At 38.0% G+C, this 72089-nt stretch overlaps 2 protein-coding genes, 1 long non-coding RNA gene and 1 other non-coding gene across 4 annotated transcripts; 3 read left to right on the top strand and 1 right to left on the bottom strand.

Annotated features, from left to right (window-relative positions):
* Nucleotides 1–17092: 17092 nt before the first annotated feature.
* LOC146169809 (small G protein signaling modulator 2-like) lies at nt 17093–55161 on the bottom strand. The gene is given in 25 exon segments (XM_083389953.1): nt 17093–17227; nt 17941–18111; nt 19050–19146; nt 19656–19811; nt 21010–21260; nt 22662–22818; nt 23175–23273; nt 24089–24181; nt 24681–24755; nt 25500–25706; nt 26645–26852; nt 27726–27846; nt 29147–29482; nt 30514–30631; nt 31398–31564; nt 32365–32432; nt 37020–37189; nt 39366–39552; nt 40430–40532; nt 41407–41474; nt 45142–45285; nt 47058–47217; nt 54508–54583; nt 54795–54838; nt 55030–55161. Coding segments are annotated over 25 exon segments (3393 nt in total). The 5' UTR covers nt 55061–55161; the 3' UTR covers nt 17093–17141.
* On the top strand, nt 25144–25218 carry Trnaa-ggc (transfer RNA alanine (anticodon GGC)). The gene has a single exon. It is a non-coding gene; the product is annotated as a tRNA-Ala (tRNA).
* An 890-nt stretch (nt 55162–56051) lies between the features above and the next one.
* Nucleotides 56052–67874, top strand: LOC146169808 (BRCA1-associated protein-like). Its single transcript, XM_083388838.1, has 13 exons — nt 56052–56261; nt 56375–56470; nt 56536–56679; nt 57181–57410; nt 57662–57837; nt 58294–58536; nt 59024–59260; nt 61501–61715; nt 62253–62365; nt 63938–64090; nt 64805–64933; nt 66512–66802; nt 67678–67874. The coding sequence occupies exons 1-12, from the start codon at nt 56189–56191 to the stop codon at nt 66746–66748; spliced, it is 2046 nt and encodes a 681-aa protein (XP_083244964.1). The 5' UTR covers nt 56052–56188; the 3' UTR covers nt 66749–66802; nt 67678–67874.
* Nucleotides 67875–69118: 1244 nt separating this feature from the next.
* On the top strand, nt 69119–70794 carry LOC146169807 (uncharacterized). The gene is made up of 2 exons (XR_014500072.1): nt 69119–69213; nt 69990–70794. It is a non-coding gene; the product is annotated as an uncharacterized LOC146169807 (long non-coding RNA).
* Nucleotides 70795–72089: the final 1295 nt, after the last annotated feature.

The raw sequence follows: 72089 nt of genomic DNA, 5'->3' as shown, positions 1-72089 counted from the left end.
CTGCATCGAAGGATAACCTCTGTTCGAAAGGTTACTTTTTTAAACTTCCTGTTATGATGTTATGACTTATGACGTCACCTCTAAAAAAATCGTGCGTATCGTCAAGAAACTTTTTATTGTTCCGCTAAGAAAAGATTAAATTATCGCCCTGCTTACCACACTTAATTCACTTCTTATAACCTATAGTTCCCTTACGTCATTTGTAACGACTTATGTGTACTAAGGTTGGTTATAATGACTTAGTGTACTTGAGTCAGTGTTTTTAAATTACTAAACTTGACTTGACCAAAGTCTTTGGGGCAGTCAACTTAACTTTGCGATTAAGTCGTAAGGGCAAATGACCTGACTTTGACTCAAGCGTTTGTACAAAAGATTCAAAAATTTGTATTTTCCTATGTTTTTGTCAACTTCGAAGTAATACAATTTGCTTGTTAATTGTTGCATGTTGTATTAATCGGGCGAGTTTAGCAAATTGAACAGTATAACGGTTTATTTTTTGTCATTGACTTGGATACAACTTGTTATGAAAGTGATTGAGGCAGCAGATCACTTGGACGGACTTTAATTATTATGCAATTTAAACGACAAGGACTTCAGTTTTAGTAACATCACTTGTTTACAGAACTAAAACAAGAAAATGGGTAACCGTTTCATACGGTTATGTCACAGACTGTAAATGACTTGGTTAAATATTTTCGATAGCGTTCGCTACAGTTCCTGCAAAGACACACATCTACAACAACAAATGGACAGGGAAATAAATATTTCGGACACCAATTATATTTCACTTATTTTAAGTGGCGCAATAAAAAATCAGCAAACTCTATTCAAACCGAAATTAGAAAATGTTCAATTTGCATTTTCAAAGTTTGGGCCGCCAAAGATTGATGCCAGGGGTTTTACCTAAAATATCGCACATTCTGCCGTTTCTATGATATCACTATATTCTGCCGCCTCAATAATATCAGTATATCATTGCGGAGCGACAAACTTTTGGACAAACATTGCGAGCCAAATAATTGTGGCTGAAATAGACTGAAACTCAATTGGGCGGTGGGTGGCAAGCAAGATGCAGAAACTGTTCGCGACTTGTCAGAAATTCCTTTGCACTTGGCCACCGTCATCCTAAAACGGCACAACATTTGTTTCAGCATGTCGAACGTGGAAGCGGCTCTCGACGGGACGCTGTGAAAAGAGCCAGCACGCTGTGGCCAACCTAGGTTTTCACCATGAAATGCGTCCGCCGGTGAACATCCCACCCGTCACCGGTCGTGCCGAATATGATCAATTACTCGAGTGTAATAATAATTTGCAGATTCGAGTTTCTTCTGGCTTCGCCCATTCATCAAACCCGCGAGACAAAACAAAATGGCGCGTGTATGTCGACTGGCAGTCACGTTCGTCTCTCGCTGTGCGGTCTTCTTGCTGGGCGAAATGAGCTGCGGGTAGGTCACGTTTTGTCAGACGGCTGTTTAATTACGCGAACGCGTTTTATTTAATCCATTTATTTTATAAAACTATAGATCTTGTTCTTACACGCAACACGTACATAATGAAGATGGAACGGTGCTAAAATTCCATCCTAAAACCAATAGGTCTATTTTCAGTCTATGTCTAACTTTTTTAACTGGTTGGCCCTTTTTTATTTCTTGGAATCATAGAGAACACCATGATATTTAGCACGAGGAAAATTAAAAATTGCTGTACAACAATCACTCTTAAATAAATGATTGTACCCAAGTTGCCAAATGAATTATATCAATATTAAAGCGCAATGAAAGAATGTAAACTTTGGTAACATAATTTATAGGCAAAAGATGTTGCGAAAATACCCTGAAACTTCCTTACGGACCCTCTGGATTCGTGTAAACCAGTTTCGAACAACTCCTCTCAACATCAAAAGAGTGTATTAATTACTCCAATGAGTTTTACCAGCCTTTAACATACAAAAAAATAATTGCCACCCTAACAAAAGATTTACTAACATAAAACATATTTGTGATGTAGCCATTAAAAGGTCGTAATGACCAACAGTAACGCCGTTAGAATAAACCAAACTGGATTCCTTTAAGAAGGCCTACCAAAATTATCCTACCTAAGATTTCCATACAAGCGGTGCAATGCTGAATAAACCAGGCCTGCGAGTTATATCTCTTCACCTAGGCCACCAGCAATTGTCACTATATCCGAACTTTTAAACTTAAAATAACGCACACGTAATAATATCCCAAAGGTTTCAGAAATCTCGTTGAATAGTGCTGTGACCTGCAGACCGGACGGTGGAGAATTCGATTGGGCACTGCTGTACAATTAGGGTAACGACCGATCATATACTTACGACAGCCAATTCGCGACAGGCGATAAATATTTGCGCAAGACCACCCACGCCAGGCCCGCCTTGGGATTGCTGAATGCCTTGGCCATGAATTTATTGAACGTTTTAATCTAAACAACTGAACCAATTGATGTAACGGCGAGACGAAAAATTTACAGTCAGAAATTTCACTATTGAAAACGCCTGTCTTGTATTTTTTTTAAATGACTAAAAAATAAAAGTACAAAAACATAATCTCCAACTGGTATACTCGACCAAATTCGTTTAATTTTATGAAAAAAAGTACAGGAGAATTATATTGTAAAGGCCAGAACTTTAAAACTAAGATGACATCAAACTTCGGGTATATAGCAGAACACAAATAAGATTAGAATATTTACCAATCCGTTAAAGATCTTAAACAAAAACTACCAATAATCCGGTTTCGGCAAATTTAGCTAAGCGACAAAATAGTTTTAGAGCGGGCAAACTTTACCTGCGAAATCGAAGTTTTCGGCAGACGGTCCGTATACGTTGCTGGCTGGCAGCTCGTGCTTAACTGCAGGTGTAGGAGCTGGCGAAAAGTGATTGGCGGATTGGCCCTCATTCTGTTGTGTTCCTGGTGCTGCGACATTTTCAGTTGTCACCGGCACTTGAGGGTTTGGAAGGTTCTCTGTCGGATACTCGGCAGTCGGGTAACGGGCCTGACCGGAACCGGCACCAGCCGGAAATAACCAGTTCGAGGACAGCATTGGAAAGGGCGGCCCGTACTGGATGTGGTAGTTTGTGATGGTCTGGATTCGCACGTTGATGGGTGGCACCGGGGATCGTGTTGTCGGATCACCTTCGGTAGTGGACGGGGACTCGTAAGCAGAGCCGCCACCAGCCATTGAAGAAGACGCTGGATTCTCACCGTCTTCATTTATCGAGCCGAAAAACTCGCACTGCTCAGCACTTTGACCGGCGTTATCGGTTTTCGACTGTTCCTCGCCTCCGCTTTTAAGCGACGACTGCTGGAAGTCGGAAACCTGCTCGGAACTGTCTCTTGACGCCATTTCAGCTGCCTCGGAGCCCGCGAAATCGTCCGTCGCTTGACCGCCCGTGATTTCCAGGTACCTGGTCGGCGGTTTGTCGCCCGCGAGCCAAGTGGAATCGCCAATCGAGGCAAATTCTTCGCCAGCAGTCGGCCACTGGCTCACGAAGCCGAACGAACTCAACCAGCGGCTGTTCTCGTCTAACGCAGGTGGGTGATAGCCGCCGGCAACGGGAGCGGGCGCGGAAATGCTGGGAGGAGGCAAAGCATTGTCGGAAGTCCAGCTCTGGAAGTTGGAAAAAAGCGGGCGTTGCTCTCGTCGCTGCTGCTGCTGCTGCTGCTGCTGCTGCTGCTGCTGCTGCTGCGAAAGATCGCCTTCAGTTGCACAGCCGTCGTAGCAAGCAGTCCCAACCGCACCTTGCCAACGATAGGAGGAGCTTCCGAAAGAGGTGACTGCCGCAGAAGTGCGACTTCCGTCTGTTTCGCCGCTTCTGTTGCTGCTGATGCCAATGTTGACTGCTGCTGGGTATAAGCTTCCGTTGTCGAAGGGGTTGGCGCCGCAACTCTGCGCGGGCGCCGGGGCGTATGCAGGCCCGTAGTCGGCCACGGACGCTGCGGCGTAATCATGCGAATTTACTACGGAGACAAGCGACTCGTACTCCTGTTGCTGTGACGACGAATTCCCGGTATTCGATTTGGCAGCGACTTGGTTCTCATACCCCCCTCTGTCCGACTGCCGCTCCGCGCCGCCCCATGGATCGCAAGTCAGGCCGGCGTCGGAGGTTTGCGCCTTTTCGGGAGTCATGCCGGCGCCTGCATCTTCTTGAAGCTGCTGCTGTTGCTGCCAATCGGAGCCATTACCGGGAGCTGGGCACATCTGCGGTCGGCCTTCGATTGGCTCCCACATTCGCTCGGCTGTTTGCTGAAGCTTGCGCTCTAACCTTGCTGCCACTTTGCCGCTGGAAACCACACGAACATAAAATCTCTCCGACGGTTCACGGAAGGAGTGTGTTCTGGCGGCTCGGGTCCGCGAAATTAAGACGACTCCTCGAGTTTTACGGCTTTAGCCGAGAGTTTTCGACGATCTCCTTTTTCTGCGCGCAGACTTCAAATGCGCCCTGACATCGTTTCGCGGCAGCGACGTTGTAAAGAGTTAATTTGTGTTGTAGCAAGGCCGGCGCAATGTTATCCTTTCGCTGCCGCAGTAACGCGCAGGAAAAAGGGGGAGTCTCGAAAGCAGCGGAGCCAGTTTCAAATACGCTCTTCACGTTTAACAGCCTACGCCTGGTGCTTCAGCTGAAACGAGCAGGCCTCCAGAAATATATCGTAAACATGCATACATCCTAGCCGCGAGTCTCATACTCCCTCGGCTGTACTCGCAAAGCGACGACGTTATCAGAGTTACGGCCAAGCTGAACAGATTTCGGCAGTGGGAGTTTATTTGTTGAAGGAGAACCTCTGAATCGTGTTGAACTCGATGCTGTTTCGACATAAGCGCCGTTTCCTGTTAATACAGTCGCCAGCCAAAACTGAGCTTTCGCCACAGCAGCGTAAACATTCACTTTAAACTAGAAATTTAGAATCAATTTTAAGTAAACACTTCACAAATTCTCATCTTTACCGAACACACCATTAGCGGAATGCTTATAAAGTCAGGAGTGTACAAGTTTTGCGTGCGTGTCCTCATTATAGTGTTAAGTTGGAATTAACTGTTAAAGTAGCAAAGTACTGTTTGGAACGTATAAATGTAACCTTGGGAGTTGCTTACGTGCGCCGACTTCTTTCCTAAATTAGCGAACCTAAATCCGCGATACATTACCTGATCACAAAATTATTGTTGGCAATGTATTTCTAAGAAAAAATACAATAATTCTCACAAAATCTGTATTTTTGCACCATACCGAGACACAACACAAATACGAAAAAAAGAACGCCAGTAAATAAAATAAGAAAGGTTTACAACTAAATTTTCCAGAAAGACGCTTTATAGACACGAAACGCATTATAACTTAAAAGCAATATATTTGTCTCCCGTGATGTCATTTTCCAGAGTTGAACTTCTTCAGTTAGCCTGGATGCACTGTTGAAATCAGTGTTGTAAACTAGCAATTTTAATATGATTTCCCAGTCATTCCCAATCAAGTCATTCGTAAAACAACTTAAGTTCAAGTCAAGTCATTTGAAAAGTAACTTAAGTCAATCAGTTTCTTGTGAAATTTTACGAAAAGACATGCTTTATACCAGTTTTTATAAGCAGTCTTAAGAAAATGAAATGCCTATATATCGACTAGGCGGTATACATATAATATATATTATATTCCATACCGAGACGAATCACAATAAATTGATAATCAATTACTTACAACCAATCTATCTTTAGAAAACGCGTAGAAAAAAGGACTTTAGTGACAAAATATAATTTGAAAGCAGTATGTATGCCTCCCATGACATTGTTTCCGCAGTTGAATTTTTTCATTATGCACTTTGAAAATGTATGATATGTAACAACGGATAAAGATTTTAATTTTAATGTTGGAACTATTCTGTCAATGCAGTCATAAAATTATTATTCAGCGTTTCGCTAACTCACAATCACCGTTGATTAACGCTACCGATGTTCTTAACAAGTATAACATCAATCAGAGCATTGGTTAAGAACCCCCCATGGAGGTTACGTATAAAATTGCCATGCTTAAAAGCATCAGGGATTACTATAAACAGGGGGTCGCGACTCTGCAGGGGCGTACCTATACAAGTAGAGATGTTTCTGTTTGTCAAACGAAATTTCAGGAATTTATAACTGTTGAAAGCTGACAAATTTAGAAAGGAATGAAACCCTTTGTAAATTGATAGGGATTAGAAACTGAGACGTTTGTGAAGCATTCCTTCAAAGGAATGAAATGGGTAAAAGTCATACTATAAACCCTACATAGTTGCCTCTTGTTTATATCAACGAAACTGTTCTTCGCAATGGGAAAACATGTTCACATTTCCATCGTAGGCGATGAAACCGACGGCAGCTCGAACTGCACCGACTTGCACATCGTAATCTCCTGCCGAGGTCCCGGGTTCGAACCCCCGCTGCGATCGTTCTGCCCGGCGTAATTTCTCTCGCGTTGTAAGCCGAAATGTACGGAGCTGAGGGACGATACCAGCTTGGCGAGAGTGGGTCGAGGTGAGGCGGCGATGGTCATTTCATCAGTGAGCTGCGGTTGAATGGGCTTGGGAAAGCCGGAAATCTCGACTTGCTCCGAACAGAACGGTTCCGGGTAGACCTGGAAAGACACGTTGTTGTTCGCATATTTGGCTAGGTAATTTATCCTGGGTGCTTTAAGGTATTTTGTTTTGGCAGGATGGCGTGCGGGAGGTTAAGCAGGTATGACCGACCTTAGCGCATTGCCCGTTACAAATGCTGTTAGCTACTATACCCAAGAGAATAAAGTAAATACATAGAGCAAAAAATATATTAACTGATTTCAATAAACAAGTACAACAGGAATTTAAGTAACTGAAAATAGCAATGATTTTTTTAATTTTATTGTTTCGTGTCTCTCTACACATCTATTAACTATCTTCTTAAACATTTAAAAATGTTTATCAAAAAATTAAAGAAAGCAACAATTTAATACTGTTTTTATTGTACTCAACAGTTTGATAAATCGATTCTTTTCGAATCGGTCACCAAGAATGACAATTCTAATTAAATTAGGCCTACCATATACGACTATACGTCCTTGCCGAGATGACATATTTTTGTTTAGAAAATCGATATTATGCAATAGTTGTGGCAATGATTATGACAAAACAGTGGAAAAAAAAGTCTACAAAACATAACACATCTTTTACTTCAACACAAATCAACGTAATAAAACACAGTTTGAAATAAGACCAAAATAGGACAATACCTAATGGTCGTAGTACCGTCTAAATCGGAATAAGTCCTGAACAAGTCGGAATAAGACGCAAATGATCCTGAACAAGTCGGAATAAGACGCAAATGGTCAAAATCAGGCCTAAACAGCACTTTTTTTTTAGCTTTTTCGTCCGTAATCCATTGAATTTAGGACGTATTCCGGCAGAGTTAGGTCTCATTTAGACGATTTCGATTTTATTCTGTACTGGATATCATTGCGCACTTGGCTTTATTATTTCGTTGATCTTAATGCTATGATTTTATAGATTAATATTTTTTAGATATTTCTGGTTTTTGAGTATTATTGTGTGTTCCCTTACCACCGTGTCCGAAAGATAATTTTAGTTTTATTCTTAATCATAAGCGGGCTTGATAGGAAAGCGCGAAGCGGTATACCTTGCGAATGCAGCGGGCAGGCCGAACGGGCTTCTTCCAATGTACCGAGGACAGGTTGTTGCCAGTGCTGGTGTTGGCCACTATGTCCAGCGAAAGGCTGCGGACCCCAACGCTCTCGAAAATGATCTGTCTGCTAATAGTAACGTCTTCGCTAAGCGACCTAGCAGTGGTTGGTTCACGCGGCATCAGCTGAACGTTGTTGCTGGGACTGACGAACGTACAGCTTTGGGCGCTGGGGAGAAAAAGGTTATATAGCAGTGTTTCTCAACCTTTTTAGCATGCGGACCGGTAAAATTTCAAAACAAATTTTGCGGACCGGTGGACCTCCAAGAATCAAAATCAACCCAAAATTTAACAACAGTATGCAACTAAAACTCTTCTTAGCTTTCACATACATGGTCATAAAGTTTAAGACTTGAAAAAAAAAATTTAATATATTTGCGGACCGGCAGAAAAGTTGCCGCGGACCGGCGGTTGAGAACCACTGTTGTATAAAGTTAAGATGGACAAAACTCGAAAAAACGCTAGTGTTTTATTTCGACAGCATGCAGTGCAAGATTGTTATTTTACATCGGTTATTTTGAACTGAAACAACCTAAAAAATTTTACCTTAAACTGCCTTTTTTAATTTAACTTAAAATAATGACTTTGTTGACGTTGTTATGATTTTCCCTTAAAGAAATCTGTATAGCTAATTTTATCTGACTTTTTTATGACAATGTTTTTTATAACATTCTGCTGTTAGCAGTGTTGTAAACAAGTAATTTTTATATGACTCAAGACCCAGTCAAAGTCTTTATAAGAGCAATTCAAGTAATTAATATTAAACTTTATATTAAAAATAAAACGTTAAATTTCTAAAATGAGTAAATTCGCCCGAATAAGAGAAATACCTTTAACTAAATAATTACAAAAAAAACAACATATAACAAGGTAATTGTTTTACAAGCAACAATTGAGACAAATTACCCGATTTTACGTAAAAAATGTTAAATAAATACATTTAATTTTAATCCAAGTAGTTTGTAACTTAAATTCAGGTCAAGTCATTTTACCGAAATGACTTAAGTTAAGTCAAGTTATTTAAAAACAGTGACTTAAGGGTACCTAGGGTAAGTTATTGACTGAAGTCATTAAAGCACTGGCTGTTTGCCCTATGGAATCGACAGATAAACCATGAAAGTGAAATGTTTTCGTTTTTTTTATTTTTTTGGTTTGTTCCTGCCTAATGGCCTAACGTGATGTCCAAGATACTTCATTGTGGCGCCCAAATATTCATGATTTCTTATCACCTTATATTTCCACTGCATTTTAAAACGCTCCTTTATAGGTACTTTAATTTATTAAAATGCTCCCCATATAGTTTCATTAAACGTGAACTCACTAGGAGTGCTGCTGACGGTGCGAACACTTTCCGGCGGCGGCGGCGCGTTTTTTCTTCTGCTTGGCTTTGCCGCGAAAGCGCTTGGCGAAGATGGCGAGGCAGCCCTGGCGAAAGTTGGCGCTGAAGGCGAACAGCAGCAGCGGGTTGAGCGCGCAGTAGACCAAGCAATTAAGTGACGTCACTGTGCTCGTGACGTCATCAGGCGCGGGGGCGGCGCGCAGGTGCCGGCATACCTGCTGGGCGTAGAAGGGCGCCCACATGACGCACAGGCTGACGTTGGAAACGGTGATGACGTGGCAGGTCTCGGTGGTCCAGGCGCGGTGACGCTGTCGAAAGGTGAGGAGCTTGGGGATCTGAGGGAAGCGGTGGGCGCGTCGCGAGCGCGAGAGGCGTGGCGTGGGCGTGCGCACGTAGCGCGTAGATGTGCGCGGAGGCGGCTCCTTTAATTTCCTGCGAGGCAGTTTTGGACGATTAGAATTTTGGTCCAAGAGAACCACAAAGGTTAGAATAGAACAAACAACAAACACATTGCCAACCCCACCAACCCTGAGGTACCTGAGCCTTCAAAAAAAAAAAAAAATAAATAAAATAAAATATACTAAAAAAGCTTTACATATAAAATACAAATATTAAAATCAAAACCACAATACTACACAGTCCAGATAAAACTCGATGTTATAGTAAATGCAGTGAACGAAAGAAAGATCTATAATAAAATAAGTTATGTCTGAAACAAGTACACCGCTCAGAAATAAAACAGTCGCACCAAAAGTAAGGCACTGCTTTCGAGAATAAATAAAAAGAAGAGTTTGGAATTTTGAACTTCACTACACTTTTTGTTGCCATTAACCACTGTTTGATAAGTTTTAGCAAACATAACTGAGTCCCTATTTTTAAAATGTGACCTAATTAAAATTTGCCGGCACGTTCTATTTTAACATGACCGTCCAGTTAGTTTATATTTAGGTCAGCCCACTAAATCGTAAACTTCTTTTCATGCGACGTCATTGGGAACATAGGCGTAGCCAGGGGGGGGCCTGAGAGTCCATGCCTCCCCCAAAAATTTATCAATATTTACTCCTAATAATTTGTTTTTTTTAGCATATATAAGCAGTACCACAACATTCGATCGCAGGCAAGCCACACTTTCAATTGTCATGCACTGTTACATCACAAACGATGTAGTTAATATTACATTTTCTATACATTAATGCAGTTTTACTACTTTTAGACAGTTTTTGCTCTGTGAATGGTTTGTGAGTATTGCGTTTAACACTCAGCCGGTTGCTGTTCGAAACGGTTTGGTAGCATTGTTATTTGTGTTCGTTACGGCAGTTAATACAATGACAAAAGCTAAACAAAAAAGTTCAAAAAATTCAAAAAGTTTTTTTTTCTTTTTTGCCCCCCCAAAATTTTTTGGCTGGCTACTCCACTGATTGGGAATCCCGTTGACGAAACCAACGAAAAAAGAACAAGAGCTTAACCGATTTTATAAGTAACGATGTCTAGTTTCCGCAAATATTGTTCGGGCTGTTTTCAAACTAGTCGCTGGCGCAATCATACACAAGAATGGCCGCTTTACCGTTGCAAGCAAAATAAACCTAAAATAAATAACTACGTTTTGTCTTGTCTGCAACGTAATTTAGTTTGCGAACATATTCTGTAGTTATTAGACGTTGACGTCGTGCACTTCTGTGCTAGCAACGAAAAAAGAACGAAATATATTAAGGATATCAAAATGTATGGCCAATTAACCAGTTTAAGTGCAAAAATATAATAATTTAATGTCGTATACAAGATAAATTTGTTCGCAGTGAAAAAGGCACGTATGTCAAAATGCAAATCATCAAGAACGTTTAAAGTCCCAGTAAGTTCAATAACAAGTTACTTAAAGTTGTACACTTTACTTTAGCAGCACTGTTTTGGTCCACGCGGTCATAAAGAAATATATTTTACAAACAGAAATGTATTTTTACACAAAGTGTCGAGCAGTATTGTAAACAAGTCATTTTGAAATGACTCAAGTTCCAGTCAAGTCATTTGAAAGAAAACTGAAGTCCAAGTGAAGTATTTCGCAAAAATAACAAGTCAAGTCCCAGTCCAAGTCATAGGTTGCCCAGGTTAAGTCCCAGTTCAGTCATTATGAGAGCAAGTCAACCTCAAACAAAGTTATTGAAAAAAAATAAAAAGGTTAACTCTTCCGATAATGAGCAACAATTTACCTAAAAAATAAGACAAAGGCAATATACAGCAATAAAATTGTTTAATTTGCAAAACTTGATACATTTTAGCAAAAAACAGCTAATTTAATCCCAGGATGTTTTACAAAATGAATTGTTCAAAGTCAAAGTCTTAAGTCAAGTCAAGTCAGGCAATTTAAAACAGTGACATAATGCACTTAAGTCAAGTCAATGACTTAGTGTCATTACAACATTGGTGTGGAGTCACAATCTCCTATAGCTTAATATTGGCGCTTAGCAGGAAAAACAAAACAACAATATCGACCGCCCGATACTCACTTTTTGCACACGTAAGCAATGGCGAGAACCAGCAGGTGAACGCCCCAGAACGCGCCGGCCATTACCAGCTGCAAGCAAGTGACCGTCCCTTCAGAAAGAAACAAAGCCGGGGCTTCGGCTGAAAAGGAAATCAAGTAAGGAAGGCCGGCGACTGGCAGGACTAGGAGCGCCGACTTTGCATTGGCCTTCACACTGGTGGTCATGACCATCTTGGGCGCCAGCATGACAACCGTCAGGATCCAGAACTGGCTGCCGCTGGCTCCCCACCAGAAGATGTCGCGTGTCGCGTGCAGCGTTCGCGCCAGTCGCGAGATGTCGTCTGCACAGGGGCATTGTTATGATGAGATAGTTTTACGTAAGATAACCACTACTTCGCCATAAGTCTAAATCAGACCTGGGCAAACTACAGCCCGTGGGCGAAATCCGGTCCGCAAAGCAATTAAATCCGGACCACGACTTATTTTTTTATAAAACTTTTTTAATAGACACATGTCTTTAGGTTTTTTTTGTGTAATTTTGGAATTCTTTATCGAATAAATTATACATGCAAGGCATTCTCACTTATTCCTATATTCTTATTCAGATACTTTTTTAGTCTGGCCCGCAAAAACTTTTTTCGTCTCTCAAGAGGGCCCTAGTCAAAATAATTGCCCACCCCTGGTCTGAATGTTGGGGTGAAACCAGGTGCGATATGAACAAATAAACGCGCGTTTTATAATTGTGGCCTACTTGGAAGACCTGTCGGATATTCTAGGAAAACACAACGAGGAACTAAATATGAGTAGGCTAACGAAATGTTACAACATATATTGAAAGTAAACCTGAATGAATAGCATGGCTTGGACATGTAAAGCTAATGGACACTAATCGTACTATGCAAACTCGTACAAAGATAAGATAGACTTTATCCTTGTATAAAATTGCGACGAATATATTGTCGTACCCGACCTGAGCATGATGGATAGAACAACATAGGGTTGTGAACAGCACAATAACCAGCTCAAGACCGCCAACAATAGGAAAAAAAGGTTCTTTGTGGTAAGAAGTATAATTGGCTGTTTGTGAGAGGTGACTTGAAACGGCTAGCCCAAAGATATATACATGTTTATAATTAGGTAAGTTTTTAGAATATTAATGTTTAAATGAAACAAGTGGCTTTTGGGACAATTGAAAGGCATTTTTGGACGATCAAAATACTTTTTTTCTAATCATTACAGGTATATTTACAAAGCACTTTAATTCTGAAGAGTTTTACAGTAATCATACTCTACCAGTCTCACAAATGCGAAAAACACATTTTGATGCAAGTTTCCCAAAAAGTTTATAAATAACAGTTCGGCGAATTTTATAACTGGGATATAATTAATTACATCTACCCGAAGCAGGTTATAGGCCCTTCAGAGACCTGGCCTGAACACTTTGGACTTTCACGACCCTAAAATACAAATCTATTGGCCCAATAATGTAGTTCACCTGCACTTATTTTGTCTAATTGCCATTTAGTCCTGCATGTATCATACAACGTATAACAAAGCGATTTAAGTTGGATATAGCATTTAACATCAAACCAACCTTGTTCATTCTTAGGTGTCAGGCTCTGTAGAGTGTAGGCAATTAACGAAAGCAGCAGAGAAGTTGCTACGACCAGGTTGTTGGCCGCCAGCATGCACAAGTAAAAGTTAATGAGTCGCCTTAATCTCTTGCAGTGCTTGATCACGGCCAGAGTTACCACGTTACCGAACACAGCCACCGATCCCAGCAGAAGAGACACATACCAGAATGAAACAAGGCCTCTCGCTTCCATCGTAAACAATTGTACTTGCTGCCGGTTTCTGTATCACTTGTTTCGAATTCGACTTTAACGATACAGAATACTTGAGTTTACGAGAGTGTCCATTTGATCAGCCAAAAATTGTTCTGCTAAAGAAATCTTTTATTAAACAAAACATAACATATTCTGTATATTGTCACTTTTGTTTAATGGTCAAACTCTTGTTTGGTGATATTCAGCCGATTTTTTATATTTATAATCCTGCAATAAGTATTTAATTCATCTGTCAAATAACTCTTCTTTATAGTTTTCTGTTAAGCTGTTTTTATTATCAGAAAACACAGCGTAAATTGAAAACAGAACAAAAAAAATGAATGCCTAGTCTAATGAAATAAATCTTTCGATGGCTTTATGAAAACTAAAACACAAAAGTGACTTATCTATCAAATACAATTGCTATATAGGCTACTTGATGTTATCCTGGCATTTTTATTGACGTTATTAGCATAAAAAAGGAAACTTTAAACAGCAGATTGCAGAATTACCACCGCATCTGGTAAATATTTATTTTATAACCACCGATAAACCTGAGTTGCTGTAGGTTTCATTATGGAATGAAAACACATAGCTGTGGAAGTCAGCATCCCTATTAGTCTTGACGGATGGTGGCAGCCCGCATGGGTGTGAGGTGCTGCTTTGTAATGGTAAAATCGATAAAGGAAATTGCATTCACTTGTACGCTACAAAATATATGTTTTGGAAAACAAGATGCTAGTTTTCGAAAAATGGGTACAGTATAGACAGGTGTTTTTTAAGTGTGTATTTCGTGACAGGTAAGAAATTAAAAAACACAACTACCCGTTTGTAATTTTTTTGCTGTAATTACTAAAGTAGATCTATTTTGGAAAGAAACATTTCAGTCCTGAAAGCTCCATTTGAGAACATTTGAGTCCGTAAAAAAACACCTTAAATACTGACCATAACTGAAAGCTTTATTGAAAAAAATATTCCACTTGCAATATTTGATCTAAAATGTTTTTTCACACTTTAAGAACCAAACCTGATTTTGTGACAACCCAAGCATCGATAACACAGCTGAAGCAAAATACAGTTTCGTCTGTATTTCCTTTACGACAAAATAAACGCGACAGAAAAACACAGGACGGTTTGGAAACATGTCGCGTCGCTTAGGTGAACAAAACAGCAACGCAAATTAAGTTCGAGAAACAAAAATTGCACAAAACGTCAAGTAGCAATTGAAGAAAGGGAAGGTTAAATCAAAATACAACAAAAGCGCAACGAAAAGGATATATATGTTTATAATTTTCCAATGTACAAGGAACCGGGCTGTCTTAGGTGAAACTGCGATATGTAAAAACATGGCACTTTTTAAATGACCTATATGCAATCGGTTTAAAGCCGAATATTTCGTTCGACGTAAATTAAACAGTTAATTTTTCTGTGGAACCCATAAGGCCCGCGAAACATGTGATCAATAACCACTCGAAGCGGTTCAATAGCAATAGAGAGAGCTTAACAAAGGGTTGCGGGTGGGCAGTGGTTAGCAATTTGCTAGGCAGACATGTGGAAAAACAGGTGCGCAGATTTAAGAAGCGCCTATTAAAAAAAAAATCAAGGTTTGTTAACAGCGCCTATCGACCGACCCCCAACGCTTTCTTTGTAACCAATGGTTAATTGCTGAACTGAGCGTTGCATCGCACGAGCAATAAGGAATTGGTCAAGTCATTATTTTCAGTCGTACCACAGGTCTGCAAAACGAATAATGACCAGTAGGACGCTTTTGAATAGGGTGGAAGTACCTACGTTTCTTTGTATATCTTTACTTGGTTCTCGTCCGTTTAAAAAAAACACTGCGAAAAGTATGGAAGGTTTCATTTTATCACCCGGTTGTCGTACCTATATTATTAGTTGCGCATGTTACGGTTGCAAGGGATTCAAACACCAATAAGTTCGTTCAAAAAACACGTGTAAAGGTAAAAATCTCATCTCAATCAGAACTGCTTAAAGCAAGATTTTTTACCCTAAAGCTAGCTAATCTTTTAAATTGCCTGTGTTATTCGGAATAGATGGATGGCAGTGGTTGTAACAGAAGTGTTCTGTACCCCTTTGTAAAAGGGTGTGCACAATGTCCGATCGGAACCAATACTTAGTTAAAGACAAGTGGTAGTTCCGTATTCGTCCGATACTTGGATCGTACCCCGGTGCCGATCCGATACCAAAAACTTTACAAAGACGTTTCAGCCATAATCTGCGAACCAACGATTCTACCGTGAAAGGTAAATTTAATAAAAAAAATAGTAGATTACCAACTAGAGGTAACCCAGCTTTTTCACGCTAAAGCCAATGTGCGCCAAATAATTTGACAAAAAAAATAACTTGAAACGTTTCAATTTCATCGTTTTTCTCGTTCGTAATAAAAATGTCGTAATTCAATTTCGTATCGCGATATTTTTTGTCCAAAATATCGGGTATCGGTATTCAAATGGAATGCCAAGCATCGGATATCTCTACTACGGACAATGTATGGCAGGGTTCAGAGTTAACTGCATAGCAGGAGCGACACAGATAAACAAACACAGGTCTGTCTTATGTCGCTGTGCATATGTGTGTCGGCCATAAATGTCTCGACGCGTGCGTACAATCCTACAAATCGTAAAAACGAATAATCGTCAGAGCGGCCGCGGACAGACTTTAGAAAAGCTGGGAATCTCGTACGGTCGACACAGTTTTGAGAAAAAGGATAAAAAAGCATAGAACTAAATTTCGAACTTGTAACAGAAACGTGTGATAATTTCGCTTGTGCAATTATTATTTACGTCGAACCTGAATAACAGACGTTTATAGTTCGTACTGCGATAACAGGGTTGCACAGTTTTATGGGAAAAAAGATTTTTCAACAGAAATTTACAGATTTTCAAAGATTCCAAATGGGATCACTTATTATAGGTTCAAAATAATTCGAAAACAGAACAGTACAATATGGTCAACATAATAACGAATTCTATGGTCAACACAATAACGAATAGTTCAATAATTGGCTTACAAGGGTACAAAACAACTGCGCATAAAATAAAAGACTAAAATATCATAAAAGACTAAAAAATCAAAACTTTTCAATGAGCAAATCAATTGAAAGACATTTAAAGACTACATTGTAAGACTTTTGTAGCAACAATGGACTAAAATACCAAATTGAACCGAACCTGGAGCAAACGCACCGTTAACTTCTTGTGAAAAACGCTACCAAATAAAAAAATCCATCAGAAATGCAACCTCTGTCTCATAGGTTACAGCGACGAAGTAAAATATAGCACTTCACTTTGTATTTTTAACCTTTTAGCTACTTTTAAATAGTTATATATTATTATCTATAATAATTTCACTAAGTTTTTCGAAGGTTGAAAAACGTACTTGCATGTACATTTGCTTCCCCAGGATAATTGAGTGTATTCAAACTACAACCACAAAAACATATATAATATAAGAGAGTTATAGTACAGCAAATGGTAGTAGGAACTCGCCACTCAAGCCTACATTGCAGTACAACTAAAATATAACTATAAACATAACAAAGATAAAAGCGCATACTCATCTATATAAATTCAGCTAAAAATAAAAATCGCTAGCTTGAAATGTTTCAACACAAAAGTGTAAGTAAAAAACGGCTTTTAAATTTGGCTTTCCATTGAAGCCTGTAAGCACGTCGTAATAACATAATAAAAACTCCGTGTGTGTGAACACCATTTAACAGCTCCGCGTATGTGTAAGTGTTCCACGCATGTGTAAGTGATTACTTCTGTATCATTTGCTGAACTTCGTTCAGTAGGTTTTGGGCGATGGTAACGATCTTTTTAGCGTCGTGTTTCTCCGCCATTTCTATAAAATAAATAAAAGATAATGCAACATAACAAGTATACGTAGGTTTTTTGCACATTCTAAAAGCTTTATGATCACAAACTTCACAGGAAGGATAAATTAATAGAAGACATAAAACACCTATATGTCAAACAGAGTGAACCACATTTGGGTAAATAGGGACTTTTTCAGTGTTCAAAGGACCAAAACAAACTACAGTAAGGTACGCCCTTTCGATAAAAAGCATCTTTAGTGTAATTTGTAGTGAGGTTTAAATTATAAGCACATGTGCGTAGATTGCGACTGCAACGAGGCGGCTTTATTTTTTACATAATTTTAAAGATATAAAATTATATAAGTTATGAAACACAATACTACAGACACAAGAAATGCTATAAATATTGTCCGCGACCGGCATATTGTCCGCGACCCGGCACATATCACATGCTTAAAGGCCCGTTTACACTACAGCTGAACTGAGCTGAGCAAAGGGTAATTTGCATTCAAATTCTATTGTTTCGAGCTTCTCCCGCTTTGCTTAACCGAAGCCCCGTACAGCTGAAAAAAAAATACGCTCTTGAGCGATTTTCACGCTTTGCTAAACTCAAGCCCAGTGAAGCTATAGAAAAACGTTACGTTTTGGGCGATTTTCACGCCCAGCTCAGTGCAGCTGTAGTGTAAACGGGCCTCAAAAGCGAAAATTCTTCAGAAAAATATAAAAATATAAAACCTACCGTTGAAGAACTTGATAATGTCGGTGAAGTCCATGTCGTTCTCCAGGATAATGTCCCGGTACATCTTGAGCATGGCCATGGCGAAAAAGAGCACGAAGTGGTGTGAAGATACGCTCCTGGCCGCCCATATTTTCTCCCATACACAGAACACGTCGTTATCGTACGACAATTCTGAAAGGAAAAATGCAGGGTCGTAATGACTAAGTCATTGACTTGACTAAGAGACTAAGTCACTGTTTTCAAATGGCTTGGCCTAACTTGACCAGACTTTCGACCAAATGACATGACTTGACTTACGTCTTTTGGAAAAATTTTGTCAAATCACTCGGGTTTAAATTCGCTGTTTTCATTTAATATTTTTACTTAAAATTAGGATATTTAACTCTATTTTTGAACGTAAAAGTTTTTTTTTGCTTGCTGTATGTTGCGTTTGCTTGCTGTATGTTGCGTATTTGAAAATGTAGGTTTTTAGGCATTTGTTAACATAAATACATCTATTGTCTTGTGCGATGAAAGTAACAATTCAACAAGTGGCTTTTAAACATTTTTTTTAACATTTTTGGCCGCGCACCCCTTTAAACAATTTTTCAAAAGTAATATGTTTAATAGCCACAAGGTCCATGCACTTTCACTGCTACTTTTAATGTAGAATGATCTGCATTATACAGGCGGTGTTTTCAGATTATTAAAAACATTGAACAGACAGTGAAAAAAGGCACTTAACTAACAGAAAATGCAGAATTTATTTGATAACCGTGGTTTTCTTTGCAATTTTTTTTCTTTGGCTTAACAAAACAATGTAATTGTGTGATCTACTGTATAGCACTTGGTCTGAAAAGATTTTCTTAAAACGGATTTGTTTGCATCTATAGGGCTAGTAAAGTTGTAAAAAAATATAGCTTTTTTAAAGACATTTTATATTACAACACCCTACTGTGTTATAAGAAGTATTCTGCCACATTCATGAATCATTGTACCTCAATATAAGTAACGGGAAAACAAGATTCTTGTCTCCCCTCTCCCCAGTTTGTAAACTCCGGCTCAAAAACTATTTCGTTCGGCGTAAACTTTTTAATGGTGGTTGATTTACGACTAGATAGAGAACTTACCTCTTTTAAAGTCGAGCAGAAACCATCGGTAGCAGAAATAGAAGTGCGTGTAGTCGCCATTCTTGTGCATGTGCTCGAACAACTCAGCGTCAAGGATCTGTTAAAATGCGAATAACCACATATTTTACCGTGAAAATCACACAAAAAAAAAACTAAATCAAGATGAGATTTTGCGGGGTAAAAAAATTCCAGCAACAAAACCGAACAGGCACCATAAAAAGTTAGAAAAACAACCAAACGGGGTATATTTTGAAAACTTGTTTTGCAAACTAATCTATATAAGCTAAAAGAGAAAATCGAACAAGTAATTTTCGCACGCAGATTTATAAAACAACAATTGACCGGTAGTGTTAAAATCGTACGGTATAATGCATTATACTCGAGTTTTGTAATCTTCAGGTGCTTCGCTCATATTTTTTTAACATAATTGTTGACAAAAAAATGTTGGTTAGCTGAAAAATACACTACACCCTACTTAAAACAAGGACCAACGGCCAGTTTAGACTAAAAAGAAGCTCTTCCGGCACTTATCATTAGGTACCAGAAGAGTTTCTTTTCATTATGCCTTGTAGCAACAGCATATTTAATGACCAGTTTAAAGCAAACCTGTATAAGCGATCGCATGTTGGCAAAGTGCTGGTCCATGGTGCCGCCGTTGGGAAAGTTCTTCACCATTCTTTCCATGAGATGCAGGTAGCAGTTGTAGACCAGACTCTCATCGTCAAGCACAACCAGCAGAGGTGCCGCAATATCGCACATGCCCTGCATGAAAAAAGATACAAGGTGATACGGGGGATTTATTCAGTCAAGCTTTTTAATATGGGGCGACAAGCTACGGAATGCAGACTACATATTGCATAAAACAGTAGCTAATCCAAATAAATAAAGAACTAGGTTAAATACTATATATATACCGAAAGCCATTGCAGACTCTTCACCGAATCTGTCGATGAATGATGCAAGCAGGGCAGACTAAAAAAACAACTAGCCTGTAGTGAGGTTCGAACTCACGACCTCCGGTCAACCCGGGAACGTCGCTCTACCAACTGAGCTATGCAGGCTCAGAAGGGAACAAGTCGAGAAACAACCATACGCCAATGCTTGCTTAATCTGTTAGTACAAGCAACTTCAATTGAAGGGGATCCACAGTACCATATCATTATCCAATGAAACCTGAACACACATATATTGTATATACATATGTCTGTCCAGGTTTCATGGGTTAAATACTATTCTAATAAGTTAATAACACGCCAAAGTATCCTTTAAAGCTAATTTGCCAGGGGCTACAACGAACTGAAAAAGTGTGACGATTGGATTCTGACTGAAAAATACAAAAGCGTTAAACAATTTTTTTTTTAATTTCCTTAATACGGTTAAGATTAAGGGCATGCGAAATTCTTAGAAAGCAACAAGCGTAATCATCCGATCTATTTTAAAAGGACACAGTTTAACAGAAAATTTATACTGTGATCAGTGAAAATCAAAATGGAAAAAGCTCTGTGTTTTCGCAATACTTTTTAATTTTTCATCTTCTCTCAATGCACGGCCTAGAATCTGCTCTGCATAATAACGTTGTATAATTATCAGTTTTTTTTAGCTCTGGCTCTGGCAAGACCGATTTGTAAAAATATCGATTTCTGCGGTCCGGCAGCGGTGAAACCCTTTACTTACAAATGAATTTCATTCGCGGTGTTTTTTACGCTTTTTTGCTATGGCCTTTATGCCAGACTGATGTATACAAAATACCCACCAAAGGCTAAAACACAGTCACGATATTTTCTTTCACCTATACAGAGTATTCAGGTTGAAATATTTAAAAAGGATTTATGCGTTTTTCAATTTTTTAAAAACTATCTTTTCAAAATCCACTGCATAATATACCGCTTGCAACATTTCAATAAAGTTTCACCTTGGGGATGTTAATGTTATCCAAAAAAGACCAAACCTCAGCCCGTACCTGCATGTACCCGACGTCTAGGTTTCGCCACACGTAGCAACAAATCACGTTGCGCAGCTTGTCGAGGTTGGCGTCCTGCGCGAAGTAGTGGTGGTTGCGGTCGCACCGCTGCACGTCTTTTTCGATGCGGTGCAGGTTCAGCGCGAAGTTGTCCAGAAGCTCCTCCTTTGGAAACAACAAGATTGTTTTAGAAATATTGATCTTTTCAGTTGGGCCCTAAAATTTTTGTTTTTTTCTCGTGCAAGACGAAGCTTTTTTTCGTATCAATCACAGTCTTTTTTAATTTTTTTTTGTGGTAACCTTTTTATTGTAAAATTGCACCTTAAATATTCTTGATTTGCGATTATAGCAATGCGCATACAATGCCAAACAGACTGTGTGCTGGCTTTTTATAGGTTTAAATATAAGTCAAAAACCCAATAAAAAACTATACATTTAAAAAACTTGACGGTAAAAGTATTACTAAAGTACTATATAATTTTTACGTTGAATTATGTTTTCCTTGTTTTAAACAATCCAGGTGGTTTCAACGTGTTTTACAATTTTGAATTTAGTGTAAACGTTTGAATACTGTAGTTGTCAAAATCTAGAATTATAAAAAAAGGTTTAATGTGCGTGCGGCAGCATTTTTGCGTACATTTTATTAACGATTCATTAAGTTTTATTTTCTGCAAACGATGAAATAACGTATTACATACTTGCATAAAAGCCTACATAATTTGGTGACCTTTAAAAATGGAATTGGGTGATATTAACAAAAATTAAAAAAACAGTCCTCAATAAGATTCTTACCGTGTATGTGTCTTCGGAAGGGTTAAGATGAGGGCTGGCAGATTCGTCTAATAAATTTTACACAAGCATCATAATATATATATAATTAGATATCTTATATACAATATACATGTAAAATGAGACATGATACGTACGCAAATAGCAAAGTATAGCACAAAAAGTAAATCCAACAGGATGGAATTTAATATTGTGGATGAAAAAGGTGCTTCATAAAAATATAAAACTAATAGGTTTAGATATTAATATATAAAGTGAACAACTAATGAAATATTACTTTTTTGGAACACAATACATAGGTTTTCTTGCAATTTCAATACGAAAGAAGCCAGAATATTTACGAAAAAGAAAATATAAAAAGACCAAAGAAAGATTATTTTAATATTATTAATGTTATTTTTAATGAAAATACAACTTTTATAAATGTTCAAAAATAGTTTAGTACTAAAAATTTTCCTAAATCATATAATCTGTGTTTTTGTACAACTTCGACAAACTCGTTAGGATTTGTAACTCAACAACAACAAATTTTTTTTGTCATTTTTACTGTTAACTGAAGGGAACAAAAGCACTCACCTCGTGATAAACTGTTTGATGTGTCCAAACGTTCTTCACCACTGTAAAGTGAAATTGGTATTTTTTTGAGTTTTTTATCCCAAAAACGTCAGAATCAATTTAAAAATTAAACAGAACATGTTTTTATGATTTTTTCTGGACGACCAAAACGCGAAAGAAATCTGTTTTTAAAAAATGTCATCTAAATTTTAGCGTTATACTTGATACCTTGTGCGAAAAAAATGCACTTCTGCAGGCAGTAGTTCAGGCTGCAAGGGTTAACTTAAAAAAAATTAAACTGCTTCAACAAAACGTTGACTCTTTAAGGCAAAATTCAGTTCACCTTTCTTCGGGAATGACATCGATCTCGTCGATACTGAAGCTTTTGAGTGACAAAGATGGAATTCCGTCAATCGACTGGGCCGAGCTCATCGACGAGTAGGGCACGTGACTGCTGTCGGACGACTGCGGACCAATCAGAGACGAGACATAAGGTTTTGAAACAAAACACTTTCTTTGAGGAAAACGAAACATCTAGAGCGCTGAAAAAGGCGCGACTCGAAAGGTTTTGCTTAATGCATACATATCTATGAGAATATAAAACGAATACGGCTGCAAGTACTTAAAATAGCCTTTTTTTAAGTTCGGGCACTAAAGTCGCCCCAAAACACATGATTCGGAAGCTATAGTAATACCAATTTGATTGCTAAAAAAAGTTGAGTTTACCACTACCATCTTTAGTTTTAGTCTAAAACAGCTGCGACAAGCATTTTTGATTTCCAATAATTGCCCTCTAAGTTTGCTTTTCAAGTTTAGCTTACCGCGGCACCACGTTTTTGGGTCCGGCGGGGCGTTTTCTGGGATTCCCCGTTGGGTTCCTGCGTCGAATCGCCTTCGTTTATGATCTGGAAGGTGTCTTGCTGTACAGAAAATGCAAAGATGAATTAATAAGTCGCGCAACTTTTTACATTGGTTGTGAAAGTGCATCGATGGTGAGAGACATTCACTGTTAACACAATAAATCCATAAACACAAAAACACATAAACATAATTACAGTAACGCTTAACAATGCGGGGTTAAGCATCTTACTCCGGAAGAAAAGCCGTAGCAAAGAATATAGTGAATTGTTTACACAGAAGCCTTAAACTTGTTACAAGATTGCAACACATTTTTAAGAAACAAATTCAAGACATTACAAAGACTTTTTAAAGAAAATTTTTAAATTTTTAAAAACCTAAAATTGGATCATTTTTAGTACAAACAAGACAGTCTAAATAACACTGCCAATACAATAACAAATAGTTTAAAAATTTGTTTAATCACGGCACTATTTCTAAATATATAACTTAAGCCGCACACATAAAAAATTTAAAGACTTCAAGATGCAATTAATTTAAAAATATTCACAGACATTTAAAGATTCAAAGACCTGTTCGCTACCCTTAGTACGCTATGTTACAGGTTAAGAACATAGCATTAAATAAATTGGTTTTAAACCGGATAATTCGATAAAGTGATCGCGTAAAGACGAAAAGTTGGACATTGCAAAAATATCTTTATAAATTGCAAATTGGAACAAAGCGCATTTTGCCCATCCAGGTTATTTATAAACCTTAATTAGCCTTGTTGAAAAAAAAAATAGTTATCAATTCATGCAGAACTATAGACCCTCACGTACTGGTTTCATTCACTAAATAACTAAGAATTGCAAGTTAAGTTCTTTCGTCACATTACCTCAACGATTGGTGAGCTTGGAGGAATGACGTCAGGATCCGGTTGAAATACGTCACTGACGATTGACGATTGTTGCTTGACCATAAAGCGCGGCTGAAAACGAAAGTATAGGCAAATAGTGTAACAAAATCAAAACAGAGAGTATAATGGCATAGGTACTAATTTCCAAGCAGGTCAACCCGAAATGCTACGCGTTAAAATGTTAAGTTATTTTTTATTACGCATTTAAGATGACTTCACTTCAAAGCAAGCAAAAAAAGCAATGCAGAGAAAGGAAATAGAAGGTTGGCTGTATAAAAAACAATATGACAGTGTATTCCATGAAATTCTACTTTACTTATAGCATTGAACAAATGACTATTTGTTGTCCAGCAGGCGCAAATTGTCTATTTTTTTCAACAAAAATACATTATAAACAAAGGTATAGCAAAATTATGCACTTATTTGGTTATTTAAAGGTTTAAACCGAGTACCGAGTAAAACATCGGCGCATTTCGAACAAATGCACATATTTTGCGTTTCAAATAACGAAGCCAAATTCGCTTTACTTCGAGTTAACTCGCACAAACCAAAAGAGGTAAGCAGCACCAACCTGCATATCACTGGCAGATGTGGAACGGGCAGAAGAGTGCGACGACTTTGCTGAACTTGTACCTTCCTGGTCGCGCTGCAATACATAGAAACTTAGAAACCCTGTCTGCCATGCCTTGAATTGTGTTTTTATTATATAACGACAACCGGGCGCCTTCGGAATGGCTCACCGAAACCAGTCGGGCAAATCAGGATTTTAGTACAATCCGTTATAGTTGGTCCGTACGACTTCAGAATGGCTTAATAACAGAAAATTCACAATGTGTACAGGGTCTTTGGATAGGTTTAAAATAGAACACAGCCAAATCAATGGTAGCCATATCATTTATTCAATGAAACATTCACACATATGTGTGTTAATATCTGAGATCTAGGTACTGTGGATCCCCTTCAATGAGGTTGCTTGTACTAACAAATTGAGCAAGCATTGGCGTATGGTTGTTTCTCGACTCGTTCCCTTCTGAGCCTGCATAGCTCAGTTGGTAGAGCGACGGTCCCGGCTTGACCGGAGGTCGTGAGTTCGAACCTCACTGCAGGCTAGTTGTTTTTCTAGTCTGCCCTGCTTGCATCATAGATCAACAGACTCGGTGAGTCTGCAATGGCTTTCGGTGTACTAATTATACGTAAGCCGTAGTCGTTGGTCAAAAAGCAGCTTCGAAGGGCTAGATCTCAGATATTAACACACATATGTGTGAATGTTTCATTGACTTAACGAGACTGTTGAGGAATTTTTTGGTAAAAAACCCGCAATTAGTTTTGGCCTAAAAAAATTAATAACATGTACAAAACAATTAAAACAAACGAAATATTTACTTCTTACCAGAACAATAATGGCTTCTACAGCCAGCCATTCCTTTTTGATGCTCTCGTATTCATTTAGAGCTGATTCGTCGATCGCGCATCGCTGCTCTTTGTCGCTACCTGGCGGGTAGTGCTTGAGAAGATACGGCCACACGGTGGCGCGCAAGTGCGACTGTATGCCGCCGAAGTAAACGTGACGCATCATCTCGTCAAAGCTCCCTGGCGTCTATAAAAAGAACAAGGCAGGCTTTTACGCAGTGTTAGGCGGATCGTAAATTTATTAACTAAAAACGGTATATAGTTTTTTTATTCATTTTTTTGTAAGAAAAGCGATGGAATAGTATTAAAGTGTAACAGGTGACCCTTCCTGTATTTCTAACAGGTATTCATTCCTATTAGTTTATGATCAGGGATGTCTGATACATCCTATTGGGATACCGATGTCCGATATTTTTGGCATTTTTGGCGATCCAATCCGATCCGATACCAAATGACGTCATTATTATGCTTAAACAACAAAAATTGTGAAATTAAATCGTTCAAAGGTATATTTGTTTAAGGTTTCTATGACATAATATGATAATACGTGAATAAGATTGTTGACCTAGGATTTTTGATATATTTAAATTTTAAGGTAGTCGGTGCGTTGGATTGCAAATCATGACTGAAACTCCTACATTAATATAATGGCCAACCAAAATATAAAAGGCGATGGAATAGTATTAAAGTGTAACAGGTGATCATTCCTGTATTTCTAACAGGTATTCATTCCTATTTGTTCATGATTAGGGATGTCTGATACCTGACATCTTATTGCGAAGCGATACCCGATATTTTGGACAAAAAGTATCGCGATCCAAAACCAAAGAGGTCATTAATATGGTGAAACAAGCAAAATTATGTAAATAACACGTTTAGAGCTATTTTTGTTCTAGAATATAAGAACACAATTTGCTTTACCGTGAAAAAGTTCAAGTTACCTCAAATTGTTAACCCACTTTTTTGACATATTTAAATTTCAAGATAAATTCCTATATTAATTAGGTATGGATCGTCACCGATACATCCCTAGTATCGGACGATAACCGATACTACCACTAGGCATCAGGCATCAGCTCCAACATCTCTATTCATCATTATATTAAAACACATAAGTACGCCCACCCCGTCGCTCGAGAGCTGTTTCCAAGTGACGTCATCGATGCCACGCGTGACGTCAGTGGGGTAAGAGGGGGCGACGATGTCGGGGTTGACCAGGGCCGAGAGGTGGGTGCGCACGGTGCACAGGTGCCGACAGTGGGCCAGCCAGCCGTAGAAAGCACGGGATATTATCTGACGCCGCATGGTGTCGCACAAGACGCGCAGGGAAGAGCTGAGAAAATCGATTGTATCAGTAAAAGTTTATTCACTGGGAAAACACCTTTAGTTTTAGACGAACATTAGATTAGCGAGTTCCCAAAGTCGAAAGTTGGATCCCAACCGGGTGAAATAAAAAAAATGATATTTTTTTGCTGTTACGACTTTAAATTTGCTTCTGAACGTGCAAAAATCTACTAGATCAGTATAACTCAGGCAAACGTTTGTCTATCAACTTTAAGTTTGGAGGGGCAGTAGTTTAGTGAGTTCGAGAGGGTAGGCGGATTGGCACCCCAAATCATTGAAAAGTAAGAATACCAAGAACATTTAGCGCTGCAATGCGTCACCTATGTAAATGTATTATTGCTGGTTGAAAAAGATGGAGATTATAGACAGTCTTTTAAACTTATGTAGTGTAAAGGGAAATCGAAATTTACTTAGGTAGTTTATAGAAAAGTTTGAAGACTATATAAATGAAGAATATCGTGGACATATTCATCAAATTATGCCACACTTATCATGGCTAAAGCGTTAACCGAAACCTTTGTCTATTTATGAAATCCAACATACTCTCTATTTAAATAGCCGTACATTCCGAAAAATATGTTGAATTTAACTAGTTTTAGCAAGTTTTGAATCAATCTTGACTATTTCTTCAAATATTAATAAAAATACGTGCGTTATTCCAGACGCCTAAACAAAGTACCTTAAACTGAATGCCCTTTTATGTTCCTAACCTTAAACTATCACACCGAAAAACAGTTCACATATTAAAACTACAACACACCTTTAGCCCAAGTAACCAGGAAACCGATTTAACAGGGAAGCGACGGTCCTAGGTGCGTGTAACTCTTAACTAAGAAATATATACGCAAGTGCAACTTTTTACCCTGACGAAGACGGCGATATAGCGCTCCTGGTGGCGGGGTTGTCGTAGTGTCGAGGACGGCTCTGGTCCCACGAGTACATGTCCAGGTGCGGGACGAAGCCGTCCGAAGAGTCCCATGTAACTGAACAAGGGGTTCGAAAGGTTGGCTTAAAAGAAGCTATAGGCAGTATGCGTAGTACATGCTGTCATACCCGGATAGGAAACGGAATGTGTTTGACTTATAGGCCAGGGTGGCCCTTGTTTCATAAAATACTTAAAAACTACACAATTCAAAAACATAATTGTCAGTTAAAATTTAAGGGACGAAAAAAGCGATAGAAACGTTTGTTTGCTAATATATGCTATAACTATTTTTTTTGCAAATATAGTGATAAAAAAAAATAGCGTGCTAAAAATATATATAGTGATAAAAAACATTATAGAGCCGTTAGCTTAGTCGTTTGGTCGTCGGCTAATTTTTTGTGTGTAAAGATTCGCCATGTATCGCAGTATAACAGCACTGATAGTTTCTGCAACGATGTCGGTGACGGCACCTAGTAAAGTTGTAATCATGCAAGCCTTACTATGTTCATAAAGTTTAATGTGGTTACATGAGTGAGGGACAACGACATATAAAAATAACATGCATTTCTAAACAACAAAAACATAGGCAGTAGTGAAGTCTCATTCATAACAACGAGTTGTAAATAGCTCATTACAAGTACCCCGTAAGATCAACCTTAGCCAACTTGACGCGCTGAGATTTTCCGAGTGTCATATGTTGTGAATGTTAAATTCAATTTTTTGGCTAAAAGCAAGATTGAATATATACTAGGATTCGGTATTCTGGATTCGTTATTCTATATTCAAAACCTAAATCTAGAATTCTCTGGGACTGTAGTACACCGGAAAGCCATCGCAGACTCGCCGAATCTGTCGATCTATGATGCTCTGCTTGCAAGCAGATGCAAGCAGAGCATCATAGATCGACAGATTCGGCGAGTTTGCGATGGCTTTTCGGTGTACAATTGATACGGAAGCCGTAATCGTTGGTCATAAAGCAACTTCCGAGGGGCTAGATCACAGATGTTATTAAACACATATGTTTATGTGTGTCTTTCATTCTCTGGGACTGTACATACTTTGAACATTCGTAGTCATATCTTATGAATCTTACGGAAATTAATATTTTATCAAATTTGCTAAAAGTGAGATTTCTGGATTGCTAAAGCAAACACAAGATTTGTGTGAAAATTTCAGTTCATTAGCGGCACAACTTCTAGAGATATGACACGTTATCTTAGCGCGCCAAAGTTGGCCCAGGTGTAAGATTATTCTCAATTTTAGGTTACCTAATGGCTGTTCTCTGAATTCGAGGGGAACAGGCCTGGTTCAGAATGCAACTCAAATAAAATAAAAAAATGGTTCTTAAAAACAGACACCTGTCTTCTTCGGCGAACCGTTCGCCTGGCCGTTGGTGGAGTGACGTGCGCGCTTGTGATTGGTCGAGCCGGCAACGCACCGACTGCACATGCAAACCGGCTGCACCGCCACCGGGTCGGCACTTGAGGCAGGCAAGAGCTCGCGGCGGAATACCACCGACCGCGAGATGGCGCTAGTGCGCGGCGGCGGAAGGGAGAGGGATAATCGGGCAGCCGAAAGGGGCTGGGGCCTGCTGATGGAGCCCCCGATGAGGGAGGGTAGGGTGAAAATCGAGTCCATAAGGTCGAATTTGGGCGGAGCAGGCGGCGGCCGGGGCAAACGGGACGACACCACATCTAAAGGCAAAAACGAACAACATGCAAGTGACGCGAGATGGAGGTGACACATAGAGAGAGAGGTTAGTGGTGAGGTGGAAAGATGGAACGAGCAGTAGTTACAATACAAGGTTATGCTACTTTACTGAAAATTTCCAGATGACAAGCTAGACTTACATTTGCTAGATCTAATTTTTTAAATTCGGAAAAATGTTAGGGAATAGTTTTTAACGTCAGGTCTGCTGACAATTGTTACACTTTTGGCACGTTTATTGTTTGTTTTTTTCGTTGCACTTTCGGCACGTTTGTACTTTCTTTTAGGTGACCACCATGCATTTCTGTTTTTGCCATTTGCTAAATTGTTTACAGGCGCGCACATAGGCAAAGGAAAGAACCTTTGGCATAAAGTGTTGGATCAGGGGTTCTTGAACTGGAAATTATGGATGAACGGGTTTTAAGGAGTCCATAAAACCCCATCGAAAATTTCAAAATGTTGCTAAAATGTCGAACAAAAACGTTTAAATTACCATGCCGTGCTGAACACACAGCAAAACAAACATGTATTTTAGGGCCCACAAAAAAGTTTGAGAACCCCTCATAGCTCAGGGGTTCTTAAACTGAGGTCCATGGACCCCTTGGGGTACTAGACACTTTTGGGTTAGGTGGACTAGTATTAGGGGGTTCACGGCCTAATTATATAGTTTATAATTTCAAAAATTGAATGAAAGACTTTTGCCGCCTTTCCATCGAATGGATATAGATTTATTAAAGTTTTACATTTTTGAACGTAAAACAGACGATTTCTCAGGTTTACTTAATCTATGACGAAACTTTATAAAGTCAGCTCTAAAAACTGTATGCCGACCTAGGTCCAAGCCAATTCAAATACAAAAGAACCCTGTCTTGGCTAAATTGAAAGTGTAGGGAAAAAATTAAGTTCAAGATCGTGGGACAAAACGACACACAAGGAATGAAGGAATGGGAAATTCACTTTCAACATTGGGTTCTAAACCCGAAAAGCTACAGCCACGAGACGAAAACGTAAAACTCACAACTGCTGTCGGAAGAGGAATTGACTCGAAACACGAAGTCGGTGGGCTCATCCGCTTGATCGCTGCTCGTATTCGACTTCTGGTTGGTCTTACGTCGGAGATGGGGAAACACCTTGCCCTGATGAATGCAAAGCTTTCAAATATGGTGACCGGTATGAATGGAGCGCCATTTTCTGTAGCAAAACGCCTGGTGACTAGGTGGCTTTGATACGCTGCTTTGTGTATTGTAATTATGGAAGCAGTGTATAAACTGGATTTATTTTTAAAAAATTGCCAACCATATTGAGTGTAGAGCAGGTGAACCGAAATGGCTAAAGCTCGGGACCCATTGTTTCGTGTGTGGTATTATTGAGGGAACGTGCAATCAAATCTCCGCTGAAGTTACTTTTTAGCTTGTTCAATACTTACAAGGATTGTTGTGACAATCGTTACACCAGTAACTTATTGGAATACAAGTCATATTATAATGTAAAATCGACACAATAGAAACAAATAGAAATTCGCGCGAAGAGCGAAAAAAATGTATTGACATAGTGAAGTCCACAAAAAATACATTTTTTGGGAGGGCATGGCCAGGTGGCTCCTAGATCCGCCTCTGCTCACAGTCACAGTGGTCTCATCCAATCTGGTGATAAGTTTAAATATGGCCGCGAAAGTTATAGTAAACGGCCGCAGGTTGTGCACCCCATTATACAAATTACCAAAAAAAAAAAAAAACACATTTTTGCTTTAAAAACTTTAAGTCATAAGTTTTTCACGATAGTGTGCCGGAAGCAAGGGATATTTTTTATCTTGCCTCAATTCTGTCTTCACAAAAATGTTTCAAAAAAGCAGCAGTACCGCAACAAACGAACAAAGCATTGAAAGGTCTCCCTATTACTGACCTTTCCCTCTTGTGACCAGAGTGGAGGATCCAGGTATCCGTGAGGAAGGAGTCCCGTCTCCAGGCAAGTGAGGAAGGCGAGCAGGTGTCCTCCGGGTGGGAAGCGGATCGGGGGCCACTGGACCCCATCCTGACCCACCAGGACCAGGGTACCCATCTTTTCCGACGCTAAAATGGCGGCAACGTTAGTTGGGATAATTTGTTGGACTCTATTTAAGACACAGCATTTTAGTATGAACTATAATGCTTTTCTGTTTACGTGACGGGTTTTTTAAATACTTATATATATGCTGTTGCTATCAAGCATAGCATTAAAAACGAGCTTTTTCGGTAGTTTTTACTTTGTCCGACGTTTCGGCTAACTATATAGTATGCCTTAATCTGGGAATGCACCAACACCATGTTCAGCACAACGCAAAGTAAAACGATCTCCTTTTTACCTTCTGTTAATTTTGTAGTTTTATTTTGCGTGGTGTTGAGCGTGGTGTTGTGCATTCCCTAAGCAACACAACCTGTACAGGAAGTTAACACTTCGGATAAAATAAAGTACCGCAAGAGCTTCTTTTTATAATTTTGAGTTGGAAAAATTTTTAATCGTGAAACCTAACGCGGTATGGTATAATATGCCACTTAAACTTCTCTTTTGTAAGTCAAGGCTGCACCCAACACTAAATGTGAAAAAAAATCAGCATTTTTCCGCTTTTAATGCAAGTGGAATAAAAAATAGTTTACTGGTGAGATGAAAAGCTAAAAACCTTATCAGTTTATAAGCAGTGCTACAGCAAAACGAACAAATCGTTATGTTTATCTGATGAACACAGCTAATCAAGCTCCATGACGTATATACAGAAGAATAATTAATTATAACATTATCGTGACCTAAAAGATAACGGTTGAAACACATCGACAACGATTCTCGTTTAAGGGGCATCTAAAGATTATATCAAAGGTAATGTTTACGCCGGTACCTTGTTGATGGCAGTGTAGGTAAACCACGTCCCGAACAGCTACAGAGATCGCGAATTCCCAATATGAGCTGCAAGAAATTTGAAATTTCGAGCGATAGGTTTACTATAACGAAAATCTGAATAAGAAAACAGTTTATATTTGGATGACTGCTTTGTCACGAAGATCATATCTTGGTTACACTAGTAAAAAGTTGTATTTTTGGAAAGCGTTATTTGCAATAAAGTACACCGAAAGCTAGCATACTAACCGAATCTGTCGATCAATGATGCAAGCAAGAAAGGCTAGAAAAACAACTAGCCTCCAGAGAGGTTCAAACTCACAAGCTTTTTTACCCTTGCATGCTTGCATCATTGATCAAGAGATTTGTTTTTTTCTGTGACGGCTTTATCCGAAAGCCGCAATCGTTGGTCAAAGCGACTTCAGACGAGCTAATTCACATTTGTTGAAAACGTATGTATGCGTTTCTTACAATAAAGTACGATATAAAAGATCAATTCAACATATATACGAATTGTTTAATACAGCATCCTTTTATATACCGGTTGTTGGACTAAGCAAACCTTTCTATAGGTTTTACGGATTTCGACAGGGTAAAGCCTAAAAGGCAAAAACATCAAGGAAAAAATAATATATTTTCGCATATATCGGGCTTTGACGCATAATGATGACATCTAAAACAAGTTTCCCAGGGGCTCCATAGTAAGCCGCTAGCCTCCTTCCATTTTAATCCACGGCGTGATCGAAAAAGCATTACTTCCAGCGGTGATAGGTATGCTGTGATGCTTTTATAAAGGCTATGTGTTACCCACGAAAACTGCTAAGATTAACAGTGAGTTGCTAAAGCGCATTCTGATGTAAATGCTTTATGATCTATTTAATTATGTAAGTGATCTATTACTTGCGGCCAAACGGTCAAAGGTCACTGAGCACATGGTGCCTTGACATTGTAGTTGTCCTTACGGCATTTGGGTTACTACCTTGTCGCGGTAGGAGCTCATATTGTGAGTTACTTACAAGTGTTCGGTAATGATGTTTAACTCACACTGATGGTATTTCTGTTTCAATAACATTGTTTAGATTCATTCGAATTAAGATATAAATCCACTTGTGTAAGCTATTGTGTTATAAATAAATTCCTGTACACTGATGAAGCATTCAGTGTCGGATCGAATCCATTAGTTTTCAAAAACGACGTAATCGAACTCATGGGCACGATATGACCGAAAAAACGACACAGATAAAAAAGATAGCCGCAACGTAATGATAAAAGTCAATCTGCGAGCGAGGACGGAGCGTATTCACCACGTCACAGGTATCGACTTTTCAAGCGCGGTGCCTATGAAAGGTTCGGGTTTATTTCTGATCGATCGCCGCGTATCTCCGTATGCACAGCATTGCACGAAGCTCCCCGTTTGCCCTTGGCATGAATTATTCAAGTGGACGCCATAGACGCGCAACGATAATTGCATTCGACGTAATTCGCTGCACGGGAGCAAAAACACCTTTTGCATTTTTTTTTCAAGGACGGCGAATGCGAAGCGAAAAAGATTCGTCAACGATTTGATGTATTTTCGCTTAACAAAAATGAGTCACAGCACTTAAGGCAGTGATTCTTAACCTTTTATGGCTAACGGCACCTCTCAAAAATAATTAATAGATTTTCGGCACGCCGACTCGAATTATTTTACTGAGATGTCACTATAAATGGAACTGGAACAACACAATCAACTAAAACGTTGGAACAACACAATAAAAAATGTAGGAAAATGTCATTTAATCTCTAAAACACAAATGTGGTCTCCAAACACAAATAGTTGTGTCAAGAAGCTTACCAATTGAGCAAAATCAGATTACTAAAAAAATATTAAATACATATCGACACCCTTGAGCATTAAAAATGGCACACCAGGGCGCCGCGGCACCCCGGCTGAGAACCACTGCCTTAAGGGGTGCACCCTTTTAAACAAGCCAGAAACCTCAAGATCGAATATTTCGTTTTAACCATGAGATTTTTTTCGATTGTTCAAACTAATCAGTATAATGTGTATTTAAAATGATAAAAAAATGTTTTCGACATTAATTTAAAGCAGAAATTTGGATTCAAGCGATGGCAAAATACCTTAAGGAAGAGCGTGTGACAAATGAATTTTCGAAACTCAACTATAAGTATTAGTAATAAAAAATACGAATGCTGAATCACTTTAAAACCCTGGTATCAAACTTTTGCAAAATAAATTACTCTTGCAAATAAAGATATTTCCGATATTATTCCAAGACAACCTTGCAGATAAAGGTATTTAAGAAAATAAATAATCCAAGAAAACCAATCCAAATTTAGATTACCGGGAGAAAAGGCCGCCAGACAATTATGCTAAGGTCAAGACCACAAAAGCAACGACGGTTAAGAGAGCTTTCCCTCAATTATTCATGCCCGGAAGCACCTTGGCGCTATTACAGGGGATAAAGAGGTTTCTGCACGGTTATAGCCACTTTAACTTTTCGAGTAAATACGTAAACTACGATTAATATTATCAGTTGTAGTGTGATCTGCTAAAAGCTGCATAGGCGGTCCATTAAAGGATAAGGTTTGTGCAAAAACGGCCAAAAATGTGGCGTACGTCTTAAATTCCCCTTCTACAAGTATCCGGATAAATTTTCCAATTAAAACGCAGCAAGGCCAAGTAATCGGACCAGCAGCTGACGGCTCCGTCTAAAAATGGGAGTAAAATTCGGTAAAATAAACCAGCTGGCCAACGAGACGTCACGTTATGTGGCCTGAAGGAGAAACGGGCGGGAATTCTGTTTACAAAATAAAGGAGGCTGCCAAAAATACTGGCATGAAGTGATGTAACGCTATGTGGGAAACGCCATAGGAAGGAATGTGAATGCCCGATGGCAAGTGGTAGTATCGGTACTCGTCCGATACTATGGTTTTGGTATCGGTGCCGATCCGATACCAGAGTAATATAGCAAATTCAGCCTAAATTTGTAATCAAAAACAGCGATTCCAACCTTGAAGGTAAATTTATCAAGACAAAAAAAGATAACAACTGGTGGTAAACGTCTTAACGCTAAACCAAATTTCGGTTTAATAACCTTTCGGATTAACAACCAATGAACGTTTCAATTGATCACCACTGAAAGATTTAATTTCATCAATTTACTTGTTTGAGGATAATTATGACGTCATTTGGTATCGCATCGGAGTGCGATAAGTTTTGCCCAAATTATCGGGTATCGGAATTGGAAAAAAATGCCAAGTACCGGACGTCCCTAGCCGTTGGTGTAAAACAACGAAGATATTGCATTTTCGAATGGTATTTTAAGAGCGCAGCATGCGGCCTACAGTGTTGGGTACAAGCAGATTACATGCACAACACAGGATGACATGCGTCAAATCTCCAGCACCCTGTGTTGAGTCGGAGATTAGATGCGGACATCGATAGTGGCTGCCTGGCCAACACAGGTCACCGGCCGACTTCATATTTCACACGGGTGCGGTAATCGATAAAACATGCACTGTACGAGTTTCTCATCACATTTTCTACGGTACGAATTTTGTATTTTGATGACCGTTGGTAAAGTTACGCCTGCATGATATAGCGCATTTTTTTTAAAAAACTATTTCGACTTTACCGAGTAACGATAATGCGATATTTTTGACCAAAATAATGCGATATTTTTGGGCAAATATTTTATTTTCTGTTCTACTATCTAAATTTAAAACAAAGACAAAGAAATTTAGTTTTTAATCTTATTTTAGTGATGGACAATTAAGCAAAAAAAATGTAAATTAATTTTGTTTCTATAAGTTAAAAAAATAAATCAGGATGTGCATACTTCTAATATTATTGGTTTTGTTAAAAAATAATTGTTAAGTAATTTTGTTAAAAAAAGTATTTATAGGTTTCGTCAAAATGCTTGTTAAAAAAGAGAAGCTTTACATTTTTAAATGTAACAAAACAGAGTCTAAGTTAGCTCAATATACAAGATGTAAATCTTAACTTCTAGTACTACCAAAAAAATCGAAGTTATTCATTACACACAAATTTTTTAAGCGGATCGAATTTATCCTCTTACCTAGAGCTGCGTTCTGATTTGGTCCGTTTGAGTGGGACCTCCCTCACGTTACGCACACGCACCGTGCCGCTGCAATAAGACATATTCAAGCAAAAAAAAACACGATTGCAGTCCGACCAATCGCAGCACGATACGAGGTCACGTGACCGTGTTGCAGATCAGTGGCTCAATGACAAAATATGAACAAGGAATTATTAAAGCAGGCAATATATATGCAAAACGGATTTTTGGAAATGTCTGTATTTCAAAACGAATTTTTGATTGTGAAGTAAAAATCGTTTATGGAGCATTATGGATTACTATTAAAAGATGTTAGAAGGCGGGTAAATTTTCAGTCACATTTATACAAAAATTATGTAATTTGAAAAATACAAACGGTTTTAAAACGCGTTCGATATGAAGAACAAGCAAAATTTTCCTTCCCTAACTTTGAAAACACAGAACGAACACGTACTAGACTACGTGATAATAATTTACACACGGAAACGGCTAAAACAAATAAAAAAAAAACAAGCAGGCAAACAAAACAACAAAAATGGTACAAATTAAACAGAGAAATAAAGAAACGACGTACCTGGAATCTGTAGGCTCGCTAGCCACAACTTCGCCGTTGGCCGTTTTTTCGTCGCCGGACTTTTGGGCTGGCGGTGCGTTCATAAGCTGGTTGGGCGTCCACTTTATCACGAGGCTGCTGATCTCTTGATGCAAAGAGAGGTAGCCGGGGATTGCTCCGACGTCCTCGCGCTGTAGGGAAAGACAGCGAAGTTTTCGTTTCAGCCTGTTTTTTCCAAACAATCACCAGCACAAAAACGGTTGTTTAAACCCAGTGGTTCCCAACCTGGGTGTCGCGACCATCAATTCAAAGGGCTGCAACAGGTTGTCTAAGGCAGTGTTTCTTAATCAGGTGAATGGTTCACCCCAGGGTGAATAATTTTTTTCAGGGGTGAACCAACCAAACGGGGTGAATAAGGGTGAACCGTCAGAAATGGATGATAGCTTGCGAGCAGGGCGGATATTCCGGGTGTTCATTTTGTGCTGTTATATATAGACGAGATAGTTTTATCATATCATGAGACAAGGGTGAATGAAATCTGGAGATAGATGCTAGGGGTGAACAAAACTAAATAATTTAAGAAGCACTGGTCCAAGGGGTCGCAGTGTACTGTTTGTTAGACGAAAAATAAACAAGAAAAAATACGAATGTTTAGCAGTAGAAGAAAGAACAACCTCCAGTCTAAAAATTGTGTTGATGAAGCTTGCTTCAGTGAACCAGTTTTATTTTTGAAATAAGGGATACTCTTCTTTTTAATCAATGCCTTAATCATAGCCCCTGTCTAATAGGCGATTCAGAGAAATACAATTGGTCTCAAAATATAAAAAGCTAAATGATATATGATTGTAATCTGATTGGAGGGTCGCGTAGGTTTTCGAAACTGGAAAGATGTCGTGACCATAAAAAGTTTGGAAACACTGTATTATTTAACCTGTTTCCTTTTTAGCAGGTACGTAAATAAACTGACTTTGCCACGTGCTGCCAGGGGAGGCAGAAAAGGGGCGGTTCAATCCGGTTTACGAAAAACTTTGAAATCGCTTGGAGGGGTTTCGTGAAGAAATTTAAAGTTGGACGTATTTTCTATGTCGGAAGTAAATGAAAAAGGTGAATAACAAAGCGCAAAAACATGTTTAACTTAATAAAGCTGTGTTTTCTATACAAGTTACAATGGAGCTCTTGGAAAACATTGAGGTGTAGTGTGCTCATCTTTAATGAACGTATAATTTTTTTTACTGTTTTAGTTAACGGTTTGGCATGTTGGCCGTCTACGCGAGTTCTAGCTAGATTACGTTTAAGAATTTAAAATAAAATGCGCAATATTGGAAGGGTAATTCAGAAAAATTGGTAAAATTCATGCAGGAATAAATTAAAAAAATGCACTGCAAAGAAAGATAAACCAAAACGTTAACAGATATATCCGTTCCTTTGTTATTAATATAAACATTTCAGTAACTATGATGTTTATTATTATAATGACGTCATCCGGGTTCGAGGTAGTCTTAACAGTGGCATGTTGGTTTATATAAAACGGACCCATATATACTTGGTAGGCGTTGTCCTTTTGGTCGTGACAAATGTATTACCGTTTTATTATTTAAAAAAAATGTCTTCTACCCAATATAGGTGGCAAAAAATTGGGTTGCTGATTAATTTTGTTAGGTCGCCGACTGCAGTAGTTAATGGTTAAATATATTGAGATCGGATATGTGTAAGATTTTTGCAATACCTAAAAGATGGGGAAAGCAGCACTAAGACATGGCTAATATCTTTCTTAAACTTGGACTTATTTAAGCGTTTTATTTTATATTTTGTTCGCTTACAAAAAGTTCAGTGAAGAGAATTGGGTCGCCAAGGATGTTATACTTTTTCCTAGTATTTTAGGTCTTTGCGAAAAAAGGTTGGCCAGCACTGCTTTGAACAAAGCAAACACGCTCTTATATTAGAGTTTGGTCGCCAAGGCTTATAGTTACTCCTATTATTTTGGTAATTTAAGTCCTCAAGAAAAAGTTGACAACCATTGTTTTAAACTAAGCGAAAACGTTGTTATATGAGAATTTGGTCGCCAAGGCTGTTATACTTACTCCTAATATTTTGGGTCTTTGCATAAAAAGGTTAACAAACACTTTTTTAAATGAAGCGAAAACGCTGTTATATTTCAACGTAAAGGCGACAATAAAATACAAGCTTATCTTTTAACTTATGGTAACAAATCGTCAGACTCTTATGCTGCTCGACAATTCAGGAAAAATAGCGTGTTTAGTAAAAAGCAAATTGATTTTTTTTTCGACTGTTTTAAAGGAAGCGAAAACGCTGTTATATTTAACCAACGTAAAGTCGACGAAAAAACGCCAAAACCAAGTCGCTCACCGGCTGAACGACGACGTTATTCTTGCCGTAGAGCAGCGTCATCTTCGAGTTCTGGTGAAGCGACTCGACGTAATCGCGAAACGACGAGCTACGGTCCGGGGATTCCCCCTGGGTCGCGTGGCGGTGCTGGGGCTTCGACGAGCTGTTGGTGGCCAGGCGCCGCCCGGGGGAGCTTGGGGTACCGTGCCTGGGGGTTGCCACACAATTTCAAGTTAAAAAATCAAAGACAATCAAAGACAAAATTTGAACCATTTTGAAAACCGTAAATTCGACATTTTCTCAATATAATTCGAAAACAAATCAGTTTGAAATGCTATGGCCAAGAAAATAAAAATATTTCTCTAATTGTGGCAACCCGCTGTGTGAAAACTTTTGGCAAACCAGCCACAGACTTAAATCGTACAATTTGGGGTTGTCGTCAGAGACTTGGGGTCCCGTGAATTCGTGGTGAAAATACTTGTTGTGTTTATACTGGGGTTAAATGTGGCAAACGATCACACAACTGTTACAGAAACACGCTACAGGCTTAGAAAAATTAACAGAAACCGACGTAAATTTCGAACGGTAAGGCATAGAGTTGCCACACAATTTTTTTTTTTTTCGCAATTTTTTTTTTGTATTTTATAATTTGATTTCTAAAAATTTCTAAAGGCTTTTAAAGGAAAATTTGAAGCTTTTTAAAAACCTAAATTTAAGTCGCTCGATGCTTTTTGACTATAACTAGAAAACAAGACGTTTCAATTTTTAATCTAAATCACTAATTAAAAAAAATGTGCGTTTAAAAGTTATCGCAGAATTGAGTAAAAAAAAACTGGAGTCGCGTGTAACAGAATATATCGCAGAAAAAAAATATTAAACCTTTTGAAACGCCAGACAAATCATGCGTTTTCTACAAGTTGCTCTTTATATTAATGAATGTGCAGTTTTGTGCACATAGAATCCACCAGACACACGATTGCAAACGAGCAAGCTTGATTACAGCAGTCTGATCTACACTTGGTTATCCTTACCAACAGCAACTAAACAAGGATTTGGTGAATAATTGTGATATACGTACAACGTACCTGCTGTGAAGACGATGGCGTTGCAGTAGTTCACCGGCTGGAGGATCCGACCAGTAGTTGTCGTGGGTTTTCATCTTGGTGAAGTCGAGAGCGCAAGGACCGACTAAAAAGTAAAAAACAAATAAATAAAAAAGGTTCAACTAAAAAGTGCCAAAAAAAGTGGAATTGTGTATGCAGCAAGTAGTTTTTTTTTTTTTTTTTTTTTTCATTCAGTGTTGTAATCAATTCATTTAACCAAGGGCTTTATATTTAGTTCCAGTCAAGTCGTTTGCAAAACAAAAGTCTCAGTTTAGTCTTGACATAAAAAATGAATATAAAACTAGTAAAAAAATGTCTTTATTTACACCGAGTATAATTTACACTAGCAAACAAAAAAATCAAAAAAAAAATCTTTAAAATATAATCAAAGGGCACCACTTCAGTAAGGAAATTTTGCCGTAAAAACTGAAGTCAAAAAAATTGGGCGAACAAGGCAATTGAACGTGACTTGAGTGCACAATAAGGTAATGTCTTAATAGTGTTTTTATTAAAACCGGCTAATGGACTGGTAAATTGCGTTTTAAACCAAGGTTGAACACAAAATTACAACAAATACTAAATATTTTCAAATGAAATGTTCAAGTTTGTTGTTGTTAGAAACCTTAAACTAAAATCGCGAAAGTTTATTGTTCAAAAGAGTAAAAGGAGTTTTAAAACTTAGTTTTTATAAACTTACGACGAACGCGCAGTAACGATAACTGAAAGGCGGGGCCTGGCAGTCGCAGCGAACTATTTAATCGCAGACCAAAATAAACTGCTCGCCGCTGCTTTTCAGCGTTGCCGCTTCAGCAGTCAAAAGCGCCCAGCAAGTCGGGACAATATAACGTGCGCATTAAACCGAAAACTGCTAGCGTTCGCGCCCTAATACTGCAGCGACACTGGCGCCGTTGTCGTCAATGTACTGACAGGAAACGCCATTCAGCTCGTTGTTCACTCACCCAACAGAGAAGATAGAATCTCGCCGCGCACCGGATCCGACATGATCGATGTGCTCTCGTAGTACTTGCTGCGATAGAGTACAGAGATAGGCTCGTTAAAGCGATTAAATGAACGGGCGCACGTTACAATTTGCAAGGACATCATTGCATTAGGGATGAGGTGTGAATGTGATAAAAGCATTTCGAACAAGCGACAACACAAATTGAAAACACATAGTCTATATCCATATTGGCTTATCATTTAATATTGAGTAAGGTTCTTAAACCTGGTATGATCCTGTAAAATCTGTAGTGTTATGGTAGTATTTCGTAAACAATCCAAATTTACAGTCTATTTTCATATTGGCTTAACTTTTATGTATTGAAGATTCCCAAACCTTATATGATCTTTAAGTGTTTTATATTATTTCGTGAACAATTCTAACTTTACATAGTAACTGTTTCGACAGTTTCTATATTATGTGAAATACAATAGAGATTAAAAATACAACTGAAGACCGCACCTAGTCTAGTTAACAAAAAAACATTTTCCAAAAAATCCTAGTAACTAAGGAGCACCAAAGCCAGCTTATTTTTGCCAGAACACCAATGCATCAGGGCCGAGGCGTGATAAAAGCATTTTCAACAGGTGACAAAACACATCGAAAACTGATAGTATATTTCCATTGGGGCTCAACATTTTCTTGTATTGGTCTATTTTATTATTGGATCAACATTTTTTCGTATTAAGATTTCTAAACCTGGTTTGTATTTTAAAGTATTTTGTAAACAATTTCAACTTACAGTCTATTTTCATATTAGCTTAACATTTTTTGTATTGAGTAAGATTTCTAAACCTGGTTTGTTCCTGTGGTGTTTTATTGGATTTCGTAAAAAATTCCAACTTTACATAAGAACTGTTTTAAAAATGTGTTTACCATTTAAAAAAACATTCTGACAGTTATAATGGAGAACTAAACCAAAACAAATTGGCCCTTGTGTGTTGCGTGGTCAAAATCAATATTCAGGCAGTCATTGCAAAGATAATTTTTTGCGCACTGATGACTGATTCCTGGAGAATCAAGAAGGCAAACTAAACTACATCCGCAGTCCAATGTGGTTTCAAGTGTATTTTTAAACGATCTGTCGATCATTTTCCACATCTTTTTAATCAGTCGCGGATTGGAAAATCGATAATTCGACAAAAAACAATTATGAGATTCGCCTGAACGAGGTTTTTGTATTTTTCACCTTTTCGAAGGTTGATAAAATTTAGGTTGGAGGCAAAAATCGATAAATTAGGATATTTTTAGCAAACGCATAATAAAAAAAAACGCATAGGCTTTAGGTTATTGAAATGAAATCCGCATGTCACATTCGAATCCAAACGTGGTAATGAACTGCAGGTGGGGCATTCAGTTGAACGTGTTCCAGATTCATGGTTAATTAACGTTTTGCTTTTGAATGTCCACATCTAATTTTGTATGCGGCTTCTGACTCATTTCTCTAATAATTCATCATTGGCTATGTGAATCATTTTGCTTAAAACGGCTCAGACACAATTCTTAGCTCGATTCAGATTCGAAATCGTTAATCAGACAAAATCAACATGAAAAAGTTCGCAGAGTTCGGCCGACCAATGTAATACAATACACGGGCGGGTTTACCGTGTGACGCGAAGTTGGTTATTGTTTACTTGCCGGGTTACTTGATTGATAAAGGTGGCTTTTTGTAAGACGGTGAAACTCGCCATTGAAATTTCCGTGATGTTGACGTAATGCAAACTTACTGTCAGACGTTAAACTAGTGGGGAAGTATTTAAGCTGCTGGTTGTTAAACAAGTTGTCGAAAGTCGTTAAGTTACAGCATCAACAAAGACCAAAACAAGTGAACCGTTTTTATCAATTGTTAACCTAATTCAAATTTGTCTAACTAATTTCATTTTGGATTTTAATGGAGGTAAAATGAAGGAATTAAACTACAAATCCAGTAACTAACCCGAAACCTTCATACCTGTTACCAATGACTTTTGGTCGCTAATTCTGATGCCAATTTACATTTTAGCGGTGATGTCGATCTATGCACGGTGGTGACATTTTAATGATTTGGCCGGATCCCACAATTATATGTCGTCATTAATTAACCATTTTGATTGTTTGGTTTTTCAGTTAGAGGTTAACCGCACCAAACATTCATTTGAGCTTTAAGCCAGGGCTTTCCAGAACTTTCAAGTCTGCCACCACTTTTACTTTTCTGACCGAGGTCCTGTTGAAAATACATTCCAGTTGTCTGGTCCTGTATAGATTTCTTGTAGCAATGCGCAGATAAGTAGGAAAGGTATTCTGCAGAAGTCTTGTAAGTTGTATACCGAGAGAAAAAATGTCAGTTTATGTGGATGTAACACGTCGTTTGAAACCGTTAGAGCTGTACAAAGCTTATGTGTGGCTGTGCATTAAGCTACCTGCGGCGTTTTAAATGTTTAGTCAAAACGCGGAACACATTATTGACAATCACAATTTGAACGCGCATTATAAACTGCCACTCAGCGAAGGAGCAATCATAACCGCATTTTAAACAACTCACAGGGGGCGACGGTGAAAAATCAATAGCTTCAAAGACAAAGCGACATCACACGAAATACCTCGTCGCATTGTCCGAGCATACAGTGCTGCAGCACCCAGTAAATATGGACAACAGCTGTTCAGCAGTGTGCATACGAGTTGGCGTTCTAGTTGGGGGTGAATTTGAACTAGGTTTACTCTAACGGCCATTATTCCACAAATCTTTTAGTTGATTTGGTTAAACAGAATACACAAGTTGGGATGTCCAATTATATTTCATCGGCCCCGTAACCCGGTGCCAAGCTTAGTATCGGTATTAGTCCGATGCTAGGGTGGTAGTGCCGATCCGATACCAAATTAATGTAGAAATTTCAGGGATAATTTTTGCGATCCAGCGCAGCGTTTCTACTTTGAATGGTAAATTTAGTAATAAATAATAGGTTAACGATTGGAGGTAGGTAAACTTCTCAAATCTAAAGCAAATTTCAACCAAAAGACCTGAAAAATGCCTGGACGTTTCAATTTTATGTATTTCGCTTTGTTGGGCATAGAAATTACGTCATTTGATATCGGAATAGAACGAGATAATTTTGACCACAATATCGGGACAAAAGTAAAAAAAAAGGTCCATCATGTCCCGGGTTCTTAAACTAGGGCTCGTTTTCCCCAGACTTCCGCGTAAAATCTGATTTGATCACTTAAGCAACACCAATTTTATTCATCATAAATTGCTGATCTATTGGGTTTGTGTGTATTGAAGGGCGCACCGTTTGTGTCAAATTCCATTTTTGGGCGATGGGTTTATTGCAGATTAGGTAGAGAAAGAGACTTGAGAACCCCTGCGAAGGATGTCCGATAATATCGGATCGGAGACGATACTCAAAGCCACGAGTAGTAGCAACGGTGAACTGCACTAGTTCAAGTCGGTGCCGATCCGATATAAAATGAATTAAAGGAGTTCAGCCATTATTCGTGACCTGGAAGTTTAACGGATGGCTGTTTTTTCCTAAACATCACGTCTCCGTGTCGCAATGAAAAACGAAGAGTCGGACATCCCTAAATCGTGCTGCAACGTAACCTCACATTCGAGGCGCAACAGATCATTCCCAAAGCGTATCATAAAAGTTCTGAAAAAATGTAAATTCTAAAATAGCCAATAACTTCACCGAAGATGCAAGAAAAAACCGCAACACACCTGTGATTTGCCACCAAGTGTGCGATGATGTGATCGAGCAGCTTGGCAGTGAGTGCCATCCTCACCCACAAGTACTTGCGGTTGCTCTTGTTGCTATTCTGGCTCGACCGACCGTCATCGCCCACCAGAGCGCCGTTGGACATCCTGCCATTTAAAATTGTATAGTTTCGTTGAAGTTGATCGGATTTAAATGATCCAAATGGGTTCTCGAACTGGTGGACTGCGGTTGTGTCGAATGGGGAGCAAAACATGTGTACGAGTTATTCATTAAAAAGTTGATTTACGGTAGCATTTGGCGAGTTTTCTGGGAACTGTGACAAAAAATTTAAATAAGAAAAGAAAAAGTGCAAATTTCGTAGTGCAGGGTTTCTCAACCTTTTTTCGCGGCGAATAAATCCTAAGCGTAAAAATAGAAGCAGCGAAGGTTCGCAGGTCTCTTCGCTGAACTTTTTGTAAGCCGTAAGTGGACAAAACACAAATCAGACAGTAGCATAATAGAAGCTCAAATAAAATCAAAATGGGTCATCGCGTGTAGCTTTCGCAATTTCGTAAAAGTAGTGAATAAATCTTGCTCAGAACAAATTTCAATAAATATAATCATATACAGCTACTACATTTGGCGACCCAAACAAGGTAAACGGCGTTACACTTTTTCGGTGTTTCTGAAAACACTGAAAAAGTGCAACAATTGTAAGGTTTCGTTGAAGTTGATCGGACTTGAATGATCCAAATGGGTCCCCGAACGGTGAACCGCGGTTGTGTCGAATGGGGAGCGAAACATGTGTTCGAGTTATTGAAAAGTTGATTTCCGGTAGGATTTGGCGAGTTTTCTCGAAACTATAGTAAAAAGTAAAACCAAAAAAATGCGATTTCGTCAGAAAGATTACGGGCTGTACCATATATTGCTGTGTGTTTCTTAGACATGTTGCATTTGTATGTTTTAAGTAATATCGCATAAACCTAACTTATAGTATTTTTTTAAATTTGTTATCTGAATCTCAGCTAAAACTAGTTTATATATAGAAGTTTCAAAACTGTGCTCAAGGAGCTACAAAATTAGAACACGTGTTTACTAACGGAAGGCTGTAAATTCGAATCTTTTTGAGCATTGAAGCATTACAGTTTTAAGAGACCGTTTTTTGCTTATGATTTGTTTGCACACAAAAGCGGTTTATTTCTCTTCCTTGAATGACGTTTGCAAAACAGTCTACCACAGCAGTAAATAATTTTACTAGTCATACCTATGCACAGGGTTTTTTAAGGTGAACTTTGCGTAAACGCAACTCTTTAATGTAGGTATGCAAGAATAACGAGCTTAGATTAAATGAAGTCAATATTTTGATCAAGCATTTCATTCCTGTCAAACACAAATAAACAAAGATAACACGACAGAGCTCCTAAATTAAAAATAGCAGGTATAAAACGTTAAATAAATTACCTCTTAAATTGCAGATAAAAAGCTCACATACTTATGCTTTAATGCGCGTATTTGTGGGTAAGCAATTCAATTAGCGACGTCACACTCATACTCATACTAACGGCGCAGTTAAAACTATAAACATGGTATTGGTAACGATTGGCAGCAGAGGTACTGCCCAACTCTTGGCCATACATGGCTGCCATAACGTCAGGGTAATATATCTATAGGTACAAACATGCGGTTGCCACAAGGCATAGTATAGACTAAAAAAAAGTTCTTTTCGGAGGCAATTTAACTAAAGATGATACACGCTCGTAACGAAACGTCTTAACCAAGATGATGTCGATCTACTCGAACTTTTTGGCTTTGCAATTCATTACCAAGCTAATTATTGCAAGGTATTTAATTACAAGCTAAAAAAGATTTTACAGGACCGATTCAACCCTGCAATGTAATCAACAAATTTAATTCAAGTTCGCTCATCACTAATTCTTACTTATCAAATGAAGACTCATTTTCTTCTATTTTGGTGACGAGCTGGCCCACGGCAGGCAGGGACTTTCCCACTTTCGTGAAGAGGCTGGCGATCTTGTTAAATCGAAGAAAACCCGCCACGCGGCGGCGCAGTCCGGAAAGGAGGCACGTCTCTACGGTTCCTGAAAAGTTGAAGAAAAAACAACAATGTTTCGGTTAATTTCGTCAGGCCAGCTTTTGTACAAAATTCGCTTGAAAAAGGGCGTATTTTTTGCCACTTTGAAATAGGTCGAAAAAATACTGAATCGTCCCGTTTCTAGCCCAAAATCACAAATTACGACGTATCCAAAGTGTTATGTTAAATTATTTAGGAGATAGTACAGGTATTAGTCGTTTGGGGGCATTGAATTTGCATTTTGATGTATAAATCTAACAAAGTTGATACTACTCGAAAAATTATATAATATAGAAAGGGTAATTTTTTGCTGGTTGTTGAAACATTATGACAAGGCAATTTTCCTGTGGGTGAACGCATTTGGTATGTTTTACGTTTTATATCTGGCCTTACAACCCTGACTACGTCTATATGCATACTGGCATAATAATCGATGAAAGCCTGATCTAAAATCATTGATTTTACCGTTTTCCATTATCTGGATTTCGCCTCAATTTTCTTTGGGGTCGTTCGACTTGTGTCTATTTGTAAAGTGCTATATAACGACGTTGTTCGGTTTGAACAATGTTTTATGGCTAAGAACAAAGAAAGGGCGCCAAATAAACATCCTTCATTGTTTTGTTTGCCATTATATCGCAACAACAATGAATTTCTAACAAAAATCGTTGATCAACCACTTATAAAAAATAGGAAAGAACCAGCGAGCAACGACAAAAAACACGATCGGAGAATGTCAAACAAAATTTATTAATAGCGTCGAGGACTGCGGTCCTGATATAATAGTCGAGGCCAACTCAGGGCAGCGATAGATTCAATAGCTGGACAATGAAGGCGACGTCTCGCTTATCGATCGCATCTCTGAAACAGCTGATTTACGGCTTTTCACGCACAATGCAGTTTAAAGCGCCAAAATCATGTTGTTGTTGCTGTTATTGTTATTGTTGGTGGTGATAAAGGCGGTGACATAGCTGGTCTTATTTCTTACTATCAAAAACATAAACTAAGTTGACCGACGCACTTGGCAATTTTGGTCGAAATTATTTGTTTTTTTCGCCATATGTCGATATTTGCAAGCGAAAGAACTAAAGTCTACAATATTTAAAAAAATGGGCAAAATCAGAACAAAAATGTCAGTAAGTTAAAAAAATTATTTTTTGTAAAAAAAATCCTGTTTTTTGTTTAAATCTGGTGATTTTACAAAGTTTTTATGCTGTTTGCAGATGTTTGTCGAAGGCCGATTGCAAAACTTATTAATTTTGCGATCGAATTCGTGGAAACATGACAAAAATGATAATATCACACCGGAGTAGTGCTTTCAAATTTCAACGAAGGGCTTTGATCGTAACTAAGGCAGGTATAGGAAAACGTAAAAAAACGATCGGTTTATATTTGAAACATGGCATTCCAGTCAACATTATAAAAGGTAGCGCGAACCGAAATCGTGAAAACGCGACTTCATAATATCACATCTGGGTTATGACTTTTTTTACCACTGGTGTGATGCAAACCAGGGCAGGTATCAAAAAAAGTGAAAAATGTCGATCGGCTTTTAGTTAACATCGCAATCAGATAAGTTGCGGCGTTTTGGTCAACACAATAAAAGGTAATGCAAATCAAAAATCGTGGAAAAGCAACGAGATGAAAATAATAGTATATTAACAACCGGGTTATGGTTATGTGCTTTAACCAACGGCTTTGATGAAAACCCAGGCATGTACGAAAAACGTTAACAAACAAACGATACGTTTATAGTTAAAATCGCCGCAATCACGCAAAGTCATGGCATTTTAGTCAACATAATAAAAGGTATTGCGATCCTGGAAACACAACATAACAAAAATAATAACATTTCACCAGGGTAATAATTTTTGTATTTTAACCAACGGTCATGGCAGGTATCAAAAATCGTTAATAACAAACCATTGGTTCATATCGACGCGGCGTTTTAGTCAACTCATTTGTCTCTGAATATTCGACCGTGACAGCACGAAAAACAACATAAGCCCCGCAAATGATAACATCAATTCGATGGAAAGCCGATTTGGCACTTTCATCATTCAAGGAAGGCTAAGAATGTAAAACGCATCTCGAAGCCTTTCAGTTTGGGGTTGCATACTTAAAATAACACACGGCCGTACGAACACATCTCAACCTAATTTAATTTACCACTGACACCTTTGTGAAATTTGTGTTTCATATGGCATGTATTATCCTAATTGGCTAAAAATGTCCAGCTATCGGTGCGACTAATACTCGCGAAATGGATTAGTAGGAAAAATGACCAAATTAAAGGGACCGCAGGATTTCCCAGAGATTAAAAATCAATAATTAAACACTGATTATTTTCCACATGCATTGATCACCGGTAAATACGCATAATTGAATATTACAACAACTCTAACCTAAAATATGTTCAGCCTAAATATAACGAAACAAAACCAAATAAATTATTTTTCTCAAACGATGTGGAATTTCTACAACGCCGTGGTAGGTATGTATTCTGTAATCATTGGCCTTTTGCATAACTGGTCAGTGGTCATTGGTACTTGTTAGTGTCAATCATTAGTAGTGTTAATTCGCAGGTACGGTTGTTTGTGGGTTTGTGGCACTAAAAAGAAACGTTAACAGTCCGTATTTTCGCAAAAAGGCAGCACCTGTATGTGTACGACCATCACTTGCTATCAATTTTTGCTTTTCTGTATAATTGAGCAACTTCAACACATATAGCGAATGAAGTGTTTGTACAGGTTCGCATGTTTGCAAAACATTTTTCATTCGGGAGTCAAATAAAGGTCTTGTCCGACTGAAGGATTTAAGACGAAACTAGAGCCAGAGCGCCATGCTCTCGTCATGAACGAGTATTTGCTTAGGCACTGGGGCAAATGAAAAACGCCCAACTATTCACACTTGGTAGGTCGTAAAATTGCGGTGCGACGGAGTTTGGATATGCGTGTAAACAATCCCGTGGCCGAAAGTAGTTTGGGAATATTACGGATACCGTTGGATTAACAAAAATCAGTTTCACTTTTCATTTGTTTTTTTGTTTGTTCAAAGATGGCTAAATAGCCAGTTAAGCGAAATTCTACCGTCGATGGAACACAGATACACTGAATACGTGGTATTGGAAATCACCTTGACCCTTGCAAGATAAAATGTCGACCTTAATTGCTGGATTTAAAGTATTACTTCTATCCATCGACAGTGGAATCAGGTCAGACACTATTCAACATTCTTAAAACATATTTCGCCGGCAAAGGCATCGTCAATATATCTTAATAGAAAATGAAGCAAGGGAAATATATATGTTACACTTCATATATATATATAAAATATATATTTTAAAATATTTTAAAAGTGTCTTGCCTGAATTGCTACATTTGTTAGACAGACTATTCTGCTGTCGATTAGACATTTAAATCTGACGCTAATAGGTCCACTATTTTCTTGAATGGCGTTTTGATTCGAACAAATGATTGCATTTGTTTGCAAATTAGAAGCACTTAAACGCGTTTAACCGTATCGCTGATGTGCTTTTGAGCATGACTGTAATTGGACTCTAATTGTGTTTTAAGAGGAAGTGTATGCGGTTGCTTACATTATGGTCGCAGTCGGCTTACTAAACAACGTACTGTTGCACTCAATTACCCTTTCATTGTTTCAAGAATAAAAGCCTTGAACGTCAAAACCTAAAGAAGTAGATTGGATGTATTTGTAAAACTAAGATTTTACAGGTGGTTTCTCGAAGTGTTTATTGTGTCTTTCTTATCGGTTTCCTAAACACCGAAGGCACAACAACGGTCAAAAAAGTCCAGAGAGCCTTTGAATGCTGTAGTGTTGTATTTCATGAAAATACTATTTTGGACAAAGTACAATTTCCAACCCAAAGGGTTCACGTTTTGCCTGGACTTAGTGCCAATTGACCGAGCGCGGAATCTTTTTTCTGTATATTTTTAAAAGCAAACCCAACCCAATGGCGTACATAACGCGTTTGAATGCTGTAATTTTGTATTACATGTGAATGCAAATTTAGACAAAGTACAATTTCTAACTCAACGGGTTCACGTTTTGCCTGGACTTAACATCGCTGTATTTTTTTATAATCAAGCCTGAATCATTGGCAGGATCGGCTAAAGTATTACGAGAAGGTTTTGGCAGACGCGTTCAGTTATCTTACAGAATCACGCAGAAGCCCACATAGTTTGTATATTAACTGGTATCGACGGACACCGTAACAACTCAGCATTCAAGTTCGTGGCGGCGAAACAAATTTGCACACGTCTGCGCGGGGCGGCTTTGCGCACGTCGCCACGGCAACTGACTAACCAACCTGTACTCAGCGCACTTGGATGTCATAGCGGTTAGAAGGGGCCGTGTGCAAGAGTCGCTAAATCGAAGGCTTTCTTGGCTGCTTCTTGGACAAGGCACATTAACGCGAAGTACGACCCCCCCGGGGGTTTGTTAGTGCTACTTACTCATTAACCTGGCGGTCCTGGCCGTCGTGCGCGTTTGTTGTGAATTAAAATATATCACCTTAACCAGTGTTTCTTAACCTTTTTAACGCTCGTACCCTTTGAGCGTTTATAAAATTTTCTCGTATCCCCTGTCCACAATGGTAGACGAAAGTAAATAAAATTGTTATAATTGGGATTGAACTCGATATATTTATAACTTACGTGTTGAATAGATGCATTAAAAACAGTCTTGTAAGTTCAACAATATTTACAACACACAAACAATTGGTGAATTTACTAATGGTTTTTTTGTTGTTGCTTTTCGTAAAGTACACATCCTCCACAAATATGCCTAAATAGCGCATAATTTCACACTACATGTCGTACCCCATGCTTTGCTGCTTCGTACCACTAAGGGTGACACGTACCCCTGGTTAAGAACCCCTGGCCTTAAGGCTGTGGTTTAAATCGATTTATAACAACATGCATATAAAGAGTTGTTGGTCTTTGCGCAAGAATAAGCGTCCCGTTTGAGTACGACCAGCGAGAATGGCGAATTAGTGTATAAAAATGTCATACTTTCACTTGCGGGCTGTTCTACTTACAAATATGTAACCTTGGAGTATTTTTTAGGTTTGGTTTGGTTTTGATAACCGCTCATCAATTTGAAGAGGTCACAAAATCTAAGCACTAACCAATTACCTGGTATAGGTACAGATATAGCGTTTATTGAAGAGACCATTCGTCTACTCTATTAGGATACATTTAAGAAACCATTTGACTTAATTCAAAACACCTTATATTACTTCGCACAGTTATTAACTGTTTAAATACTACAGCTATAAGCAAAAATCAAAAAATTGAAACACTTCCTTTATGGTCTTTTTACTGCCCGCGAAAGATTCAATAAATTTATATTAAAAATCCTTTGTGTACTTTTTACTGTCTGTGAAAGATTTCCGATGAATGATACATTTGTTGTCAAAAAAGAACTTTACGTTCAATTGTCGCATTATATTGTGCAAATTGATTGGTACATATTTTAGATATGGAAAGTGATATAGCATTTCAAAGACGAAATGTATGTTTTGTTTAAGTTGAATTATTAATTCTGTTTATGGCTGTTTATATAGTTGCAGTGAAAGCCTCTCTAAAAGTATGTATATTTCAAACTAACGTCAGTTATGAGTTGACTGCCAAAGCCAGTGAAGAAGTAGCTTCGATCTTTAATTTAAAGTAAATTTTGTAATATTTAGTTTCAAATCTAAAGATAAAAAACGCCCCATATAGTTCAAATTAAGAGATATTACCTTCGCAAAACACGGTGTTCAAATTAGGAGATATATTCACCTCGCAAAAATTGCTAAAACACGGTGTTTAAATTGGGAGATATTAACTTTGCAAAAAATTGCCAAAATACGGTGTTTAAATTGGGAGTAGTAACTTCTAAAAAAATGCAAACACAGTGTTTAAATTAGGAGATATTAACTTCGGAAAAAATGCTAACACGGTGTTTAAATGAGGACATATTAACTTCGCAAAAAATGCTAACACAGTGTTTAAATTAGGAGATATAAACTTCGCAAAAAATTGCCAAAATACGGTTTGCGTTTTTGTCATTTTCATTGCAACAACCGGGTCGGAATTCGTCTTCGCAGCAAACCGGAAAAAAGGGCGCACGTTCCAATCAGCGTTAACGACCGGCCTAAAACAAGCAACGCCAAAACTTTACGAGCGCAACACACAGTAGGCTAAACGAAGCTTTTTCGCGGGTTATATTGCAAACATTGAATTCCGGAAGGCGCGACGGGCGGCACTGCTTGACTCGCATTGTGCGCAACGATTTACCACGTCCATACAAACAACGGGGTGCGTGGTAATGAGCCGTTTTTTTGCCCTCCAAGCCGCATGGCACTAACTGGCAACGGTTGCCCGGCGAGCCTGACATTGTGGGGCTCAGCAGGCCGTGAGGCAACGGCTGTGGGGTGCGCTGGAGCGAACGACGTGTGCGTATGTGCTTGAATCGATATCCGGTGGTGGACGTAGACATTTTTTGTTTAACAGGGATGGTACAAGATTTTCAATGTTCACGGCCCGAAAATAGCGCTTTACTGATAAGGGTGTTTAACAATTCGCACAGTGGACAGTTAATAGTAGAGTTTTCCCTAATCAAATCACGATGTTTCGTCAAACGTTTAAAATCGTAGGCATACCAGAAAACGTATCGTACCAAAACTGTGCGGAAACCAATTGAAATCGCACAGTGGACAATTAATAGCAGTTTTCCACAACAAAATATTGTACTTCAAAACCAATCAAAGTTTTTAGGTTAGCGTTTCGCGCGGGACAATCCAAACAGCATACCGACAATATGCGTGTATGCTGGATTCCATAATCTGCCGTGGGCACAGACATTATTGATTCTTAGCGTATGGGGCAGAATGGCATGTGAAACAGTCCGTAAAATGGCGTTTCAGTAAAAAGGATGCTTTTCACGGTAATAAAAGTAATGAAAAATCATTTAAAGCGATAGACAGTAGACACACAAGAAAATCTAACCAATGGAACCTGGTTGAACACAACCAATCTCTTAAAAGATAGTACTGAAGTACAGTTGTTTTCAACACAATTTTCATGTTTTCAAATAAGGACTATTAAGGTGGTAGGACTGTATTTAAAACTTATTATTTTCCAACTGGAAAAATTGTGGTAAAATAAGTTATTTTTTGAAATAATTTGTTTGCATCAAAGTCTCTTTCTTTTTCAATTTTCATTTTTTTTAATGGAATTGCTTTGGGCCATTGTACATTATAACAGGATTAGGCAAAAGTACCAAAAAAACTCACCACATAGCCTGAGAACATGTGCACTTTCCTCGTGGACAAACTTTCTGGTCACCGCCTCTTCCATTACTACTTTCACCTGCAATTAGAGATTACAATTAGATGATTGTAAAAACTACAAAAATATCACTTGGTAGCCAAAGTTTAGTTTAGTATAATACAGATTGAAAACTATACTCTGATATTTAGAACGAGGCTGGACTTAAAACATTATTAAATGTGTTAGCTGTAAATAACACCTGTTGTATCAGCACTCTTAGAAATTAAAACATTTAATATGACATATTTACCTGGCTTTTGAGAAGTGAAAGAAGGTTTTCATTTCGATCATTAACTGAAAATAAAAAATATATAAAATAATTAAACAATAATTATACTTGTGTCATAATTAAGTTTCTAAAAATTTACATTTTTAACAAATAATGGATACTAATTCAACACCCATCAATATTATGAAACCCACAAATATTTATTTGGTGTTTTGGTTGGTCACAACCTTTTTAACAACAAAGGGCACAAAATTACCTGAAATTTGGTCAACTTCAGAAAACGTCATGTTGTGGCTCAGTTGGCCAGCTATCAACAATTTTCCTGGAATTTATTGAATGTCTTTCCTGCCAGTTTACCTAGTGTTTAACTTACAGATGTCCACTCATATCTAACAGATAACAGCAACAATGGATTTCAAAGCTTTTTTTTACAGGACATGAGTTGCACAACTTTACGTGAATAATATTCAAACGTAACAGACATTAAAAGTCACTTCTACCATTGAGCAGTGATAATAGAGAAACTGCAATGAACAATTGCAGTGCAGACTACAGAACACTAAAGGCTGCATTTTAGCATCTCGGAAGCTAAAGACGCTTCAACAGTTTCTAAACAAACAAATGCGAAAAAGGATTGACTAAAATAAACAGTCCTTGCATCCGGTTTTAAGCTGCCATACGGCCACGCAAAACTACGTAAAGCCATGCTACACAATGCAATGGTAAAACGTGACACCAGCTGTTCGACAAAAATCACAAAACTACCATCTTCCGCATTAGTTAACAATAAACACTAACCTACTGTAACAAACTATGTTCAAGCTTGACACTACAGTGCTAGCTAACCTTCATAATGAGCTCATCAATATTGAACACATACTCATACAGTGAAGCAACTGCATGTTATTACGACGTAAAACTACGACCTGTTGTTGACCGCCAGACTACTAGCGCCAACCGACGATAACAGAATAACAGACACTCGTGCGTTTTTCTACAGCGTTTAGCTGGTGTGTTATGATCACGTGGTTTGCTGAGGAACTTAGATTAGGGAGAAAAGAAATCAGCGGTTATTATTTCTTTCGTTTTTAATATTAAAAGGTTTTTCACATATATTTATCGCGATAAGTGAAAAGCGTCTAAATACGGCAATTTTGACTACACTTTAATTAATAATTTTACTGTTTATGCTTTGATTAACTGCATCTCATTTGGGACTTTCCCAGTTTATCTGTTGACAAATTATTTTGTAGTTTCTGGATTTCGCCATTAAAAGTAATCCATAGAAACATTGTATTTGTTTTAATTAATATTTATTGGCAATTAATCCTGAACGTAGTTAGGTTTGTTTGACTTTAAACGCATATTCGTTGATTAGCTGTGGATTTTTTTGTTAGCTGTGTAATTTAAAACCAATGAACATTTGTTTCTTGCACATTCGCATCAGTATATCTTCTGGACACATTACACCAGATATACTTTTCAGAGGTATTTGAAGTTAATTTTAAAAATCACATGCAACTAATGTTTTTGTATATACGCTACACTTTATATTAAATAACCATAATTTTAGGTAATATTTTGTTTTCATTTTTTTCAAGCACCTTGCGTTGCCCCTGATGGTATATCCATCCATTCCAATCTTTTAGAAGTAGAAGATACTGAAAAGCCCTGGTTTCAAGATGCTTCACCTTTGAGTAAGAACATACTGTGTTGTTTGTAACAAAAATATCTAATAAACAAACAACTGCCTTCTATGTAGAGCCATGTAAAAGAAAATTTCAAGCTTGTCCAGAAATTGATTTCGAAGGTCTTGATGATATTTCCTTCAAAGAGTTTGTATTGAAGTTAAAAGGTTTAAGGAATGCACATGAGATAATTGTTGAAACTTATAGCAACATATTATGTAAGTAGAAAATTTGCAATTTTGTATAAAAAAAATTTTACAATGAATAACTATACATAAAATTCATACAGTATACGAATTAAAAGGAAATGTACAAAACATTTTTTAACAATAATATTGTATTAAATAAAAAAATAGCTTTTACAACAACTGTGATCTAGCCAGTTTGTAGTGTTTTTTTAAAGAACAATTTAAGGCCACTATTTCATAGTACCCCGTTGCCTTAATAGACTCACTGATTCAGTATATCAGTGATGCAAGCAAGATCAGGCTATCCTACAGGTGTCATTGTTCTTTCGCGACTTGCTCCTATATGAGCATGTGTAGCTTAGTTGGTTGATGGATGACTAGTTGTTTTTCTTGCCGGGCCTTTCTTGTCTCCTTACAGGGTACATTAATATGTTAATAGCATCATTTTTTGTTATTTTAAATATATATTTTTACAGTCAATATAGTATACAAACAATTATATCAATTAACATTTTGTTGAATTCCTTATAGTTGAACAAAACACGAGTAGTGAAGACACCACCCTTTTTGAGATGTCAAGTCACCAAGAAAAAAGCCATTCGCCAGCTGATAGTGTCACGTCGGACAACTCTCCCAAAAAGGGACGCGCTTCTAAAACTTCACCATCTGGTAAACAAAATGTCAGCCACAAAGAAGCAAACAAGCAACTAAGAATGTCTGATAACAAAGAAGGAAGACGTACACCTTCAGAGGACAATGAGGTTTGTAAATGTTAATTAGCTGATATCGTTTCTAATAATCAGGGCTATACGATACTGTAGTAGTTTTAATTTTTGTTGATTAGAGCAAAGGTTAAAATACTAACAATTTTCTTGGATTGGTAAGACTTCAGTAACAACAATGTTTTTATGCTATTGTGCAACAGGTTTAAAGACCACTACTAAAAATTGATTTATTGATAAACTAAATAAATATCTTACAAAAGTATTTTTTTATTTGGATTTGTTTTTAGCTCAGCGAAATCTTTGACACCACAAGTCGAAGCAAACAAGTGAATTCCCGACCTGGTTCTTCCACAGATTTTCGGACCCTAAGCCCACTTTCTCCGACCGGTTATAAAATTCCATTTTTCTGTGGTAACCCGGCTGTTGAAATCACAAACGGCATTATTCATATCTACAAGTCACAGTGAGTTCATTTTACCTGTAGATATTCATATTATCTACACCAGTACTCTTTAACCTTTTTTGGTTTGGTAAACCCTTAAAGTTGTTGTGACGAACTCATGCACTCTGTTTACTTAAAAGGTAAATTGAGGTAAAAAGCGATATGAAAAATCATTATGCATATCAATATCATCATGTCAATTAAATCGAGTGGAGCTGCCCAAGTTTTATACATACTGTAGGTGAGAGTTCGATTATGGCTGTGGGCTGATTGCGAGTACTGTTGCATGTCTTAAAACAGCATTCATTGTCAAATATTATTAGTTCATTAAAAGTTTGTGATGCACCCTTGTATACCTTTTCTTTCTGGTGCACACCATGCATATTTATGTGCACCCTATGGTGCACCGTTCACACCGCCTGAAGAGCACTGATCTACAGTCTAAAAAATAATTGTATTTTTTGTGTTCTTTTTTAGCTCTAAATTGTCAGTGAGCGAAGAGTCTCCGCCTCCAGAAACCGACACACTTTGTCTTCTTGCTGTACCGGCGGCCATCGATGTACACGGTCTCATGGAATTTACAGCCCCCTTCATGGAGGTCATAATGCGAATGCGCGTGATTCGAGACCGAACACCCAACCAATACATGGCCCTGCTTACATTCATGTCACCGAAAGATGCAAGAGACTTCTTTTTTAATCTCAACAACCAGCCATTCAGGTGTGTATATTGTATAATTGCATTTTTGTTGTTTCAGTGTCAGGTTAATTAGCCTGTTTTGCAATATACAAGTGCTTGTCGCCTACACTCAAACAAAGTGGTTTGTGACTAGTATATTATTAAAAATAAAGCTAACTGTTTGGAGCCTAATGGTTTACAGTTGTAGTAAAAATATCAAAGCCCAGACAGAAGTAGATAACATTTTGAACGTCTCTAACAATTCTTTATTCGTTTTCAACATCAGATGTTGGTTATTTTAAGGGCTTTGGTATTCTTACTAAGCTAAATGTAATTTATTACAAAGATATTGTAACGAATTTTACATTAAATCATATTTGAATAAAAGTTTGTAGCAAAGGTTAGCCTTATAGCTTTTTTACCAAATAACATTTTAAGTGGTAGGGGAGCCATCAATACAGAGCACCCACAACAGCAGTAAAAGTGTAAACTTCGTTGGAACTCTGTTATTACTTGTTCCTTGTTTTAGTTCCCTCGTTCCTGACGAAATCTGTCACATGGCTTTTGTGGCGTCGGTGGAGGCCACGTTCCCCTACAACAGGGAAACGGACACAGGAACAGCGTTTCTTCCTCTTTCTAACTGCGAGGAGCTTCCGGACTGCATGGTGTGCCTGGAACGCATGGACGAGTCGGTCCGGGGCATCCTGACTATACTTTGCAACCATTCTTTCCACGGGGCATGTCTCATACAGTGGGAGGATATGTGGTATGATGTCTGTTGGATGTGTTAAATGTTAACAGAGCTGCGGAGTCGTACTCGAGTAAGATTGTAAAACTACTAGAGTCCCGAGTCTGATAAGCACATGCGCAGTAGCAATTTTGAAAGTTTCAAGGCCTAAAACTGTAAATCTTAAGATCGAATAGCATGTCTAACCCTTGAACAGGTTAAATGGCATTTACAGTTGTGGATCCACTATCAGTAGAAATACCTAATTTTTCTTTCAAAGGAGTAATGTCTAAAGGATATATGCAACTACATTAAATGAAATAAAAAAATCCCAGTCGATATTTACAGACAATAAATGCTTCAAATAACGTTACAAGATAGAACAATGAGTCATAAGGCCATGGCCGCCAAAGGTACTTTGAAGGCCCTGGTTAAGAAACCCTGGTTTAAAATTTAAATAAACAATGAAATTTCATAGATTTTTGACATATTGCTTTTAGAGCGCTTGCTACATCTTGAAGTTTAGCAGACTGTGAAACTTATTTTAGTGTGGTTTTGCATTACGCTTTACATGATATCATGATAGTGCTGGTTTAATTTGCAATGAAACGTAATAGACAATGTTTAGCTGCCCACCAGCTAAATTTCACAGCTACTGTGAAATTCCACAACTCTGACCTCCGCCGACCTTACGTTCATCCGCCTAATGTAATTTTAAAATCGATATTTATATGTCACATTCAATATTAGTCTTTAAACAAATCCTTCCGTTTTAATTCACACATGGAACTGACAGAATCGTTTGTAGCTGACACCCAGAGTACCATTTGAAGCAGTTTGTAAAAATAAAAATGTACGCCTTTTTATCCATCGTGTTGTTATCATAAAACTTTGAAGGAAATGCTTGGAGGTAAAAGCAAAAATCGAGCAAAATGTCAAATAGCCGTACCCACATATCGATTTGTTTTTGTGTAAAATAAATATACAGCTTGAAAATGTCTTTAAATTATAACACATTTTGATTCACTTCTATAAGACGGCGGTTACCAGTACATTTTATAAGTTGCCTAACGTAATACATATCCCGTCATAAATATAGATTTTTTTGTACAAAACTGTTATAATTTGGAAAATACCAAAAACACCGAATTATTCAATTCTGGCTTTTCCTTTATTCACGTGACAAAAGTTCATTCGGGGTGTATTCTTACTATCGAGCGAGAATACAGTAATCGTCTAACAACATTTAGTGACCTTAAAATGACACCACGATAAGGCGATGTCTACCTTAAAATAAAAAAAATTAGCGGCTGCCTTCTTGACAGCCCGTAAATGCAATTTTCACAACGCTTTTGAAATCGGCCTAAATATTGTTGTTTGATTGGCTGAAGCACTTACGCCGTGACAGGGTAAAGTAATATTTCTATTGGTGCAAGGCAAACGCGCACACCCGTGTAAAGCGACCGACACCTTTCCGCGTTGCTTTACGGGGTTTCCATTTTAATGCAAGACCGTTTACTTAAAATACAAGGCCCAGACTAAAATACTAAAAAGGACTTAAAACAGACAGTATTTTTGGGTACACTATGCACGGATCTGTAATGTAGCTTGAAAAAAATCCAACAATCGACATCATCTTAATAAAGACGTTTCGACACGTACTAGTATCATCATCAGTTAATGATCCTTTTTTCATTACCAGACTGCAGTTTTGTTTGAAAAAGTGAAAATTGCGAGTTTGCAAAAAATGCGCGTAATGGTAACATTGCTAATGACTATGCTTTCAAGCGAAAACCAAACAAGCCACATCCGCACTTTCTCGACACTGTATACTATTAAGAAAAGGAAAAACGTTTAGTTTTAAAAACAGGCTGCATTTTTTTGAAAAAATGTCCAAAAAAATTGTTTATTTTTTTTCCAACAGCTCGCAACCCCACTTTTTCGACACTTTAACCCAGTGGATCTCAGCCTTTAATTGCTAGCGGCACCCCTCAGAAATGATGAAGATTGCGGCACCCCTACTAAATTTTTCCGTAGGTAATTGACTAGAATGTCACAATAAACGGAACTGGAACAACACACATCAACTATACACAACGTATAGGAAGTTAAAATTGAATTTATTCCACTCAAATCTTTACAAAAAAAGTCGTAAGAGTTGAGCAAAAATCAGATTCTTAAAGATTCTGAAATATCTCGGAACCCTTGAGCATTAGAAATGGCACCCCAGGGTGGTTGAGAACCACTGCTCTAACCGGTGACACTATTCCCATTCGCAGCTGCCCGGTATGTCGGTACGTGCAGACGCCCGAGCTTCAGAGCAGCAACAAGTGCATGGTTTGCGGGGGTGTCGAAGACCTCTGGATCTGCCTGGTGTGCGGGCACGTCGGCTGTGGACGCTACACCTCAGAACACGCGCAGAGACATTACCTGGAGACCCATCACAACTACGCCATGGCACTCAGCGACAATCGCGTGTGGGACTATGCAGGAGGTAGGAGTGCGCGATTTATCGGGTTTAATCTGATTCCCGTATGCATGGCGAGCATGGGCGCCGATCGTGGGTTTGCAGAGCGTTTTTAGACGCCTTGGAGCACAGTTAAAACAAGGTATTCAAAACATTTTTGAGTTACCAAATATAGGCACGACTACGAGGCTATGTAACCACCAATATGCGTAAATGCAATATTTTTTAATTAATGTTACTTTTTGCCCATTTCAGGGGAATATTTTCAGCCTAAACGCGTTGTAGGGAAGTTACACTATGCTTAATGATTTGTTTCTGTGATTACGTGCAAAAATCACAAAAGCTGTTATCTAAGAGTTGTGACATTATGTATGTAATAAATATTGATTTTTGCACTGGTTGTGAAAAAACGCCCTGGAATTTTTCAAGTTCTGCGCCTATATTAGTGGGTAATTAGTTGGTGCATACCAACTCGATATTTGGCATTTTTTCAATGTTTTGCGATCCACCAACACCAACGTAGCGTCCGGTCTTTAACCGCTCAAATTTTTCCTACTTGTACAGACTACTTCGTCCATCGTTTGTTCCAAAACAAGGAAGACGGAAAACTTGTGGAGAAGAAGGGCGACCTCACATCGGAGGGACAGGAGGCAAAAGTGGAAGCTATTCAACTAGAGGTAAGAGATCAAGGTTGATTGACGTTTTTTAGGTCAGGCCTTCGATACTTGCCAACTCTGCCCCAAGGCAAAATCATGCGTACCGCTAGGTGGCAGCATGGATATGTTTCTTTCATGACGTAATTCATATGGTAAAGAGACGGCGTTGAGCTGACGTCACATAAAACATCCGGGTAATATGTGTCACCAATTATTATATCAGTGTTGTAATAACTTGATTTGATTCAAGTATTTTCAGTGAAATGTCTTTACTCAAATCTATTGGAACAGTGACGTGAGTTGAAATGAGGTGTTTTTATTAAGCTAATATTTTATAAAATTGGGCTATTTATCTTTATTTTTGCACGTCGTTTTGTTAAGTTATTGCTCATAATCGGACGAGTTTGTAAATTTCAATACCCTAACGTTTTATTTTTATGAGGAGGATTTGACCTGGACTTTCACGAAAGAAAACGAATAAGTTTCCTAATTAGTTCACTTCATCGTTTATAAATATATCAAGGTTGGCCTTGAATTAAAATTCACACTCGCAAGTCGGGCGAGTACCGATTATTCCACTTGGCATTGGGTATCGGATTCGATCCGATATTATCGAACATCCCTAGACAATGAAACATTCACACATATGTGTGTTAACAACTGAGATCTAGCCCTTCTGAAGTTGCTTTTTGACCAACGATTACGGCTTACGTATAATTAGTACACCGAAAGCCATTGCAGACTCACTGAATCTGTTGATCTATGATGCAGGCAGAGCAGGCTAGAAAAACAACTAGCCTGCAGTGAGGTCACGACCTCCGGCCAAGCCGGGACCGTCGCTCTACCAACTGAGCTATGCAGGCTCAGAGAGGAGCGAGTCGAGAAACAACCATACCCCAATGCTTGTTCAATCTGTTAGTACAATACTTGTACTTGTATCATAGATCAACAGATCCCTAGACAACTGATACAGATTAAAATATTATTAAAAAAAGTAAACAACCGAACATAAACAGCCTTTGTAACTACTTCAGCGTTAGCAGTATAATGTCGCCTTAAATATTACGAAGCCATCAGCATACACAAACGTCTGTGACCTCGATTTGTTTGTTATTCGCAAACTTGGACAACTAGATTTATTTTAGCTTTTTTAAATTTGATTCGAATTGTTTTTCCAACATTAGAATAGAATTGCCGAATTCTTAAAAAAACGAATTTGAACTAGAATTACATTTTATTATTAACAATCAATTTCATTTAAATCGAGAAGTATTCTAATAAGAATGTGAATGGTAAATATGTGTGTGTTACTTTTGATGCCCTTTAGCATAGCATATGCTTTTCAGACAGTGAAAATTACGTTCCAACCAAAGAGTTTGAATTTAAATTCATTGTTTTGTCTAGGAGACTAAAAATGTCGTTGGACAATGCAGCATTTTTGGTAAGATCCGAATTAGGTTAGAACTAGAATTAGAGCACACAAGCAAATCACACATTAGAATAGAAATTGGAATCAGATGCATTTTTCTCTAATTCTTTGAATTATAAAACTAGAAATATCTAGTTGTCCAAGTCTGGTTGTTCTCCCCGCAGTGCATGCATCTGCTGACGAGCCAGCTTGAGTCGCAACGTAAATACTGGGAAGAGCAGGTTGCAAGAACCGAAAGGAAGGCCGGGCGCGACTTGGAAGCCCTCGGCTCACAACTCAAGCAAGTCACCGAACGAGAACGAGACCTCCAAGACACAGTTGAGTCGTTTGTTGTTAAAGGTTTGTTATAATGTCCTTGAATTGATTTGCGTAATAAAAAATACCTGAGAAAACTATTTGCTTTTCTAAAGGTATTTGAATAGGCATGAATTGAGTTACGTTTAAAAATATTTGAAAAACCTCTTTTTTTTCTAAAAGTCTTGAATTGACTTGCTTTTTTAAAAAAATAGAAAACCCTTGTTTTGTCGCAAATCTTTAAATTTATTTTATGTCCCGCTAAGTGTTTAGAAAGTGACATTGTAAAACCATTTTTTCAACTATATGTTAATGTGTTTCACCATGGCATTTTTACTGTTTCATGTTTTAATTATACTAAAGAAACTTTTGTTTAGAGACATTTTTTAGTCTTTAAATATGATTTTCATGAAATTGATTGGCAACCCTGTGCTAAGTCGTTTCCGCATGGATTTTGTTCGACCGCGTTCTAATGTGCTGACGCGACCAGTCAAATGACTGTATGGTTGCCAGGCTTGTTCTAGGTCCAACAATTTGGAGTTGCTACGACACAAAGGCATTCCTTCTGTACGTGTTTGGCCCAAAAAAATCCAATATTTTTTTCATCAAATTTTGCGGCAACCCTTTCAAGATATTAACGATTGTGCGGTTGTGAATGAAAGCGGGGTTCGCAAAAGGTGAAAAAAATAACGCAAACAAGAAACACTAAACGTCGCGTAATCAACGTTTTTTTTCAGCTTAAAAACTGCGAAAAGGACAAGCAGAGCTTGACCGACCGGAACAAGGTGATGGCCACTAGACTTTACGAAGCCCTTAAAGATCTTCAAACGGAACGGGAGTTCAACAGGGGACTAGTGCAAAACCAGGTAGCGTTTGTAGATTTAAACTTGCAAGGCATACCCAACCCATGTATTGTGCACAGATATATACTGGTATTGTCGTTCTCATTACCTAGCCAAGTTATAGTACAATTTGCGCATTTCAGACACTATGCACGGATCTGTAATGTAGCTTGATAATCAATTACAAAGCCAAAATCGAAAACCTCGTATCAAAACGTCCTAATCAAGATGATGTCGATATACTTGACTTGTTTGGCCTTAGCCATTTTGCGCATTTTTAACTTTTCATAACCACAAATCAGACAAATGTTGATTTTCTATAGCTTAGAAAAAATGATTTAAAACAGGTAATATTTTTGCATTGAAAAGTTGTTAATGTGGTGAGATGTTAGCTGCTACTGGTAACTCGACATGGTCATTTTAAAACGGTAGCACTGGCATTAGGATTTATGTCTAACGATTAACTTAAACGAGCAAGAGTTGCGTAATTATGTCGTCACATTATTAAAGAACAAAGATTTTACGATGTGCTTGATCAGCTATTTAATTTCAATGGGCTATATCGGCTACAATGGAGGTTCGAAAGAGCATTAATCGATACTTTTAAAACTGCTCATTCTTCCGACTCCTTACTTTCGGTCGCTTGTTTTGCAAGGGTTGTATAGCAATACTTTCCGTTAATTGAATGCGGCATATGATCCGAAACTCGCAGCAGTGGGATAAGAAATTCCCTCTATTCAATCTTCGCTTAATTTATTGCCCATTTCCTCCCTGCCAACGCACTTCGTATTATTGTGCGGTGGAAAGTTATAAAACAGATTTTACATTGTCCATTAACCTTTTGGGAATACGACGGGATAAAATGAAAAGTTCCATATTTTTTTAAACATTTTATTTCTTGTTTAGTGTAATTAACGCTTTAATATTATTTCAAAAGTCTTTGAATTTATTTCCTGTCCATAGTAAGTTATATAGTTTGAAACCAGTTTTTCAACAGTTTGTAATTTTGTTGACCATGGTATTTAAGCTGTTCTGTTTTCAAACTGTATTCAAAAAAGGGGGAGCAATCTAATTTCAGTTCTCTGAACAGTCTTTAAATGTCTTGGAATTTTTCTCACAAGAGTGTATGGTAATTGGTAAGGCACAAATCAAAAGCTTTCGAAATTTTGTTTTCGACTTCCACGTCCTGAAAGCTATTCTCACAACTAATCATAATGCATTTATTTGCCAAAATTGGAAACTTACAAATCGTGCAACGAGAACCGTTTTTATTTCATTTTCTACTAAAATGAGCATTTTATTGTATACTGTAGTAACCTTAATCAAGTCGCCATTTTTAGGCCTTTGAATTTTTCTCACAAGAGTGTTAAATTTTTTTAAAAGCCTTTGGTTTTATTCGATGTCCATATTAAGTTATATATCTAGAAAGTGCTGTTAAATTAACCATATTGTCATCTGTCTCTTATTGTGTTGACCATGGCATTGATATTGTTTCATTTTCATTATATTCAAAATTAATTTAAAAACATTAAGCCGTCCAATTTTAGGTCGATTTTTTTGAGTGTGTGGCAACCCCGTGAAAAATATTAATCTGCTAAACAGGATGAATGGAAGGCCAAAGTTGCAGCGCTGGAGGAGCGCGGCGTCAAACAACAGGAAGAGATCGGAGAGCTCAAGGAGCAACTCCGTGACGTCATGTTCTTCATCGAGGCCGGTCAGACGATCCGCAACTCGGGGGAGTCGGTGCAGGAGGAGATACGGGAAGGACAGGTGACGGTCGGAGAAGCGTCCTCCTCTTCAGGAGCAAAGAGGAGGGGAAGAGGAAACAAGGAGAAATGAAGACGGAGATATTTTTTTCACCAATTCGTGTTTGAAGAAGTCGCGATTTTTGGGGTAGGTTACTCTGATTTTTGGGATAGGTTACTTCTGTTCAAATAAGTTTTTCTTGCTAACCTGTTCCAAATAGCAGATTACAGATCGGTTTCTCCAAATTTTACATTAGGTTCAAACATCAAATAGCCTATAACAGCTATGTTTCTCAGAATTTTATATTAGGTTCAAATAGCCTATAGAGTTTGGTACTTTGGATTTGAAATAGTGTGTCAAATGTTTAATTCAATTCTGTTTAAATAAGTTTTCCTGGTTAACCTGTTTAGTTCAATTAACGTATTAAAGCTCTGTTTCTCCGAATTTTACATTAGGCTTAAATAGCGTATTAGAGATCTGTTTTTCAGAATTTTAAGTTACCTTTGATTGAAAAAGTCCAATCAATTTCTATTTAAATTAGTTTTTTTTTGGATAGATTTCTGTTTAAATAATTGGTAAACTTGTTGAGTTCAAATAGCGTGTAAGGACTTCTGTTTCTCCGAATTTTAAGTTACCAAAGTTAACCTGTTTAGGTTCGAAAAGCGTATTAAAGCTCTGTTTCTTGAAAACCCGAGGCCTCATAAAAATAACCACTGTCAGGGTTTTTTAATGTTTACGTCCACGTTACTTTATCATTTAAACCTTTCACGGCGCCCCCTCCTTCAATAACAAAAAGTCCATATTGTGCACATGTTATTTCGCCCTACATATCAACATAAGAACAAAATTGAAAACAAGTTAAAGCGCTAATCAAGCTTGGTCTTGTCCGAAAATTCGTTGAAGGTCTTTGAGCGTGACCCAGGGGTAATTGTTTCCAGTTTAAAAAGAGGCTCAATACATTCAACTGGCAATAACGCTTCGTGCAGCCGACCAGCATCTCAGTCGTGTTGTTTTATTTTCAGCTTGCTCGCCTCATTTACGACCAACGAGATTCTTTCCAGTTCGACTTTCCGAGAAAACCAACCGCAAAGCAACGCCCAACTCCCTGCTATGTCTGCCCGTTCGCCCGCTAAGGCGTCTGCGCTTAAAAAAACAAGCGTCATCGTTTTGGAGTTGATGTTTGCTTGTCAAGTTTGACAAACGGTCGCACCAATGTATGGCGTTTGCCACAAAGTCTCTGAATCGATATTTAGAAGTTCTTTCAAAAACCCTGTGTCTTTGAATTTAAGCTAAATGTTATAGTGCCGTTAACAAGACTAAAAAATATTTTTAATTGTGTTGACCTTGATTTTCATACAGTTTTATTTTCAAATTATATAAAAAAAACGCACAAAATTTATTGTGTTATTGCATGTCATCGTTTGGATAACTTACGAGTCCATAATTCGAACACTTCGCAGAACTATTTTCGCTATTCGCGTTCAAGTTTAATCCGTAATAACTTGAAACCTTTTCGCTCGTGATTGCAAAGTTGCTTATCGTGTTACACTCCCTAATTTATTATTTGCCTCTGTAAGTGTTTCTCTATGCTATACATAAAGGAGGCTTATAAAGTGTTTCGTCTAAAATAAATTTCTTTCTATTGATGTCAAAACTATTATTAAAATATATCTCAAAGAAAAAACAGATATTTGTTGTGCGTTTAAACAAAGTCAAAACTCTATTTTAGTGTTTGGGGATTAATAATTGACATTTAATAGCAACAAACGGGCAATTTCGTTTATTGCGGATAGCAAAAACAAGCTCAACCATAAACGAATTAATCCTTAAGTTGAGTTTAACTTCTAGTTGAGTTCAGACCATTTTTGCCTTGTGAGAATTAACAATTGACAGCAACAAACGAAACTCTGTCAAGAGGCTACTAAGGGTTTAGTTCCTCAACAGATATACGGAACAATGCTTTTCGAAACGGATATGCGTCAGTCAAACTAAAGGAATCGTTTTGAGCAGCTTTTAAAAGGAAATCCTTGATAAGGAGAAAAACATTAAAAAAACCCGTCTCGACGCGGCGGTTGTAACCTAGCGACTGTAAAATTATTCTCAGTGTCTGGCGTAGTCCCTCCTTGGAGTGTAGCATTAAGTGAAGTTCTAAGTGTATGTGGAGAAGTTGTTTATGCTGATATCATTGTTAGTCGCCATCTTGAGCAGAAAATTTCGTTAAGGCAAATAAAAAGTAAAATATAAGCAAATCTTAGTGAAGTGTACTACCACAGTAGGCCTATTTACAAATTCTTTAAATTGAAATATAACAATGTTTTGGGTTGGCGGTTATACAGTATGATAGGTTGGTTATATCAAATTTACACCCTTTGTACCAGCAATAGATTTTAAAGTAAATAAAGCATTGAGTAAAACAAATGACTTAACCAAGAAGCCTAATATGTGTTTTAGTTGTACTCAAACATTATTGTTTTTAAATCTTAGAGTTAACAGTATTTTGTAACTATACGATTTTGTATTGTGAAAAAACATGGAAAATACTCTCATAATTTTATTGGGTGAGTATTGACTACTTACAGATGTGATTTAAACAACTTCAGTTTGGCTCTACCGCTAACAGAACTACATATCTTTTGTAAATGGACAAGCTAATGAACAGCTCTGTTTTAATATTTAGGATATATGACTAATCATTTTTTAACGTGTCGTTCAGTAATTTTTTTTTATAATTTTGTGTCTAAATATCAACTATTAGCCCAATTAAAAACACAAGTAGCCCCGAAAATTTAAGACCCACACAAATGTAACATTTAAAGCAGGGGTGTCCAACGAGCGGCACGCGTGCCAAATAAAAAATGGAACGCAAGTACCCCTAAATTATTTAATTTTTTAACAGTAAATTGCCATTGTTTGTTCACAATATAAAACAATCGCTGCAATCACGACAACTAACAAATTTACTTCTAATATTATAACGTTACATTGTAGTGGAGGCTAGCATTCACATAACTATAAAGTTTGGTTTGAAGAAACAAAAAGCAAAAGTCAGCTCACCGACGGACATTTAGATGCAGTAATGCGCACTGCTAATGCGCAAAAACTACACGTTTTGATTATTTGTAAAAAAAAAAGCTTTTAATATTAGAAATAATCATATTACTAAACTTTGGCACTGCACGTTTGAGTTGGACACCCCTGATTTGAAGGTTTAAGTGTCACACTGCCGAAATTATGCAGGGGAACATTTCTTTATAATTTTGCCATTGAAATTTAGAATCTGGTATAATTGGGTGCTGCGGGTGCCAAACTAATCGTTTTCTCGTTGAATTTCTAGTACTAGTTGCAGCTGCAGCTACGGTGACCTCTGCGGCAAACAACACTACTCATGCCAACTCGACTCAAGCCAACTCGACAAGTCCAATGGTCACTACTCCTATCACCACGACCAATGGCAGCACTGCTGCGGCCAAGACGATTAAGCAAACAACATCTGGCAGTCACATGATGAGTGGCGGCGCCGTGAGCGCTGTCGTGATGGTTTCGTTGATGACTTTTCGTCTTGCAAACGTTTTGCAATAAAATTCTTCGCTGCATGGCAATCAGGATTCAATGGAGGCCTTTTTTATCATTTATAATCACCATTTATAGTAGTTTTACCATCAGCACATCTCAAGTAAATAACACAAAAGTAGAATAGTTCACGGTTCGGCAGCATTTTTGGAAGCTTCTAGCTTATATGTTTCTATAACTAATACACGCTAAACTTGTGTAATGACGCCGTTGCCCAAGCCACGGCAGACTAACAACTTGTAGTTGCTCGTTGTTTCGCATTTCTGTTGTCACCTAGTCATTTAATAAACTTTATAAATATACGGAACTGTTGTTGCCAGGCATTGTATCAATCATAAAATTAACTTGCCGACAAAGATTTTATTTTACGTGTCAACGCTTCGATCACCTATTCAGGTAATTTTCATCAGGCCAATGAAGTTACATCTCAGCCAAAAATATATGCAATTAGTTAGTTCTCAAAAGGCACAAAATCCTACTGTTATCCTACTATACAGGAATACAATCGATTTAAGGAATGGCCGAAAATTGTATTGAATTGAATTTGCTCAATGTAAAAACTGCTAGTTTTATCACCGGTAATATACTACAATAAGTAAAATTATTTTAAACAATAAAAAATGAACAATCAGTAACCGTTGCTTTATTCATTGAACTGTACTTCTGCTTATTATTCACATTAAGTATTTAGTAGTATTGGATAAATACTAGTTCTGCAAACAATGATTTGCACAACAACATGGATACCTCACTACCAAGCACAATTAACCTGTAGAGCAGGGGTTCTTAAACTTTTTTCACCGCGGACCCCTAAATTTTTCTTTTGCTTCGAGTGGACCCCTGTAGGCAAGAAATTTTCAAAAATGACTTCATAAATTGACGTCACAATCAAATATCCTGTCAGAAACATGCTGATGATAAAATAGAGTCTAACATTCAGTGGTAAAACTTTTTATTTTTAATTATACTCTTTTTTTTAAATTTGATTACTTTTTAAACATACACTAATATTTCAATTTGGGCCTCATGGACCCCCTGAAATTAGTTCACGGACCCTCAAGGGGTCTATGGACCCCAGTTTAAGAACCCCTGCTGTAGAGCAAAGTGACTGTCTGTACGTGTATCAGGGTATTAACTAGCACAAAATAAAATGGTGTAAAACATAGAAACAGAACTAAAAAAATTAAACTTTATTCAACACCATCAAAGCGAACACTACAATAACATAACAGATAACGGATTTAACAAAAATTGCAATTGGGTCCCGAAGTATTGTTTTCGCGTGATAACCAGAAAAGTAGGACTTCCAAAATCCAGGCAGTCCAGCCGGCAAGCGGCATTACAAAGAGCAAAAGAAGGGCTATGTCGACAAAAAACGACGATAGCAAAGCGCCTGCCGCACCGTGCGAACAGGCCTGGCCTTCAACTATGAGATGAGCGGTCGCGAAGCCTGTGTATAACACACACAGCAGCGCTAAGGTAATTCTACCAACGGGTCGGTGCGTAGGATCGGCTGCATTACTGTTGCTGTCTTTGCGTCCTTCTAGTTTATCATCAATTTGTAACACATCGAGGCCGCCTTCTTCGGAAACCTTTAAAACGGCGTCGGTGAAAGCGGGCGGGCTTAACCGATGGGTTACTATTCGCGGGGCTCGCTGTTTATTATCGGTCGAGGCGCGGTTAAGGCCAGAAGGGCGGGGAAGCGAGGAGACTGACTCGTCGCGGTCGAATATCTCGAAGACCTGTTGCGCCGCTTCGCCCGGCATGTACTTCTTGACGCTGGTGCGCGAGGCGGCGGCGTTCAGGTCGCAGTATTTTTCCAGGTTAGTGTCCGAGCCGCTTTCGTGCGTTTTCGAGACGACGA

The sequence above is a fragment of the Ascidiella aspersa genome, chromosome 1, assembly GCF_963924565.1.
Source record: "Ascidiella aspersa chromosome 1, kaAscAspe10.2, whole genome shotgun sequence".
Taxonomy (NCBI): domain Eukaryota; kingdom Metazoa; phylum Chordata; class Ascidiacea; order Phlebobranchia; family Ascidiidae; genus Ascidiella; species Ascidiella aspersa.
The sequence above is the reverse complement of the archived record's forward strand: the minus strand, read 5'-3'. Positions and strand labels throughout refer to the sequence as shown.

What these genes read in the sequence shown, in the direction of transcription:
- LOC146169808 (XM_083388838.1), top strand. Translation starts at nt 56,189, where the DNA reads ATGAACATTTGTTTCTTGCACATTCGCATCAGTATATCTTCTGGACAC. An exon ending in AACGAGACCTCCAAGACACA is followed by an intron (nt 64,091 to 64,804) that starts GTTGAGTCGTTT and finishes GTTTTTTTTCAG; the next exon opens with CTTAAAAACTGCGAAAAGGA. An exon ending in GGGGACTAGTGCAAAACCAG is followed by an intron (nt 64,934 to 66,511) that starts GTAGCGTTTGTA and finishes TCTGCTAAACAG; the next exon opens with GATGAATGGAAGGCCAAAGT.